Source organism: Aspergillus heteromorphus (assembly GCF_003184545.1).
Source record: "Aspergillus heteromorphus CBS 117.55 chromosome Unknown BO70scaffold_30, whole genome shotgun sequence".
NCBI lineage: Eukaryota > Fungi > Ascomycota > Eurotiomycetes > Eurotiales > Aspergillaceae > Aspergillus > Aspergillus heteromorphus.
In genome coordinates, this window is record NW_020290435.1 from 339 (window position 1) to 68,024 (window position 67,686).

The 67,686-nt window shown below is 50.9% G+C and overlaps 12 protein-coding genes across 12 annotated transcripts in view; 8 read left to right on the top strand and 4 right to left on the bottom strand.

The window, feature by feature from the left end:
• Window positions 1–4,295: 4,295 nt before the first annotated feature.
• Window positions 4,296–5,036, top strand: BO70DRAFT_299057 (putative cyclin-dependent protein kinase complex component; the record flags this gene model as incomplete). Its single annotated transcript, XM_025539627.1, has 1 exon — window positions 4,296–5,036. One exon carries the CDS (start codon window positions 4,296–4,298, stop codon window positions 5,034–5,036), a length of 741 nt encoding a protein of 246 aa, XP_025395884.1.
• Window positions 5,037–12,044: 7,008 nt separating this feature from the next.
• BO70DRAFT_137060 (lysine N(6)-hydroxylase/L-ornithine N(5)-oxygenase family protein) lies at window positions 12,045–14,024 on the bottom strand. The gene is made up of 2 exons (XM_025538101.1): window positions 13,028–14,024; window positions 12,045–12,977 (listed from the first exon to the last, which is right to left on the bottom strand). The coding sequence occupies exons 1-2, from the start codon at window positions 13,891–13,893 to the stop codon at window positions 12,344–12,346; spliced, it is 1,500 nt and encodes a 499-aa protein (XP_025395885.1). The 5' UTR covers window positions 13,894–14,024; the 3' UTR covers window positions 12,045–12,343.
• Window positions 14,025–23,452: 9,428 nt separating this feature from the next.
• On the top strand, window positions 23,453–27,125 carry BO70DRAFT_137132 (tyrosine protein kinase SWE1). Its single transcript, XM_025538102.1, has 2 exons — window positions 23,453–26,192; window positions 26,259–27,125. Exons 1-2 carry the CDS (start codon window positions 23,724–23,726, stop codon window positions 26,991–26,993), a joined length of 3,204 nt encoding a protein of 1,067 aa, XP_025395886.1. The 5' UTR covers window positions 23,453–23,723; the 3' UTR covers window positions 26,994–27,125.
• Window positions 27,126–31,949: 4,824 nt separating this feature from the next.
• BO70DRAFT_365334 (cytochrome b5-like heme/steroid binding domain-containing protein) lies at window positions 31,950–32,743 on the top strand. Its single transcript, XM_025544039.1, has 2 exons — window positions 31,950–32,258; window positions 32,373–32,743. Exons 1-2 carry the CDS (start codon window positions 32,082–32,084, stop codon window positions 32,448–32,450), a joined length of 255 nt encoding a protein of 84 aa, XP_025395887.1. The 5' UTR covers window positions 31,950–32,081; the 3' UTR covers window positions 32,451–32,743.
• Window positions 32,744–33,029: 286 nt separating this feature from the next.
• Window positions 33,030–36,916, bottom strand: BO70DRAFT_299062 (putative nuclear migration protein; the record flags this gene model as incomplete). Its single annotated transcript, XM_025539628.1, has 2 exons — window positions 33,030–33,856; window positions 33,919–36,916. 2 exons carry the CDS (start codon window positions 36,914–36,916, stop codon window positions 33,030–33,032), a joined length of 3,825 nt encoding a protein of 1,274 aa, XP_025395888.1.
• A 4,150-nt stretch (window positions 36,917–41,066) lies between these two features.
• On the top strand, window positions 41,067–43,376 carry BO70DRAFT_373803 (haloacid dehalogenase; the record flags this gene model as incomplete). Its single annotated transcript, XM_025544934.1, has 3 exons — window positions 41,067–41,831; window positions 42,348–43,223; window positions 43,275–43,376. 3 exons carry the CDS (start codon window positions 41,067–41,069, stop codon window positions 43,374–43,376), a joined length of 1,743 nt encoding a protein of 580 aa, XP_025395889.1.
• A 5,749-nt stretch (window positions 43,377–49,125) lies between these two features.
• Window positions 49,126–49,918, top strand: rasB (Ras small monomeric GTPase RasB; the record flags this gene model as incomplete). Its single annotated transcript, XM_025546876.1, has 2 exons — window positions 49,126–49,203; window positions 49,277–49,918. 2 exons carry the CDS (start codon window positions 49,126–49,128, stop codon window positions 49,916–49,918), a joined length of 720 nt encoding a protein of 239 aa, XP_025395890.1.
• A 459-nt stretch (window positions 49,919–50,377) lies between these two features.
• Window positions 50,378–50,974, bottom strand: BO70DRAFT_365340 (uncharacterized protein; the record flags this gene model as incomplete). Its single annotated transcript, XM_025544040.1, has 2 exons — window positions 50,929–50,974; window positions 50,378–50,870 (listed from the first exon to the last, which is right to left on the bottom strand). A coding segment is annotated over exon 2 (161 nt), but the record flags the coding sequence as incomplete, so codon positions are not given.
• Window positions 50,975–51,268: 294 nt separating this feature from the next.
• BO70DRAFT_365342 (putative acyl-CoA synthetase) lies at window positions 51,269–54,201 on the top strand. Its single transcript, XM_025544041.1, has 4 exons — window positions 51,269–52,132; window positions 52,180–52,575; window positions 52,634–53,512; window positions 53,604–54,201. The coding sequence occupies exons 1-4, from the start codon at window positions 51,754–51,756 to the stop codon at window positions 54,020–54,022; spliced, it is 2,073 nt and encodes a 690-aa protein (XP_025395892.1). The 5' UTR covers window positions 51,269–51,753; the 3' UTR covers window positions 54,023–54,201.
• A 27-nt stretch (window positions 54,202–54,228) lies between these two features.
• Window positions 54,229–55,975, bottom strand: BO70DRAFT_137272 (putative GPI anchored protein). The gene is made up of 3 exons (XM_025538103.1): window positions 55,673–55,975; window positions 55,532–55,614; window positions 54,229–55,435 (listed from the first exon to the last, which is right to left on the bottom strand). Exons 1-3 carry the CDS (start codon window positions 55,835–55,837, stop codon window positions 54,565–54,567), a joined length of 1,119 nt encoding a protein of 372 aa, XP_025395893.1. The 5' UTR covers window positions 55,838–55,975; the 3' UTR covers window positions 54,229–54,564.
• A 1,580-nt stretch (window positions 55,976–57,555) lies between these two features.
• BO70DRAFT_373806 (SHMT-domain-containing protein) lies at window positions 57,556–64,914 on the top strand (the record flags this gene model as incomplete). The annotated part of the gene is made up of 10 exons (XM_025544935.1): window positions 57,556–57,729; window positions 57,835–57,891; window positions 57,946–58,039; window positions 58,093–58,230; window positions 58,291–59,400; window positions 59,836–61,065; window positions 62,001–62,040; window positions 62,709–63,046; window positions 63,131–63,707; window positions 63,762–64,914. The coding sequence occupies 10 exons, from the start codon at window positions 57,556–57,558 to the stop codon at window positions 64,912–64,914; spliced, it is 4,911 nt and encodes a 1,636-aa protein (XP_025395894.1).
• Window positions 64,915–65,766: 852 nt separating this feature from the next.
• Window positions 65,767–67,686, top strand: part of BO70DRAFT_137392 (DUF803 domain membrane protein) — a 2,502-nt gene continuing 582 nt past the window's right edge. The window contains exons 1-2 of the mRNA XM_025538104.1: window positions 65,767–66,683; window positions 66,752–67,686. The exon at window positions 66,752–67,686 is cut by the window's right edge and continues 582 nt beyond it. Of these exons, the coding sequence (XP_025395895.1) occupies window positions 65,913–66,683; window positions 66,752–67,686 (1,706 nt within the window). The 5' untranslated portion in view covers window positions 65,767–65,912. The remainder of the gene's footprint in view (window positions 66,684–66,751) is intronic.

Sequence of the window (67,686 nt, forward strand, 5' to 3'; positions counted from 1 at the left end):
AATATATTTATTTTTAATATTCTAATTAATAATTAATATATAGTTTTTCTAGTATTTTATAATATAATTAAAATATATAACTAAAATAGAATAATAATTATATATTTATATATATATTTTTTACTATAAGAATAATAATTATATATTTATATATATATTTTTTACTATAAGAATAATAATTTTATAAAAAGCTGAATTTTATTAATATAATTAAAATTTTCTTATTATTTTTAATAAATAATAATAAAAAGATATTAATTCTTTTTTTAATTATATTTTTTAATCTAAAAAGCTTTTTTATATATATTTTTAGATAATAATAAAAATAGTCAGATTAATAATTATTTAATCTAAATATATTTTAATTATACTAGAGCTTAAAAAAATATAATAAATAAATCTTAATATTAAAAATAATTAAAATAATAAATTATTTAATTTTTAGTTATATTATAATTAGATATAAAAATTTTCTTAATCTAATTATAATCTGATGATTAGATATAAAAATTCTAATTAACCTGATCTGATCTGGCTGTTAGCCACTCTAATTATAGATTATAATGATATTTTTATAAAGAATTTTTAATTTAATTTTATTTATATATTTATAAAAAAAACTAAGTATAGCTTATTATTTATAGACTAATAATTAAATTCAAAAATTAAATAATATTCTTAAGTAGTACTTATAAAATTATATTAATTTTAAATAAAATAATTAAATAAATTTATTATTTATTATAGAATTTATATATAATAATATTTTATAAATCTTTATAAAAAATTACTTTTTTATATTATTATAGCAGAATACTTATAAATAATTAAAATAAATCTTTATAAAAAAAAAACGGAGATTAAAGTTTCTAAATAAATTAAATATATTTAAAAAATTTATATTAAAATAAAAAAAATTTTAATCTTTATTTATAACAAATAGAAATAGTTTTATAATTATAAAAAATAAATAAAAAGCTTTATATTAAAAAAGATAATTTAGTTATTTATAAAATATTTTTTAAAAAAATAAATTAATAAAAAGCTAGATCTATAAAACAGAGAATCTTATTATATTATTGAATAAATAAATTTATAAGTCTATAGACTGAAATTATTTATAAAATTATAAATATATAATATATTTTATATATTATTATTTTATAAATATTATAAAATAAATAGAGTAAACTTATAGAAGTATTTTTTTTTATAAAAGTAATTATAAATATTATCTAAAATTTTTATTAATCTTATAAAATTAAAATAGATTTTTAAAAATTTTAATTAAATAAAAAAATTATTTTAATAAAAATAATATCTAAAACTTAGCTATAAATTTATATTATTTATAATTATATAAAAAATTTATCTATAAGTATAATCTTTATTTAAAAAATAAAAAAAAATAAAATAATAAAATAATAAAAACAATTATCTATAAGAAATCTTATTTAATTATAATTTAAAATATAAGATTAATAAGTATTTATAAAAATAAAAATAAATTAATTAATTACTTAGTTTATAAAAAATAGATTTTATAATTAATTTAAATATAATTATTATATCTTTATTTATAATTATTATTAATATATGTTATAAATATTCTTAAGTCTAAGAGATTATAATATATATTATATATTTAATTAAAAAAGAAACTAATCAGTTCTAGTTATAAGAAAAATCTTATAAAACTAAGCTTAAATCTTTAGTTAATAATAATTATTATATTTAATAAAAAATATAAATCTTATTATTAATTATATAATTTAATATTTTTCTAATTAGATAGAGACTATAATTTTATTTAAAAAAATAAATTTAATAGAATTATTAATATATTTATAAAAATACTAATAAACTAGTTTATTATAGATAGATTTATAAATTAAATTAAAATGTAGTTTATAATTTTAATATTCTGTAAGATAGATTAATTTTAAATAAATTTAAATATATTTTTTAAAAGAAAATTTATTTATTCATAGTCTATAAATCACAGAAATAATAAGAATATTATTTAGAATAATAATATTATAATAATAATAAATAATAAAAGAAGTATAGAAGAATAAAATTATAAAAAACTAGATTATTTTAAAAATTTTAATTAGTAAAATAATAAATTATATATAAATTAATTTTTTATATTCTGTAAAGAAGACAGATATCTATTATAAAAGAAAAAGAAAAAAGAATTATAAAAATAATAATATTAATATTAATAACAGCAGCAGCAGCGGCAGCAGAGATAATAATAATAATAATAATAATAGTAATAATAATAATAATAGAAATAATTATAGAAACAGACTAATTCAGCTTTATATTAATTATAAAATATAAAATAAATTTTTCTAAGAAATTATTTATCGCGGAGATTTATAGAAAAAAAAATAAAAAATAAAAAAAGAAAAAAAGTAAAAGTCTTATAATAAATATAATAAATCTTTTATAAAAAAAATATATATATAATATAATAAGAAAAATACTAAAATAATTAATTATAATTTCTGGATTAAATTATATATCTCAGACTTATAAAATAATAAATATTTATAAATTAATATAGGATTATAAAGCATTGTATTCTATAATTCAATATAAATATTTTAGATTTATAAAAATATAAATAGCTGCAAGAGTATATACAGCTATAAAAATATAAAATAATTATAAGAATATAAAACAACTATAAGAATATAAATAATTATAAGAATATATATAATTATAAATATAAATAACTATAAGAATTCGTTAAATAAGTATTTATTTATAATAATAATAATAATAATTAAAAGAGAGAAGTCACAGAGTAGAAAGAGTTTGAAAAAAAAGAATTTAATAAAAATATTTTTTCTTAAAGTTTTAAGTTTCAAGTCTTAAGCTCTGATTTATATCTAAATTAAAAATATTATATTATATTTATTATTTAATTATAATTATAGAAATATTTATTATATTTATTATCTGGCTATAATTACAGAAACTTAAAATATAATAAGAAAGAATATATTTATAATTATACAGAATAATTATCACAGTAAATTTATATAAAAAAATATTAACAAAAAAACTATTTTTTTTAATTAACTTTCTTATAAAGAAAATTTCATAGCAGAGATTTTAATAATATTTAATTTTTTATAAATAATAATCTTAAAGACTAAGATTCTAAAAAAAAGATAATTATAAAACTGATAATTTTTATAATATTTATAATATTTATAATATTTATAATATTTATAATATATTATATTATAAGAAATACTTATACTATAAAAATAGTTTCTTATAAAATAATTATACTAATATAATATATAACTCACTGAATTCTTATAAATATATTTATTTATAAAAAAAGCTAGATAAAAGACTAGTAATAATATTTTAAGTAATATAAATATTATCTTAATTTTATAATAAATATACTTTCTTTATACTATCTCAACACACACCCTTATACTGCTAGTCAGAAAATAAAAAAATTAATAATAATTAATTAATCTAATTAATATCTTATCTTAATATTATAATAATTAAAATATATTATTTCTAATATATTATATCTATCAAGAATCTGTATAAATTATTAATTAATTTATAATTATTAATTTTTTAATTATATCTAATTTTTCTAATCTATAATTAAGATTAATCAAAATAATCTTTTAATTATAATCTATTCTTTATCATATAATTAAGAGAGTTTTTATATCTTAATCTAACTGTCAGATTATAGTTAAGATTAGGTTAAGATATAACAGTTAGGTATAACCACTCTAACCCGCTGCAACTGGGACCCCGGCCTGTACAATATTATGGGACCAATATTATGATGACGGGTGGGCTAGGCGGGAGTGGGTGAACTAATGTCCGACTGTCTTGTTTTACCCCCCAGTACAGAGTTATGCAAGCACAGATTCCTTTGATACCTTATCATTCATGGGCGGTGATCTGGAAGACTTAACACGCTGGGTGCTGAATCAAGTCCTCTCGTGCTGCTACCGAACGGCCTGTGAGTTGATGTCCACTCCGGACACAATAGCATGCATCCATAGCTGTTTATTTACTACAGGTCAGATTAAGGACTGCCAGTCTTCCACCCCTTCGGCGCCCGCCTACACGCCCCATCCGACTTGTATCTGGTGCGGACAATTTAACATTATTATTGATTTCACGCTGGGCTTTGTCCCCATCATGCCACACCTATGTGGGAGGTTAATTTTTGCCTGTAGGGCTTCATTTCGCATTGACACCCTTGCTCTGCCAGTAACCTGCAGAATATCGCAATGAATAGACAGAGCCTACCAACATTTGTGGACCTCACGGAGGCTTCTGATCCAAGCTGCCTACCGAATCAAAATGGATCGGAATCGAGATTCAAATACAAAGTTGATGTCTTCCAGATTTCACCAACATACGCGCTGGAATTGCTGTGCACTGGCATCGAGATGCTGGTGTGCCAAACCGCAGAAGAGGCGAGCCATTTTCAAGCTCCTTCAAGTATCCGAACCCAAGGAGACAGTATGTCTAGTGGGGAGTCCACACCGATAAAATTCACTGAACTACATTTTTCCCCAACAAACTATGATGGAGTAAGTCGTGATATGATCCAGCAGAGCGTGCTATCTAAAAGGTTTTTTTCGAAACGCCAACCCCTCGTCACGCTCGAAGAATATCTGTTGCGTCTCCACCAGTTCTGTCCGATGTCTACGGGGGTTTACCTTGCGACAAGCATGTACATTATGCGAATGGCGACCGTTGAGCGGGTGATAAATGTGAGCCGGCGAAACATGCACCGTCTGGTGCTTGCTGGAATTCAAGTGGCGATGAAAACATTGGAAGATCTCAGCTATCCCCATAGCCGGATCGCCAAGGTTGGTGGGGTGACTGAGCGTGAGCTTTCCAAGCTCGAGATTAGTTTTTGTTTCCTGGCAGATTTCGAATTACGAGTCGATGCGAAGACTTTGGTCGACCAAGTAAGGCTACTTCAAGGGCCAGCAGTTCCTTGCGAGGATCACCCCCAATGACTGAAACTATAACATCGATGGATGGAATGTGCTGGTATTTCGCGGCTTTTTGCGAAGTGAGAGGTGTGCTCCATTTGGACCGGTTTTATAGGTATCTGATAAGCCAGAGAGTTACGCCAACCTAGTCGAGCCTGCTGGGAACTAGGTAGGAGAGAGTTGTGGGTTGGCTCATGAACCTTCATTTTGGACGGCCCTTCTTCCTCCAACTACTCGTGCTTCATTGTCGATCTTCTTGACTGGGAGGACGAACGAACGATGAACTTTGCGCGTTCCTCCAATGCGCGGATCTCAATACGGCTGCCTAGCTAGCCCCCACCTGGAGATCCGCGCTGAGTAATCCCTATCTGAGTGCGGCTGAGAGGTCAAATGTTGGTCTCGTTTCTGCTCGAAAATGTTGTGGAGTGGACAGGCATTGCAGGTAGCTGTCTGAATAGTAGTCATAAAAGGACAGGCTAATTGTTCATAAAAGGTATCCCATGTCAAGTGGGTGGAGTGGTATCTAGTGGTGGAGGTGGTAAGCTGTGAACTACTCCGTAGATACTTTGTAAATGGCGGCTCGGGAAGGGGAGGCTGATTATTGAACCCCGTTACTCGTTCTCCGTGCTCCGTAGGATCCCCGGGCCCACGGTACACCCGCCATACTACGTACCACACACCACACACCAACACCCACACTCAGCTGCTCCTTCGCCCCCATCTCTTCCTGTTCTCTTCTGTCCTCTTCCCTTCGTTTTAGTTCTGGAGAGGAAATACCCAATCCCAAACTCTATTTGTTGACGTCGCAATGCTGCTTTAGGTCGCGCTAAAAGAGAAAATACAGACTTGCTTGACTAGCCACCGCCAAACGCTTCCCCATCCCCCTGCTTTTTCCAGACGCTACCTTTTGCGGATCAGGAATATACGCGCCGGGCTACTCTCAGAGTTTAACACACCCCTGTCGCAAATATAAATGTCTTCTGGGGCTCTTTCGACTGTTCCGCAGAGCAGCGGGAGCTCTGCTGGTCTGGGCTCGAGTCCACTTTCCGTGCCCAGCGGCAAAGCTACCATCAGTCCACCGAAACTGACGCAGCAAGATGCGACCATGGAGCTCAAGAGCATGAAACCCCAGCGTGCTGTCAAGGGCTCAATTCCCATCGGGGAGGATATTATGCAGATTGCTCGTATCGGGGAGGTTGCGGCCATGCAAAAATTGTTTGACGAGAAGAAGTTCCACCCCAATCACAAAGATGAAGAGGGAATCACCCCGTTGCATGTGCGTATCAATGAAAGGAAGCCCCATCTTTATTCTCGAGACCGACTTCATGGAGCGTTGGCTGATATAACAATATCTGATTTAGTGGGCTGCTATCAACAACCAGTATGCTATGTGCAAGTTCCTACTCGACTCTGGTGCCGATGTCAATGCAAAAGGAGGGGAGTCAGTAGCTTCGCCTGCGATGTGGGCAGCTCAGCGATGTCATTATTACATTGTACACCTTTTGCTCCAGCACGGTGCGGATCCTCTGCTCACCGACGTCCAAGGCTACAACATCCTACATCTAGCTACTATTGACGGGAATGCTTTCCTGCTTGTGCTCCTTCTGCACCAAGAAATTCCGGTTGATGTCACAGATCAACAAGGTCATACAGGATTGATGTGGGCGGCATACAAGGGATTCCCTGCCTGTGTAGATCTATTTTTGCGCTGGGGCGCTAATGCAAATGCTGTTGATGACAGCGGCTTGACTCCCCTACATTGGGCCTTGGTGAAAGGATCACTGCCCTGTGTTCAGAAACTCATCGAATACGGCGCCGATAGGTCTTCAAAGACAAGGGACGGCAAAACACCAGCGACTGTAGCGGGCGAGATGAATACAACTCGCGTGTGGTATCGGGCTCTTGACGAGTGTGGCTATGATTTTGATGGGAATACAAAGATCCTTTCCCTTGGGTTGACGTCCTGGGTGCGGAGCAAGAGTGCGATGTCCAAATTCTTCTTTCTGTGGCCCTTCTTCATGGTGTTCACGGCTGTCTGGATTCTTAGCAATATGGTTGTATTCGCTGCTGTCCCGATCACGCTCGTGACGATTTATGGACTACAATGGCTAGCTCAGAAAGTTGCTAGCCAAGGACTTTCGGAGTACAGGATACTCCAGAAGACGGTATGCCTCCAATCCTTCCTGCGCTTCTAACCTGCCCCTGTTACTGATCTGCTACCTAGCCGTATTTGTCGGGTGTCTTTGCAGGGACCTTATTTTGGGTCGGTGTGAGATATGTTTTCCGCGTGCTGCCAGGTAGGGGTTGTCTGTTTTCTTTGGTTGTTTTGTCCTGTCTCCCACACCTCGACCCCCTGTAAAGGGGTTTTTTTCCCGGTACTGATGAACTTGGCCTAGCGACGTATTTTTCTTCCCCAGTCTTAAATGTTTGTTTTGTGCTCTTCTTCTCCCTGACGACTTATTTCTATTTTTCATCCATGGTTGAAGACCCCGGCTTTGTTCCAAAACTTGGTAGCCGTAACCAGCAACGAGCGGTCATTGCGGAGCTTTTTGAACAATGGAAGTTCGATGAAGAAAATTTCTGTGTCGCGTGCATGATCCGAAAGCCATTGCGGAGCAAGCATTGCAAGCGGTGTGGCCGCTGTGTTGCAAAGCATGATCAGTAAGGATTTGGCTTCATGGTGAAAATGCATAAACACTGACCTTTTACAGCCATTGCCCGTGGATCGATAACTGTGTAGGAGCTAACAATCTGCGTCATTTTGTTCTATACATCACCTGCCTGGAAGTAGGCATTATTCTGTTTGTGCAACTGACCTTCTCATGTGAGTGGCATCCTCCACCCCTTCCTTTTCAATGCCCGATGTACAATTTTAGCTAACAGGCTTTATAAGACCTCACTAATTTGCCAGCACCTGTCGATCCAAAGTGCAATATCATTAATGATGGGTTATGTAATTTTGTGCTCCGTGATACCTTTACTCTTGTTCTTGATTTATGGATTATCATTCAGCTGGTCTGGATTACTATGCTTTGTGCTGTTCAACTTGTTCAGATTTCACGGAACCAGACGACCTTCGAGAACATGCGCGGACACTCAATTGACAGGAGCTATCCAAGTTCGCGCGCTTTTGCCTCAGCTGTTGCCGCTGGTACGACTTCATTCGATGCAGCTGGACTATCGTCTGGCGGACAAGGCCCAAACCCGGCTCTTGCGTCCAGTGCTTCGAATCGACACCGGAGACATGGATGCTTGCAGCAGTGGTCCTCCCTTCTCGGCGTTGACACATTTTTTGCGACTGCGCGAGACGGGCTGCGAGACGGACCACGGGCTGCTCGGACTAAAAATCCCTTTTCTCGGGGTATCATAACCAACTGGAGAGATTTCTGGTGCGACCCGGCCCCGTATTTTGGGCAGCGGGAACCGGGGTCTGGTATGCTCGGTGGTGAAGTGATCAACTATAATCAGATGTACGAGATGCCTTCGCGAATGTACAGTGGTGGGGGGTATCGAAGCCTGGCCAACGACGACCCGGAGCAAAATGCATGAAGATGCCTTCTCTCTCGTGACAAATCAACCTCTTGACTTGTTCCTTCTATGGAACTATATTGCCTTCTCTACGCGATATAACGAATGCCGGACGAATTCTTTCTTGCAATGATATGTTTAGCTGGAATTGATGGCTACCGATGATGTCTTATCTCCCCCGATGTGCCCCCGTATTAACTTCATGTATTATTTATTTGTATATGGAGACTGGTATATTAGTAGATAACGATGGTGATCTTCTAGACCATTGGTAGGAAACTTAAAAACGTTCAAAACTGCACCCTGATGCCTGGTGCGTCTACTAGAGGCGACAGCCTGTCATCCATTGTAACCAGTATTGCAACGACTGGCAACCGTTGAATTCAGGTAGTACCGCTGTGCAGTATCTAACATGGAACGCTAGGATCCGGGTACAACTAAATGTCAAGAGGTGATTTAATGACCTAGGGCACAGAGTACATACTCCTATCTTTTCCTAAGCCCTGATTTCGAAGGAAAAGCCACACCGTTGTGATAATGGGATTCTGACAGCAAGACTTGTACTCAGTGGAGGAATTAGCATCCGACAGCGACAGAGAACAGCCAGTAGGTACCTAGTTTGTGGTGAGATTATTACATTATTGTATGGCGGTACTTACCTAGAACTGACTACTACTTACACTAAGTCCTGGTCCTAGTACAAAGTTCTCCGTATCTATAGGCGGTGCATACCGTATGCAATGTGTACCATACAGAATTTGGTACGGAACCAAGGCGGTCCTCAAGCCGCCGCCGAAAGATCCGATGTCGCAAGAAACATTCTTATTTCTTCCTGGCCGTGGGTACCTACTAGTTTCAATTTTGGGGAGGCCGTCAAATTACATAGCCTCAAGTCATCCCGCCACGCTAAGATCTTATCTCGGCAGGAGCAATTTGACGGGACTTATCCTGCCTCGCTCCGGTTTCTGTAGCGTAATAGTAGGCGCCGAAAGGTGCCTAGAACTAGGTAAGAAGATGTGGGAGGTACTGGGCGCTATAATAAGTCCTACTACTAGTAGTAGGTATAGATGCATCGTATGTATAGTGCAACCGTCACACTGATAGATTAGGCCTGCTAGAAAGTGGGAGTAGAGCGTACTGGAAGAAGTGCTCTGGCTACTATCCCACTACTTAGTGGTATTCCCGGTGCCCGTTCCACCCTCTCAGGACTCGGAGCTCCTCCATTGGACGGATACCTTAAGAGTGGTTCGGTTACGACCCTGAACAATAGGTACTAATACCAAGGATGCTGGTAAGGCTCAAGAGTACCAGAAATCCTTGGTCAAAAAGTGGGCGGGCTGCCAGCTTTGCAATTAATTATTCATAGGTTATTGACGGTTGGAGCTGTTGCTGATTGATTAGGGCAAGTCAGGCAACCCGGCAAAAAAAAAATTCAAGAGACATCAGAATATCTTGTACCATGCAGATCACCCCCCATAGACAATAGGCCCAGGACATCGGTACCTGGCATTAATATTGCTTAGCTCTGGTGTCAAGAATCGGCGCTTGAGTGATTGCCACATCACACTACCTTGAGTATGCTGTGGTTTCTGGTTAGTCTCAACGCCTCATCCTGGTAAAGCTTCATGCAAGCTGCATTTTGAGGTGTGGAGGTCTCATCGGAGTCCGCAGGACTAAATGTGCACAAGCATGTTCATTGCTAGCCCCCCCCCCCCCCCCTTTTTTTTTTCATGTTAGATATGAATTGTAGCATCCCAGCCCAACAATTTCCCCCTTTGGGGGGGAACATCCAATGCTAATCTGTTACGATAATGGCCGCGGCTTGTTTGCGCATGGATGTTCTGTGTACGGAGTAGCTGGCCTAGATCAAAAAAAAAAAAAAAAAAAAGGATCAGCGATGACACCTACCTACAAAGCAGTAGTGGCCTGGAAGTTGACCGACTGTTCCAGCCATCCAGGTCGCATACATCCGCACACAGAGACGGCTAGTCAGATTGAGTAATTTTCCCAGATTAACCATTACTATCTCCTTGGTTCCCGCACACCAGAGGGAGGAAAGAATTAATGATACCATCGAATCCTCTTAGCTAGGTGGCGACCATGGCGCACGTAAGAAAACATAGCATGACGTGCGAGGGCTTGTAGGACAAATATCAGCGCGGACGACGATATATTGCCTTGGCTATCCAGACTCACATCCCCCAGCTAAGTATAGATTTATCTTAGGGCAGAAATCCCTCATGACCTGACCATTGAACGGGCTGTTATCCAGACCGGGCAGTAGATACTGATAGATACGCAGTACGGAGTACCTCCCCCCCCCCCCTCCCCCTTCTCCCCTTTCTTTCATTTTCCAAGTTCTTAGGGTCTTGGTATTGTGGGAACTGAGAGGGTAAAGCGGGGCCGCTGAGAAGTATTCTGTATCAATCAACAGGAGTTAGTTAGCCGATCAGTGGCCTAAATCTTCTCGTTGGAGGTGTTTCATAGACCAATTTCTTTGGCGGGATGTATGGGAGAACTCCGAGAAAATCCCTCGGATGCCGAGTCAGAAGATGGAGAAACGGACCGTGAGCCAAAAAAAAAAAAAAAAAAAGGCAAAAATCCGAACTAAATGGTCCTGTTGTTTACGGTGTGCTTGGGGTACCGAAGCGAGTGTGGGAGACTAGTACCGAGAGACGACCATGATCAACCCGCATGGCCCCCTCATCGTAATCAATCAGTCAGTGGGTCTTTCTTCCATTCCTGTGGCACTGTTTCGGTGACCGTCATCCTTGGCAGCGAATGACGATGGACCTAGGGAGTGGGCAACCCAACGGAAAAACAAAAAAAAAAGAGCGCGTCTGGCACGGCCAGCCATCAGCCATGGACCCGATGGGCGGAACCGAATCCTGTGCAGTGGGTGGCGCCATCAGATAACGAGCGAAAATTTTTATCTGATCAGATTATCAGGATCCCCCCCCCCCAACAAATTCTGTGGTCAACCTTGGTTGTGTCTGTGAAAGTCTACGAAGCTGTCGCCCCCCCCCCCCTTCCTTTTTCCGCCCATTTACCACGCCGGGATAAATTGGTGCCAATTGATCAATTGAGTATCTGGAATGGTCGAGGGAGAATTCCTCATGTCTCTCCCTCTTTTCCCCTAGTGCAAAGACACCTCTCCATTAATTGCGTATTCCTGGCGGTCGTTAATCAGATCAGTGCCAATTAGCCTGGCCGCTTGACGTCAGTGGGCCTGTGCTAGGCCGGCGGTTGTGCAACCAGCCCGTCTGCCTCTTCCCCAGGAACAAGCACGCACACACACACACACACACACACACACACACACAAAACTTTGTAATTTCGTATGGTTTCAGCTACAATCCCATGTCAGGGGAGAAGGCAAACAAAAAGTACCTAGCAACCACGTGTTAATATTCTCTTACACGAAAATAATGGATGAAAGAAGCATTGGGAGTCACTTATGTATTCCAACTTCTATTCAATGTACAACTTCTGACTGGCCATTTATCTATGGCTCGAGGATTGCATAATTGCGAAGCATCATGATGAGGAGGGGTAGTATGTAACGGTAGTAGCGGTAGCTGGGTAGGAGAGGTAGTGAAACAGAATGATGACCAACAACAAATAGATGATCCTTCCTTGCCAATTATTATTCTCCTTTGGCACCTGGGACACCCACATTTCCCGGCCCTTTCTTTTGTCGGGGCAATAGTAAGAAAAGAAAACGAAAAAGAAACTGTCCCCGTTAGCGCCAACCATGCGCCTAGAAAGCGGATCCTGCACGGGTTTCCGATCCGACGAAGATTTTACAGCATAGCGCGAAACTTCATGGCCGGCACCGTTGCGCCCGCAAGCTGCTCTCCAAAGATCGAGTTCACCATCTCTCCACCTCGGGCGGCCAGCACCGACAAAAGGCTGTCACTCAGTCCGTGGGTCTTCTCATTACAGCCCTGAAGCCAGATGCCAGCATCCGCGCTGACCTTACTGGTATCCATATCAACCCGGTAATCCCGACTTGGGTTCCACTCCTCCTGGCCCGCTGGCCGCAGGTGCTGCACGTTTCTCAGCAACTGCTCGTGTGCGTTGCGGTAATAACCCGTTGCCACCATCAAGGCATCCACCTCTAACGTCTCCTTGCCATCGCCGACAAGGCTGTCCGCTCCATCCTTGGCGGCTCTGACGTGAATCCGCATTCGACTCTGAGGTCCATGATGTTCGACCCGGGTGATCTTGCGCCCGGGGAGGACACGATGTTGCCATTGCGTCTCGTCGGGGTTCTTGACCCTCTGGACATACATATCGTGGAAGATCTCTTCGATAAGCTCAAGACGTACCACGCTGTAGTTGGTGGCCTTGTCAGCCTTGAGAGAACGCTGGCGCTCGGAGGCGGAGAGATTGTAGAACTTGTCGACTCTTTCGGGGTTGAACACTTCATTGACGCTAGATCGTTCCGTTAGTTAGGCAAAACCAAGTGAGGGAGATGTACTTACAAAGGCGAGTCATCACTGGGCCGCATGGCCGTATCTCTCATGATCAAAGTTGTCTTCGACTTGGGGTATCGCTTTTGCAGGTCATGGAAGATCTCAGCAGCACTCTGACCGCTTCCAAGGACGGCAATATTGTAAGCTTCGCCCTCATTCTTCAGCAGGTTTGGCAGGTGAGTGCAATATTGGGAGGAGTGCATGATCCTGTGGTCCTGAGGTAGGCCCGGGGGCAACTTTGCCCGGCCACCAAGTGCAACCACTACCTTGCGCGCCCTTCTCGTGGAGATCTCTCCCGTTTCAATGTTCCGAGAGCGCACGGTAAAAAAGTCGACAACCGAGCTGGTAGGGTCAGTCTTGCCGGGGACCACATCTACCACATCCTCCCCATAAGACACGACGTCCGAGAATTGTTGCGCACACCACCGCATGTAGTCTTCAAACTCCAACCGAGCCGGTAGGAATGTTCCCAGGTTGGTGAAATGGATCAGACGACCCTTCTGGTGCAAGTAGTTGAGGAAAGTGAAGCTGCTTCGGGGATCACGGAGAGTCGCCAGGTCCTTGACGAAAGAGATCTGCATCCTGGAGCCAGGCACCAGCATGCCCGAGTGCCAGGCGAACTGCTTCTGCCGCTCGAGGAAGCAGACCTTGGGTTGCGACACGGAACCCAAGGTAGACTTGTTCAGGCAGGGATCCAAGGCATCGTGCAACGCAATTGCAATGGCTAGAGATGCAGGACCAAATCCCACGCAGAGCAGATCATGGAGCTCGTCCTGGGGTGTAGCTCGTAGTCGGGAAGGCTCCCGCTGCTGCTTGAGGGGCATGTCGCGAGGACCATGGAAGCTCACCTCGGGCTTCCGTACCACAGGTTCCATTGCTGTAAGCTGACAGGTAAATAGAAGGAAGAAAGATATGAGATTGATGTATGGGAAGGAAGCGCCGTGCTCAAGGTGTGATGAGCAAGCCAAGGGGCAGAAGACGCAATGACGAAGGGATTCCGGACGAAGGTGGGAGAGAAACCGCGGCAAGTGGTGGGCAAGGGTCGTAATTATATGCCCCGGTGGATAAATGCATGGAGGGAGGGGGGACTTCTAACTTCGTCCTGTTCTCCGTCCGTTGGAGCCAAATGCGTAAGAGTTAAAATAAAACAAATAAAATATAGAAGAGAAAAAATAGAGTACAGTATTCAAAATAACAAAAACAGAAATCTAGAGGAGGTGGGGAAGGAACACTAGAATAATAATTAAAAAAGAAAAGGAAAAAGAAAAAGAAAAGGAAAATAAAAAAAAGGGAAAGGAAAATAATTATTAGGAAACAAGGCCCAAGCAGTTTTCTGAAGCAGCGGATCCCGTAAAGGCGGGTTTTTTGCAAGGCGCAACAAGAACAGCAGCCGGCGGTGGTTCTTTTCTGACAGCGGGCCGGGAATGGCGGACTTGATAGGCATTCCTCGGTTCCACTTGCGAACGCGAAGAAACGTGGTTATGATTGCGTCCTCTTTACTTTACTAGACTTGACTCGACTTGACTTCACTTGACTTGACTTGACTTTACGTACTCCTTCCGACGTGGGACTGCGAGAGCTCTTGCTGCTGAAGCTGCCAGTGCCCTACTACGACGCATCCAGCCTACCTCCTACATACAAGATCGACTCTTCCTTCTGCCAGAGCACGCACGATCCAGGATAAACCGGGGGGAAAAAACTACCAAGCAGTACGGAGTAGGCACGGGCATTTTCTCGGAGATAAGATGACTGATCACGCCCAGAATCATAGCCACTCCACGCTTGTAGTACTAGTAGTAGTTCTAGTACAGATATGTAAGTATGGAGGGGTGGGGAGGGAGCGAGGGAAGGAGGGTCACGCCACTGCTATCCCCATTACTACCGATGAGTTTGCCCACGGTCCACGATCGAGACGCTTTTAGACGCGTCTAGAGAAGAAAGCAAAGAAAGACGTCCTCAGGCAAGCGGGAGGTAAGTGTGTGAAGAGTGAAGAGTCATCCTACCACTTACCTAAGAGAGTACGTGATGTCTCCGACCCCCAAGAAGGCACCGCCCCGCAGTAGTTCGGATGAACACTCGAGTTACAAATTACACTGTACGGAGTACGAGACCACTACTACCTACCTTACCTAGTACTACTAGTATTAGGTATGTATCTACTCCATTGCAGACTTCCAGTGGGAAGAGTACCGAGTCATAATATCTTGGGAGTGGGACGATGGACGCTTAGATTAGATCCGCAGTCGCCCGATGTCGGGAATTTCGAACTGGGCTGCACTCTGCAGGGCCCCTCCCGCGTAGTAGTAGGTAAGTATTCGTCTCGTACGGACGCCCGCCTGACAATACCTACCATGTCCACACCATCCATCCATCCATCCATCTCTAGATGACACCGCTCACCCCCAGTTTTATGCAATCAAATGGAGCCGACAATCCAAGGCTGCATGTGTCTTCTTTCTGCGAGGGGTCCATCCACGTTTCCCTGCTCCTCTCGGTAGTCGGTACTACCGATGGTAGTGGGTGGGGTCCCAAGTCGACAGATCCAGAGGCAACCACGGAGAACGTTTATATGCAATGGAAAGCTCTCCCGTCGTTCTTCTATAGTATCCGGGATCTAGGCATGAATAGGAGAGTCGTACATGGCAGCCCGCTGAACAGTGACCGGAGAGCCACACAGCTCGTCCCGCATATGCATGCAAGATTTTAACATCTTCCCCAAGTATGAAGTATACTCGGTTGGTTGGTTTGTCTAGTACATACATATACGAGGCGGCTGACCGTTCATACCGAGAACCACCCTCGCTGATCCTTCCGGGAGGTCTCGATGATTAATTGCTCAAGTCTGAATGGCCGGTGGACGAGCCACCGTTGCTACTAACACTGCCGTGGTAAACGCCAATCTCTGTCTAACTGGTACCAGGCTTCCCTACCCCCCGGTCATCTTCAGTACTGTCTTCCTGCTGTTCCTCCTAGACTGATGATCCGTGCTTGGGTTGGGACTACGCTTATGATTCGAAAGACACCCCTTGTCCCCAAGCCTCCTGGGAAACGAGGCTCGCCAGACGCATCACGCAGGCCTCTGCATATGTGCACAAAAGAGACAGATTCCAGTAGGAGGTAGGTCAATATTTAAGGCTTCATATCCGAATCTGCCTCGGGTGAAGAGCTGAGGTGACCTCCAAGTAGAGACTGACTGGTTAGGTATAGGTAGGTACTTGCTAGTAGCATACTTGTGTGTTAGTATCTACCTAAGATCGACAGACCCCTGCTGGGTCCTCTGTGTCTTGGGTACCTACGTAAGTAGGTACTACTTCCATACCTAGGTAGGCGCTCGTCACACTAAACTGTACGGTAGGTACATCGCATCCGTAAAGTACTAAGGCACAATAGGCCGCTAAGCTACCCCGCCCAGAGGAGCCCCTCCTTTTGTCCCAGATGTGAGCAACAATTGTATGATTACTACTGACAAGACAATGAGCTAACGGACTAAGGGCGGGGATCTTGCATATTCTCACTCGTCTATGGAACTAGTCAAAGTTACGTGATGGGGAGGGTGGTCGCTTTGGTGGTGGAGCAAGAGCTCGATCGAATCTTCACTTCAAAGGCGTCAATTCATCGGCATCAGGTTTCTACTAGCCTAACCCTTAACCGACCTTTTGTTTGGGCCTGAACCTTCACCGGTGAGCGGCTTACTTGGGTACTACTATCACCAAATCCCCAACCCTTCGAGTATCGGGTGTTATGTCCGAGGTGGATCTACCAGCATACGCTATCTACCCCTCACCATGCCCGAGTACCTACGCTACTACTTAGTGGTGCCTATCTACCTGGTCTTTCCTCGAGATTATAAATGCCAGCACGCTGGTTGGCTCTTGGAGTAAACGATGCACCGACAGCCTTAATACTTCCAGTCACAGGGATGTGCTTACATCCGTGCCTTGAATCACAAGCGCCCACAGCATGACGAAAAGCATCACGGTTATGAGATCACTCGGCTTTTCCCATTGCATGGAAGACCTTCCTGTCTGAAAGCACGATGGTTTCCATTGTTCTGTTCTAAGATGACAGAAACCTACACGGCAAAGACTTTCGCCCTTGTCCCGTCTTGCTCAAGCGCTTTCCTTTTCCATGACTGGTCATATACCTGCATGGTGGTTGGTTTACTCCACGGCAGCCTTGACCGGATCGAATAGAAGGGGGCGGTCCAATGGCGCGTACATGGTCCCACCCCCCGAGGGGACTGTATCTTCTGCCATGGCCTGTTATCCTGTTCTCAACTTGATTAAAGGTGCCCTGTTCTTGTGCCCAGAAGAAAAGTTGACCAGACTCGCATCATAGCCTGGCCTGGGGGGGCTGGCTCTCCACCTCGTCATATTGTATGCTTCAGATGATAACCAATGCAGGAAAGTGCTGCGAGTATCTGCATGCACGACAATCAGGCATTGCAGCCATAGCAAATCACCATAAATTAGCCTTGAAATTTGCCCTTCCCAGTGTATACTTGCCACGATGCTTCATCAAGGTATTCAGTGTAAAGATAAATGAATGGCATCTATGGGTGCGATGAAAATCAGTGGTTGTTGCGGCACAAAAGCAGCCCCGGGAAGAAAAGCTATGATTCAGTAAGCCTCTCTTTATCGACACATTCCAAACCCCGATAATATGAAGAAAGCAATGAAAGCGTAATGATGTCCATCATCTACGTTAACTCACAGTCTTTGCCACGGATATATAGAATGGCCCCTCACTCCCAGCCATGCTCTGAGAAAGTGCTTAGAGTCTCGAAGCTGGGGATTTATCCCGGCTTCCCTTCTGCACCTTTTATCGACACCGTTACTAACAAACGAGGAGCTTGGTCTACTGCGGTCCCAAGCTATTACACCTATCTGCCTTCACCACTACGCTCTAACGTGGCGAGATCTTCAATTGACAACCCTGTTCATACAAAACTGATTTATAGGCGTCTTTGGTGGGTAGTCAGAGCGTCTACCTTGCTAGTCTGAAACCTTATCTACGTGATTTCAATATGACCGGTTAGCTAGAAGTTAAACTATATTTCCTAGATCTATATGATGCTTCCTGTCCTAGCACACAGATTGTTGATGGTGAGTTATGCCTGGCCACTGCAACCGAGCACAAAGAAAGCTCAGGTCTATTGTCTAGGTCTATCTAGAACGGAAAGAGTAGGGATTTTAGTAGACTTATCTTCTTGTCTGCCAATAACTTTTGAGCATGTCTTGTTCTTATTTGTAGAGTGTATATTTCCCATCACCATCTTGGGGTCTGAAAATAGTCTTCACCTCGTACATAACTTCGCCTCCAATCATGCCTGATTAAGCCTCCAGATATGCAGGTCTAATTTTGAGATGTCAGCGACTACTGTACGGTCATAAGTAAGAGCAGCATTGATTTCGTACTGCCTCTGGCTAATGCTATATGTAATGACTGTTTGATCAGTATATCTTATGAAAGTATCACCCCTTGCTTTCCAAGAATATCCATCAACGACTACTTCCGGTATGGTTTGTATAGAATGCATGGTCCTTCAAGCCGGCTGTTTTGGCAAGCTTTGCACCTGCGTATCTTTCGTAAAGCACAGTGTGGAGAAGACTATCAGTCCGTAAAGCAGTTGAAAAGTCACATCTTCTCTCAGACTGCAAAGCTGATGACTTTTGAACCGCTTGCAAATATCCTGATTCGAGCTCCGTTTCCAGGAAGAGGTGGCTTCAGGCCGCCTGGGATGTCGGAGGCGGTCACTGGCAGGCGCCAACCTCAGGCACCCTGACAAGTATTATTCTCTTGGATCTGGGCTGTACCCATTCTGCCAACCCTTGTCTTGCCGCAGGTGGTCAAGACAACTTATTGTGACATCTCAAGCATAGACTGTTTATTGGGACACTCTTGTTGAATAGTTAGTTGAAGGCCCGACACTGCAAACTTTCACATAATGCAACAAGGGCACGCATATATTAATGTGTGAGTATGGATATAGTACATACGCACCGGCTATCCTACCAGGAAGCTCAGAACCCGGCCAGTGGGCTGATATATAGATCCTTAACAATGCACCTGGTCCCCTTACTTCTATGTCCTTAGTGGACTGCAAGTCATTGAGTGCTCATGCATTTATATTGGCATACTGGCACATCCAGATAGCCGAATTGGATCAAATTATCTCCCTCGCCGTATCACTGGGTGGAGAGTTCAGGCGCTTGAAGCTCCCTGGGTTTCCAGCGATGCGGTGTGCCCCCTGGAGTGGATTGAGGTGCTTATTGACGCCTATAAAGAGGGGGTCCCCTCCGCTCAACAATCCCGATTATATTTCCCAGTTTGCAAATCACCTTGTTAGACCACCAATGTTTTGGCATCGGCCTAGAAAAGAATACACTGAAGCAAGCAAGAACATCATGAACAGCAACATAATTATAATGCCTGGTTTGATGCCCTATCTGATCTACCCTGGTGGCTAAAATCCTGTCCACGAGTTAACTGTCATAAAGAAAACGGCAAAGGATAGCCTCAGTAGTCTGTTATCCACCATCCGAGCCACTTATGCCTGATTCCACACGCTGACTCCTATTGGCACAGACAATCGCAACCGTGAAAGATCAAACTGCACCCCGACGATGTGGTATACAGTCAGTCTCCTGCTACAGAAAGACACACTGGATTGAAGTCACCCAGACTAAACATTGCTCCTCGAGTCATGGATCGATCGCTCGGACTGGCGGCCCATTTTCCAAGGTGTTCAACAGAACCAGATTCCCTGGCATTCCCTGGCAATGCACATCGAGGCGACTTGAGTCTCTGAGCCCGGAAAGGTGATTGCAAGGGCCCACATTATCTCGCAGCTTTCGGGGCCTAGTGAAAAGGCTGATTGATGTGCGTATGGTGGACCACCATATCAGCTCACTTCCCAAAAATCGCCAAAGAGGGTTTCAAGGTAGGCGGCTCAGAACTAGCGGGCATCCCGTGCAGTGAGATGGAGATGGAGATCGAGATAAATCCGGACGCAGATGGAAGCCGACGGAACATGTCATATTATTATTTCGCGGCCGATGGGCGTGGAGATGCCAGATTAGATTTTGGGGTAATTGGGCCCAAAGATCGGCTGAGCGCTTGCCCGAAGAGATTGTGGGTACGTATTGACCTACTTTGCACCCCGTCCTGACCGCCAAGAAACGGCTACTACTAGATGCACTGTGGAAGGAAGAGATGCCTGAGCCCTGAAGGCGTGGTGTAAGGGGTGAGATTAATGTATGCATCACAAACCATTGCTGGGCTGACTATGACTCTGGTTATCCAACTTCATTGTTTGCTTGCTAACTTTGTCCTGGGAAAGAGGGACGAGCAGTGAGCACTAAACTCATGCTGAGGGCGTTTAATTGGGTTTCGAAATGAGGGATGGGCGGTTCCCAATAGATTGATTGAATCAAGGGTTGGGCCAACAGCCTGGATCCGCTCAATAATTGCCCAAAGGTCTGAGGACAGTTTAAGGCCACAAGTGCACCACCCCTTTGAAGATTGGGGACAGGCTCCAGGAATCAATCGGTATACCCTGTTTTGATCGTTGCTTATAAGGTGATCAAATATATATACGATTCGTTATGACGAGTTGAGGACACAACTGATCTATATCACCGAGCCACCCACAAAAAGAAACAAAAGAAAGCAAATATATATGTATAAAAGAGCGTGCAAACAAGTAAGTAGAAGGCATAAGGTAAGCATGACCCCCAAAAGCCTACACTGGGATGCAGAATAGATGATCATCAAAGCCCTGACCATTTATTGCCTGAGGCGACCGGACCGTCCTGTTTCCCTGAAGCACTGAAGCCCGGAATCTAAAGGTTGTGTGGGGGAGATACCGGATCTCGAGGCAAATGGTGTATTCGGAGTGCGTTAAGTTCCCGCAGTTACTGTTTCTTCGATGACGTATGATACCAAAGGGGGGATTTGGTAGGTATGTCCGCCACACTCTGTATGGGGGGAAACGGTTTATCTGAGAAATAATCGATCCATGATGGCGATCTCCTACGTCAGATATACTTGATCTGGACACGTCGACGATGGGTGGGCGACACGTGTTGCTGAGGGATGAAGTCGGACCGTGAAGAGTTGTATCTACAACTTACAATCTACTCCCGCTTACTACGGAGTAGAATCTGGCAGACGCGGGAGAAGAAGCACAAGGTACCTGGTCGACACCCAGGGACGCCGAAAATTCCATCAGGTAAATGTTAGTACTGTGTACATACCCCGTGGAAACTGGAAGCACCATCGAAGCGCGGAAAGAGCGGAGTGGGAACCCTAAGAAAGCATGCCCAAGCCGCCCTGTGCCCGAACGATTCAACGAAGACAAGTGCGGGAAAGAAACAGAAAAGAAACGAAAAGCTTAAATAAAAAAGGGAAAAGGGAAAAGGGCGGAAAATAAAAACGAATACAAGGAGGAAGGACTGGGCTGACCAATCGACCCTTTGCCACCACCTTTTCATGCTTATTTATTTACCAGCAGGTATGTACTCTCCGTACATACTTACTTGCACAGCTGACAGGATTTCAGTGGCGATTATTCAGGGTACGGGGAAGCAGGAAGATTGGTTTCAAAACTCAAGTAGCTCATAGTGGCCATGATAAACCTGGTAAATATATCAGCGCACATGCAAGGGAGTAGAATAAACTAAAAAGGCTGAGTCGATCCGGCGCCCCCGCGTGTCTTATCAACATTATCGATAACTATTTACTCCGTAGAGTCACTCCGTGTTTAATATTATTGTTGACGATTGGGGAGGGGCGGCAGCGGCAGATGGAACCGAAATCTGGTTCCCGGCCCAGCCCTGGTACTGCCTAGTACGGAGTCCTGGTGAACTGGAGTTGGATGACAGTCAGACTTCAGATGATTATTGCAAATGAATCTAACATACCAAAGTGCTTTTTGTATATAGCGTACCGATACAGTATATAAAGTCAATCTCTAGATAGCAGAAATTGCTGTATAGGTAGGTAGTGGTGGTGGTAGGTGTAGTACCTTACTAATACCTCCAGTACCCGGTATGTAATGTGGTATCTATCGTATGATCCACGGGAGGGATTTGAGGGCCCGAGAGAGAGGGGAGGGGACTGGAGGGGGAAAGGAAGAGAAGGGGAGGAACCCTTGGGGGGAGAGGGGGGGGGTTTACGCGTGACGCTCCCGGAGCTAGACCCAAAGGAGCGGGGCAACAACAACAAACGACGCGAACTTGGCGCGTGGGAGAGAAACAAAGGCCCCACGCCGGGGATTGGCTGGGCGCGCGCGAGCAAAAGAGAGGCTTCCAACTGGCTGGGTACCTGAACCAAGTCCTGCCTATGGATGGCTGCCCTGCGCCCGCGACCTCCAGCCAGTCAGTCCGCCAGTCAGTAGTGGTAGTAGGTGACTACTACTACTACTATGTTGACTCGCTTCTTTTTTTTCCCTACTTGTCTCCCCAAGTCTCTCCCATCACAATCCCTCCTCTATCCATGACTACTAATACTACACTACTACTACGACTACTACTATCACCATCACTACTACTACTACTAGTACTATCGCTCCCCGCCAACCTTAACCTCTCGAAACTCTCCTCCCGTAAGGGAAACCCATCGGGCCATTGATTTACCATTATTGAAGGCTGGCTTTGCATACCGCAACTTCCGTCCCAGCGCCGCCAGCCCCTCCCTCCGTCCAGTCCGTCCGCGACCATCATCTCACACCATTCTCACTCTCCCGACCACTGCGACGGTGCACCCACCCACCCACCTTTCATCCCTTTCTTCGTCTCGACTCCTCTTCTTCTTCGCGTGGCTGTCTGATTCTTTTTTTGGCCCCCCCGTCGAGCCCCCCCCCTTGCGCTGTCAGTCCCTCCGTCGGAGAAGTTCGATCATTCAGGTTTTAAAGGAAGGAAGGGAGACGGAAGGGAGGCGACCATCTTGCTGCCGCCGGTGTCCTTTCTATCAAATCAAAATCATCCCTCTTACATCCCTCTCTGCAAGTCGCTCCCTCCCCAGCTGCGCATCGGTTGCTGTTGGTCGCTGTCTTGGAATTTCTCGCGTCGGCCTTGTCGCGCACATCCCCGTCCTGCGTGCGCCGCATCGTCGCGTCGCGCCTGCTTGTTTTGACGCCCGCATTGTCACCCTGAAACATTCCCGCTTATCGATCGGTTTCGTTCAACGACGCTGCGCAGACTCGAAGAGACATCGTGTTTCAGGCGCGTGGCCCCGTGCCCGAGAGCGCGAAGAGAGCCGTTTGTGTCTACCTTCTCCCACGCTCTTTTGAGGTGTATGGAGGTTTTTACAAGCGCTTTCGAAGCCCCCGTGGTCTCGGAATAAGCTGGTGATGTGCATCCATCTTCTGTTTCGCATTACCGACTTGTTTTGCCTGGACCCTATCACAGGCGCGGAGCCTTACTTTCTTAGCATTCCACTGCGGTCGACAACAACCTCCGACCCCGTTTCTGGTTAAGACAGGAGGAGGAAGAGAGGAGAGCACCGCCACAGGCTCTGTTTGTCGTACCCGCCTGTTGTTGTGAACGCACATTGCGGTATTCGTCGTGAGCTGATCCGCATCGTATCTTGTCGACCTCATTGCACTACAGCCCATAATCGACTGCTGGAGTGAGGGTTTCTCTACCTTAGTACACCCTAGAGGATCATATCATTGCGCTGCCTCTACAAACCGATATACACAATGGTTGCGACGTTTTCGCCGCACCGCGATGCGGGTGGCACGTTACACTTGCCCTCGCACCCTGGTATTCACCATATGGATGCTAACTCGGCCATCCGACAACTGCGCCGGTCATTGTCCCGTTCACCTTCCAAGAGTTCCAACTTCCCATTGCTTGCCTCCCGAAATCACTCGCCATCGAAAACAGCACCATATATCTCGTCTCCTTTGTCACCGTCACGAAGATCCGCACAAAGCAACTTCGTCCTTTTCCCGAGCTCCTCTCATCAGTCTCCATTCGCAGTGCCGTATCCTCCTAGCGCTAAGATAACAAGACCTACAATGCGCCGTGTGCGGACGTCTCCAAGAAGTCCTGTGAAGCGTGCTTTGAATATCTGCACGGACCACGGAAACGCGAAGCCTGCGCAGTCAATCCCAACAACCCCCGGCGTGGAAAATACCCCCACAAGTCCGGCGCCTACTCAAGTGGAAAATGTACCTGACGACACCTGTCTCGATGACACGTCCGCATGCACAGAGCCCACCCTGGCACCGCGTACATCACTCTCTCGAATCGAGAAGCGGCGCAGTGGGACTTTCGGCTCATATGCCACAGTTAGCCCATTGAAAAGGAGCGATGGAATCATGAACTTGGATCGGGTGTCTCGCGGTAGTCCTTCGGCCAAGAGGCGAAGTGTCCATGCTGCCAACTTGTCGGGTGAGTTCAGCATATTTGACAATGAAGACTCTCCGAATATTGTTGAGGACGCTCGAGTTGAGTCTTCAGCAGAGACCAACACGCCCACGTTTCCCACCGCCATAACCCCATTCAGCCCCTTTGCCACCATCCCCAAAAGATCATCCTCGTTACGGCGATCTACTCTTCAGCAGCGCCAAAGTGATCGCTCCCTTTTCGCTAGAGCAAAGGCCATGGGCGAAATGCCTGAGGCTCCAGACATCGGGACCCCTCTCACAGTTCGGCCACGCATGTCTTTGGATCACAGCCTTTTCCAGCCTAACAGGGACAGCCCTTTCTCATCTCGACCGACGCCTGGTAGCCCGTTATTTGCATCGACTGGCAACAATACTGAGCAGCCCCGCCCCGCCGCCCACCCGTTGTCCAGGACCATCACTCAATCGTCATCTGGATCCAGTCTAGCGGACGACTCTCCCACACATGAGCCCATTCATAAGGGCGATCGCCCGAGAGGGATTTTCAATTTCTCTAAATCTCTCCCTGCGGGGGCCACTCGGCCTGTTCCGGTGCGACATCTCAATCGTGAAGATTCAACATCCTCCGTTGACTCCTTTGCTACGCCCGAGAACTATAAGTTGGTCAAGCCTCTTCCTGCGGCGTTCATGTCAACTGGTCTCATATCGAAAAAGAACCGTAACGCTGAGGATTCCCGGAACACGCTAGGATTCAGCAAAAACATGCCAGATACCCCGTGTAAACGGCCCATTAACCTTTTCCCCACTGGTGGATCAAAATTACAGGGGGACCGACCTCTAGACATAACAAACCTTGCTCAGCAGTCGGATGCGATACCTCCATCGCCGTTCAATCCCCCCAGCTCGCGTCCGAAACCCGGACCTTTTGCTCGAGGCATGGGTATTTTCGGCAACTCTTTTAACAGACCCGAGGTGTCACGACGTGGCAGCTTTGCGAGTACTGATGGCGAGGAGTTATTGCCATCTCAATCACCCTGCGGCCGGCAGAACAGCCAACCACTAAGCGAGTCTGACTTTCCCCCGACGCCAACCAAGCAGACATTTTTCCCCTCTCGAACCTATCCGCCCCAAGTCTCACAGATCGCTTCTCTTGAAAGATTAGCAGAGGCTAAGGGAGTCAATTCAAGTCCCCTGCATGACAGGTTTCAGCGTGGCTCTCCACGTACTCCGCAGGATCATTTCTTCCCTGATCCGAGTGGGCTCTCGATTTCTAACGACCAGCAGTCTATTAAACCCGACTTTAATTCCTCTAACTTGCCGGCGACTCCCACTGGCCCTCGTGACTCATTCCAGTCTGGGAAACGTCCCAGCCTTCCGTTGGCTGGGTATCATGCGCCAGATGTAGACCCTAGCTTAACCTCACGTTTCGAGCGGGTTGAGCTGGTTGGGACTGGAGAATTTTCTCAGGTTTACCGTGTTGCTGAGCCTCACGACACACCGAAGCCCCCTCTTTTCCCGGATGACGCGCATCCTCCCAAAACATTGCCTGAACAGGTATGGGCTGTCAAGAAGTCAAAACAACCGTATTCGGGCCTGAAGGACCGCGAACGTCGCATCCGTGAGGTGGATGTTCTCAAGTCGCTGACCAACTCTGATCACATCATCTCCTTCATCAATAGTTGGGAAGATTACGGGCATCTTTATATTCAGACAGAGTTTTGCGAGGAAGGGAGTTTGGACGTGTTCCTGGCCCAAGTTGGACTCAAGGCAAGACTAGATGATTTTCGGATCTGGAAAATTTTGTTGGAGTTGTCCATGGTAGGTTTGCTGATCTTGGAAGCTGGTCAAATCGGACGTTGAGGATCGTGCTAACCGTAACGATAGGGTTTAAAGCACATCCATGACATGGGGTTCATCCACCTCGACTTAAAGCCGGCCAATATCCTAATAACCTTTGAGGGCGTCTTGAAGATTGCTGATTTTGGCATGGCCGCACGTTGGCCAGCAGAAGATGGAATCGACGGCGAGGGCGATCGGGAATACATTGGGCCGGAAATCTTAATGGGCCGCTTTGACAAACCGGCCGACCTTTTCTCGCTAGGCCTGATCATGTTTGAGATTGCTGGGAATGTCGAGCTGCCGGACAATGGCCTCTCATGGCAGAAGCTCCGTAATGGGGACATGAGCGACATTCCCAGTCTGACATGGAGCTTTGAGACCAGCATTTTCCGCGACGCGTCCGGTAATCCGATATCAGAAGAGCCCTCGTTCGAAGAATTATGTACATCCGACTTTGGGGACGACGATTTCGGTGCAGACAGTTTTCTCGGAGGCCGGTCGTCAAATAAGCGACAAGCAGTCCCAGTCATTCGGACAGGAGAGCTCGTTGATCCTCCTGACTTCATGGTTGATGCCGGCCACGAGCAGGCCTTGGATAAGATCGTGCGATGGATGATCTCACCGGAGCCGCTTGATCGACCCACAGCGGATCAAGTGCTGGAGACGTACGGAGTCCAATTTGTTGCCTGCCGGCGCCGCGCTGGAGCCATCGTTTACGAAGGCAACTGGGGCCCTGCCGACGATGTCCTGGCAGAGGACGCCGAGATGATCGATGTTTAATCATCACGACTTGACATATCTAGTGCATTTGGACGGAGTTGGCGCTTTCCTTTACAATACCATCTAATGACGGCGTTTATGCGAGAATCCGAACTTTTGATCTTAATGTCCATTTCCCTCGATGACCCAGATGTGATCGGGATGCCTCACCCACCATCCTTCATGATTCGGACGACGAGAGACTTGACTAGTCTCCTGGAGGGGTGGCCGTCCACTCATTTCCTACGATATTTCTTTTGTTAGTGAGCCATTGATTTAGCGATTATGATGGGTTCTTCTTTCCTCTGTCGCGTTCCCTTCCCTTCTCAATGTACTTATGTCTTCTGCATGATTGGATCCTTGCCACTGGAGACGGACGAGGCAGGATGTCATGCGGTTTGCTTTGCTGGCGCCCTTTGCGGCCCTTTTATTTTCCTCCCCTCCCTCCATATGTTTTGATTGATGTTGACGTTTCTTTTGTTGGAGTGACTTGAGGGTCTGGAGTAGTTCCTCCCTGCTCATGCACTTGGGGCGTTTGACGATGACTATAACCAGTTACCCTACCATGCATGACTACTATGTATTCCATATCCTTGGCCTTGAGCTTTTCTCTTCGCTACCATGTCTTTACTTCTTGTGTCTTCCCACCCTCCTCCCCCAATTCCCCTTGTGACACTACGCTCCTCTATATGTCCTTGGCAGAAAGGAAACCGCCTCGATGTGATCAAGCCGGCTTGAGAGCAGCATAATGTTTGTGAATTAGATGTTGAAATGCACCTCCACCCTGGATGGACACCGCATGATTGATTCCCTGTAGTGTAGCGTGAATAAGTATTAGTAGCTAAGTAGGGCGGGCAGCCGTCGGAGTCTCGCCAAGGCGACCGGCCGGTCGCCTTGGCTTGGCGGTAGCTGCTGCTTCTTCGCCTCCGCAAGTTGCCATTCATTTCACCTACGAACCACTCTCTACCCTCCCGACTTGCAACGGCTACGGTCGCTCTCCACTGCCTCACTCGGAGCGAAATTGGCTCTTTATCTATTAGTCCCTCGACCACTCAAGCAATTGCCATCCCCAGCCCATCACTGGCTGGTCTTACCTCAGGTCCGCGGCGATAATGCGCGACTCGGCCTGAAGGCCTCATCATCGACGCACGCACGCACGCATTCGATCTGGGCTTCGCACCACCGAGTGTCACAGTCCTCACGCCGGCGACATTGAAGTCACAGAAGTCGCAGCCTGATTCCCTGGGGTAATATATTCTCTCCTGGCTCCTATTCTCCCCTACGCGCCATGGATCACAGGACGTTCGTGTCGGACTCTCTCCTCCGCCTGACGAACGCGTCGGACCCTACCGTCGTCGACTTTGTGCTTGCCACTGCTACATCCGCGAAATCGGCCACCGCCTTGCAAGATAAACTGCTCCCTTTCCTGGACGGCAGCTCCGGGGACATCGGCTCGTTCTGTGGGGAACTCTACCGACGGGTTGGTGCGGGCGCGGAGAATGGATCCAGCTCTGGCAATGCCACCGTGGCAGCCAAAACCCAAGCTGGCACTATGTCGAAGAAAAAATACCGGCTTTTGGAAATGGAAGATGACGTACCGGAGTCTCGGGGCTCTTTGGCTCCCGTGAATGTTGAGGCCGACAGGGAGAGACGCAGACGGAGAGACAAAGACCGGAATAATGGCCGGAACGCCAAGGATACGGAGAGCGGTCGCAGCCGCTGGGAGAAGGACGAGAGTCGCAAGCGCGACCGCAGTAGCGGGGAGGCATCTCGTGATCGCCCCCGCACGAAGAAGCTGCGACAACGGGATGCGGGAGACTTTGACGACCGCTGGGGGGATGAGGAAGTTTTCGAGGACGAGCTCTATGATAACGACGAGCAGGCAGGCGATTTCGAAGAGTCACCTACGAAACGGACTCGGCTAGACGATGGGTCTGCGTCACCTCGGTCGAACGCTTCCGCAGATCTAGACCCAGAGACTGCAAAGGAGCGGGACCGGAAACGAGACCTCGAGGAACGCGATGAGTTTGCGAGGCGGCTAGCCAAGAAGGATGATGGCAAAACGAAAAAAATCGTGGAGGACCGCACCAGGGATGGCGAGGCCGCTCGGCGACGGGCTTTGGCGGACGACTCTTCGGCTCGAGCTACTGTCATGCCCGAGCTTAGGATGCGCTCTCGGCAGGAATATCTCAAGAAACGGGAGACCGAACGCCTGGCCTTGTTGCGCAGGCAGGTCGTGGAGGAGACGGCGGAGCTGCGCGACAATCCCAGCCTGACGCGGAGGGAGAAGGAGGAGTTCGCTCGGAATCGAGAGGTGCTGCGGATCGCCGAGGAACGCCTGCGAATTGATGACCACCGCGATGGCTACATGATGCCTGAGGACTACATTACAGAAAAGGGCAAGATTGATAGGAAGAAAAAGGAAGATGCGCTCTACAGGCGGTATGTGGACCGGGATGAGCAAGGCCAGGAGCGGTTCATTACGGAGCACGAGGAGTGGGAGTTGGAGCAGACTGCCAAGGCAAAAGCACAGATCAGTCGGGCTGAATTTGTAGACGAGGGTGACTACGAGTACGTGTTCGACGACTCGCAGAAAATAAATTTCGTCATGGATGCCAAGATGGAGGGCACACAAAAACCCATGACCCAGGAGCAACGGAGGCTTCAGGAGCAGATTGATGCGGCGGAGAAGAAGGCGCAGTCGATGGAGGAAACGCGGAAAAGCCTGCCCATCTATCAGTTCCGGGAGCAGATCATTCAAGCGGTGCACGACCACCAGGTGCTGATCATCGTGGGAGAGACCGGTTCGGGTAAGACAACACAGATTCCTCAATATCTTCATGAGGCTGGATTCACCAAAGGCGGCTTGAAGGTCGGATGCACGCAGCCGCGACGAGTCGCTGCCATGAGTGTTGCCGCTCGAGTGGCGGAAGAAATGGGGGTGAAGCTGGGCAACGAGGTTGGATACGCCATTCGATTCGAGGATAACACGAGCGACAAGACCGTGCTAAAGTATATGACGGATGGTATGCTGTTGCGAGAGCTCTTGACAGAGCCCGACCTGGGCCAGTACTCCGCATTGATGATCGATGAGGCGCACGAACGGACGGTGCCTACAGATATCGCTTGTGGACTCCTGAAGGATATCGCGAAAGCGCGGCCGGACCTCAAACTGCTCATTTCCTCGGCCACAATGGATGCCCAGAAGTTCCAACAGTACTTTGATGACGCGCCTATCTTCAACATCCCTGGCCGCCGGTACCCCGTCGATATCCATTACACCTCGCAGCCAGAGGCAAACTACCTGGCTGCGGCCATCACCACTGTCTTCCAGATTCACGTCACTCAGGGCCCCGGGGATATATTGGTGTTTTTGACTGGTCAGGAAGAGATCGAAGCAGCGGAACAGAGTCTCCAGGAAACAGCGCGAAAACTGGGGAGCAAGATTCCGGAGATGATAATCTGCCCGATCTATGCCAACCTCCCGTCCGAGCTTCAGACGAAGATATTCGAACCGACGCCACCGAAAGCACGGAAGGTGGTGCTGGCGACAAACATAGCGGAAACCAGTCTGACGATTGATGGGATCGTCTACGTGATCGACCCGGGCTTTGTCAAGGAGAATGTCTTCAACCCGCGGACTGGAATGGAAAGCTTAGTGGTGACACCATGTTCGCGAGCGTCTGCCAACCAGAGAGCCGGTCGTGCTGGCCGTGTCGGACCGGGGAAATGTTTCCGACTGTACACCAAGTGGGCTTACCACAACGAGCTGGAAGAAAGCACGACGCCGGAAATCCAGCGGACGAACCTGAACAGCGTCATTCTGATGCTGAAGTCCCTCGGAATCGACCAACTACTTGACTTCGACTTCATGGACCCCCCGCCGGCGGAGACGATTATCCGTGCGCTGGAGCAGCTCTACGCCCTGGGAGCGCTGAACGACCGAGGCGAGCTGACCAAAATTGGGCGGCAAATGGCGGAGTTCCCGACGGACCCCATGCTCGCCAAGGCAATTCTGGCAGCGGACAAGTACGGCTGTGTGGAAGAGGTTCTGTCGATCGTGTCGATGCTGGGAGAAGCGAGCGCTCTGTTCTTCCGACCCAAGGACAAGAAGATCCATGCGGACAGCGCACGCAACCGCTTCACCGTCAAAGACGGTGGTGACCACCTCACACTTCTCAATATCTGGAACCAATGGGTGGACTCAGATTTCAGCGTTGTATGGGCCAAGGAGAACTTCCTGCAGCAGCGGAGCCTGACGCGCGCGCGCGATGTTCGCGACCAGCTGGCGAAGCTGTGCGACCGGGTCGAGGTCACGGTCAGTACTAGCGGATCGAACAACCTGCAGCCGATCCAGAAGGCGATTACGGCAGGGTTCTTCCCGAATGCGGCCCGGCTGCAACGCGGGGGGGACAGCTATCGCACAGTGAAGAATGGGCAGACGGTGTACCTGCACCCGTCGAGCACACTGTTCGAAGTGAACCCACGATGGGTGATCTACTTCGAACTGGTGCTAACGAGCAAGGAGTATATGCGCAGCAACATGCCGTTGCAGGCGGAGTGGCTGGTAGAAGTGGCCCCGCACTATTACAAGAAGAAGGATCTGGAGACACTGGGCGTGGAGAAGAAGATGAAAGGACAGGGGGCGGCGGGCGAAAAGAGTCGAAATTGAGTGGTGAGTGAGTGATGGTTGGCTGTCTAAATAGACAGTGTATGATTGATTGATTTCCTGTAGATACCTCTCCCCCTTCTCCGCAGTGTGTATACGCCACCCATGTTACAATTCCGTACTCCATATCTAGATATGCATATCTACACACATTTCATTATGACTCCCAATTTAGTTAGTATACCACTCCGGAGTACCGTGTTGTGGAAAGGCCAATCACCGGGCCTGGATTGCCACGCAGGCCGTTGACCGCGGCTCGCAAGCGGGTAGACAACCTCGGCTGTCACAGCGCGGCCAACCGAACCCAACTTAAACCAGCCCCCCGACCCCGGATTCCAGATTCCACCTTCCAGCGTCATCTGATCCACTCCACTCGACTTAACCACCCGGACAACAACCCAACCTCCAACCCTCAACCCCCAGAAAACCTCACGACCACAATGTCCCAAGCCTTCACCCCCGCCGACGTCGCCGCCCACAACTCCCCAGACAAGGGTCTCTACATCATCATCGACAGCAACGTCTACGACGTCACCCAGTTCGTCGACGAGCATCCCGGCGGCGCCAAGATCCTGAAACGCGTGGCCGGCAAGGACGCGTCCAAGCAGTTCTGGAAGGTGAGTTGATACCTATGGGTTGAGCCTGGTTCTTGGGGATCGCTCGATACATACATGCATACGGGCATGCATACACCAGATGACGTGAGCAGAAGGCTGACATGTGCTTTCTAGTACCACAATGAGGGTGTTTTGAAGAAGTATACCCCCAAGTTGAAGGTCGGGGAGGTGAAGGAGGCGGCGAAGTTGTGAGGAGGTGGAAGGGAAGGAAGGAAGTGAAGGAAGAAGAAAAGGCCACTGATATGCACCGGACGGACGGGCGGGCGGGATTTGGGCTAAGTACCTATCTCTGCATCATACATTTTGGTTACTCGGTATAGAGAGGATGGGGTTGGTCAGGACGTGGGTGCTATAGAGCAACAGAGCACAGAGAAAGGGTGCATTACGAGCGCTAAAGGGCAAATCTCCTCTTTTTATGATAGGCTGTTTTATTTGGTATTGGGGTTTGTGTTGTAGTTACATGTTGCGGAAGCGAATATTGAACAAGATTAAATATAAGGTTTCTCACATTGTGTCTGTGGATTAGGAGGAGGGCCAACATTTCAAATCGGCTATGGTGTGAGACTGGCTAGTATAGAAGGCCGTCTCCAGGTAATGAAACATTAATAATACTATCCGCTAAAGCGTAGGGAGAGAGAGAGAGAGAGAGTGTGTGTGTGTGTGTGTGGGGGGGGGGGTGTATCAGTGGGCATCAAGCCCTATGTTGCGACGTGCAAATCTCACATATATGCAGCAGCAAACGATGTTTTCGGTTACTGGGCACTGCCCCGTTTAGAATCCCCCGAACGGATCAACATGGCGAAGGGACCCGCCTTCTCCAAATGGGGAGAGGGACTCCAGCTCCTGACTCGCACTCCAAGCGCTCGACGCCTTTCTGACGTGTCGCGCTGGACGGGGACCTTTGTGTCCGTTGGCCTGGTCAATAAAAGCCTCCATTCGAACAGTGCCGATAGCGTCGAAAAAGTTCCCTGTTCCCATGCTGGCCTCTGAAGTGCGGCGAGTGACACTGCTTCGACTGCTGTTGAGCCCCTGACCGTATGAGGGGGTGTATGTCTCTGAGGAGCCCCGCGTTGTGGCTACCGACGGCATCGTGCCCTGGCTGGAGAAGCTGCGGATGATAGGTATTCGGGGAGCAGTGTTGCTCCGCTTGCGGGCATGATTCGAGAATCGTGGCACGGTCGGCGGATCGGCGGCGTCGATTGAACCGACCGGTTCTAGCTCATTGGGAAGCTCAGGGACGGGCTCGGGCTGACTGAGAAGAGATCGCTTTCCCTTAGGTCGCGGCCGAGGTCGACCCTTGGCTATCCGAATCGAATCACGGATCGGATTGCGTCGCAATGTTGCTGTGGGTGCTGGGGAGGTGAACTCCTCCTGTGGGACCGGGGGAAGGGTATCCAGGTCATGAAGTCCCATGGAAGAGTGACTGAGGAAAGACAACGCTGTCAACCAGATGTAATGCCGCTCAATGGTCGTGGCAGTGAACTTCAGGGCGCGTTGAGGTGTCAGGATTAATATCGATCGATTAAAGTTGTGTTGTGGGTTGAGCCCTTTAGGCAGCGGATTGTCATCTTTGACATCGAGGACGGACTGGATGATCACTGCTCCGGTGTCAGCACAGCGCGGCTTGAGAAAAATTCGGATATGAATAAGGAAGACCTACACTTTCGACCGCTCTTACCAAGCAGCGCTGGCCCGCTGGTCGGCTGCTTGCTGCTCCACATGACGGCGCGCTCATAAGGTGCTAGCCAGACCCATCGTCTGTGCCTCGCGCCGCTGTTGGTTATATTGGCAGACACTTCATCGGCGTTGCGGCCCTCCCAATTGTCCTTGGGCTCGCCGACACCACCAAATGATCTCCGTCTCCGGATGTACTTGTACATCCACTCCCCAACCATCGTCTGCGCAATGGCATCCACAACGCTCGTGGGCTGGACAGTTGTCGCCGTGGAATCATGCCGCCCATGTGCGAAGGGGCGAGACACAGTTGGAGGGTAAGCCGACCGTCTTTGAACAGCCCGTCCTCCTGAGGGCGCGGTAATATTGTCGAATGGAAGGGGGGGATGCTGAGGGCTGTCCGGGGTATAGGACGATGTGGACATCGTGGGTGATGACCGGTCGTGATGCTCCGTTTGTGACATCGCAGCTGCAGATCGGACGCGCCGCAAAGTTGGGCGTCGGATAATTGATGCCCGTCCGCGATCAGAGAAGTTTCGAGGGTTGGATGGTGTCGGGCTCTGACGACCATCGCTTCCGTTGCCGGGGAATTTCCGTGAACTGAATCGCATCGGCACAGGGATTGGGGGAGCGATACTAGATGCACTAGTACTATCAATGCTGGGCTCGCTGGGACTTCGCACACGAGCCTTCTGATATGTAGCTGCCCCGCTAGAAATTATTGCTGTCTTGCGGATATCTTGCTGCCGTGCTCCAGAGACCCCAAACCCAAACCGTTGGCTCCAAGAAGGTGCGGCTGTGTCTTTGGAACTTTGGTCAATTGACGTTCTGGACTGCTGGGTTTCCTCTTCTCGCAGATTCTCATCGACTTCAGGAAGTACAGCCTCGTCCAAGCTGGAACGCGTCGAGACTAGCTTTCCTCTCTTTAGTGTATACGAAGCAAATGGGCGATTGAGAAGTTCATCATCGCTAAAGATGTCATTAGTCGACTCGGGTAGCTCTTCGTCACTTGCCTGATCATCAAACCCAGCAAAGAGGCTACTGGATCGTGGGGGCCGCCTAAGCTCTGACTTGGACTCTTCGGACAGAGGCCCGTTGTCATTGTTTCCCGGGTAGGCTTGCACCGGATCAACTGTCTTAATGCGCAGTGAATGTTTGCTCTCCCTATTTTTGGCCCTTGGAGGAGGCGCGCGGTAAGGTTGAATAGCATGGTCTTCAGTGCTCTTGTCGAATGGGAGATCCGGTATCGCTGACGGAAGTAGACTGGCCGGCAACTTTACAGCCCGCTGGCCAATCCGAATCTCCTCTGTTTGTATACCAATCGTTCGGCTGTCAACCTCGAAACCCAGATTGGCCTGGCAAGAAGCACTCTTCGTTTGAGGAGGCAGAACCACGCTTCCTCGAGGGGAGGATGGTTCTGAACCTGGTGGGTGTATCGCAATCATGGGAATCCCAAGTGCGGACGATTTCACGTCGGTTGCCGCGACATTGACCCTAGTGTCGTCCGTTTCTGTGACTGGAGGTTGGACGGTCTGCACGGAAACTGACACCATTTCAACCTGATCCGAGGCCAATTGTGGTGTTGTCTCATCGAACTTAGGCGTCCATGGGGGAGTGGGAAGATCCTCAACAGTTTGACAAGACGCCGAGATCATATCGATTGTGAGAGTTGAAGTTTTGGGTTGATACAGACAGGATATCTCTCCGTCATCGGGTGATTCAGTATCCTGATCACAGGCATGAAGCTCAGACTTTGATGTCAGCGAGGGTGACGGAGGGGGCGAATACTGGATTCCTGTATCACGGTACATGAATGCTGCTGTAGCTACCTTCAAGGGACTGCTAGGCTCTGAGTTGCCCTCAGACCTGAACCCGTAGCCGTCAGCACTCGCAAGAGAAAGTCCGAGAATCTTTCTCGCTTTCGCGCCCATGCTCATTGTGCGAGACAACTGTGAATGAACCGAGGCCGGGCGCTCTTCTGGGAGCGCCTCGGGCGAGTCAGGTGTAAAATCGGCATCGAGAGACTCGAACTCGTCTTCCTCATCAAATGCTAGCTCCTGTGCCAGACTCAATCCCTCACTCTTGATACCGGGGACGTTAACGACACTGGCCATAGAGTATCGCACATTATGGTAGTCAAGCTCATCGCCGTTATCACTGCTCATACTCGTGACACTAGTCCGGCGTCGCCCTTGACTGCTCGAATGAGCGCTAGCAGAGTCGCTATCTTTGCCCCCGGCCATTTCTCGCATCGGGTCAGTGTCAATTGCTTTAGCATCTCGGTATGGTTGAAATGAGCCAGCTGCCTGGGCGGCCGCTACCTCGTTCAAAACAACCTTTAAGCGCCCCTCTACCACATGGACTTTTCGTTCCAGGCTCCTGCGCTCGCCTTCCCATGCCTCCTTGTCGTGATCCCAAAGTTGTACTGTTCTGTTGATGTCGTCTTCCTGACTCCGCGCCTTCTTTTGCACTTGCTCTAACTTTTTGCGAACGTCTGAAATACTCTCGAGTGCCTCGTCGCGCTCCCGCGCTAGCTCAGTGATAGCTGATGACGTACCACCCTCCAGTAGCTGTAACTGATGCCTGAGCGACCGGGCCTCTTTGGTACTCTTCGACAGACGCTCGTTGAGACCTTCACTCTCTATTCGTGAATCGTCCAGACTTCGCTCCAGGAAGTCAATGGCCTTAGTCCGGTTTTCTACATCCCGACGCAGCGAAAGGATCTCGGAGACAAGAGATGCATGGAGCGTGGGCGTGAACCGTCGCGGATCTAGCGGTGATAGAGTATCCTCGTCGGCGATGTCGTCCGAGTCACTGCGTCCATCAGGCGAGAAGTTTAGGATTGGCAGCGAGTTAGGCGAAGATGATTGCTCGGGGGAGGAGTCTGCCCGAACGTGTATTGAAGGTGGTCGTCGAGGTGTTGTAGAGGGCGTCGGAAATGCTCTCGCCGCTGGAGGGCTTGAGTAAAGGGTATCGGTAGCCATCGCGTTCTCGCTCAAGGTGACTGGACTTCGACAGTCCAAATCATGCCCGTAATGGCGACAGGGCGATCAGAAACCGTAGGGTTGCGTCATGCACTTTCCATGGACTTTACATATGCTCTACTCTCCAGGTCTCCCAGCAAGGTCCGGTCCAACCGGTCAAACGGTGGGAGAATACTGGCCAGCAGCTGCAAGGGTCGCCGATTGGGACTTCGCGACGACTAAGCATTTGGCAAGGCTCATGATCCTGGTCAGCCAGCATGTTCGCTTTTGGTGGAGCCAACAAACGTGGCTGGGAGTAGGGTTGGAAGCCGGAAGGGGCATGCAGATAAGAGAACATTCACCTACAGTCAAATGACAGCTCGGCACGGAGTACTTGCCTCCTCTAGAAGTCTGAAGGCTGACTAGAGCTTGATAGGCGCGTCAATGCGGACGTCAAGTCTCGAGAGAAGAAGGGGGGAGCGAATTATGAACTGGATCGAGTTCTTGACGCCCGGGGGGGGGAGGGGGGCCAGATGGATGTTTGGAGAAACGGGATGGGATTGACCACGGATGATCAAGAAAGTCGTAGCGGCGTCGTGAAGTCCGATAGCAAATTATCTCCCACAGGCGCTGAAAGCCCAGACAAAGATCTGAAGGGGGGGAGGAGGGAGATTGTCTGCCAGGACACCCGTTAGATCATGCCGGATCAAGAGCTAAACTAGGCCACTAGGCCTTGCACAAGAACCTTGTCCATAGTCCGTATATCGGGCGAGGGGAGACCAGCCATCCTGTCGTCGACAGTGGAGAAGCTGTCCGCTAGAGCAAGCTAGAGAGTTAGATCCGTCCGGACTCCAGGGGTGTTCGTTAGGGGGGGGAGGAGGATGGATGGGGAATCGAGTCCAGCTCCACGTACCCAATGACTACTAGTGAATACTCCACCGGAGCTTGCTACTTTGCGACTGGCACACAACGATCCCGATCCAATAGGTAAGTGATAAAGGATATGTCGGACGGAGCGATGGATCAGCTGCAGTCGCAGGCGAATGGAATGGTGGGAGACCACCGTAGTGGTATGGAGTCAACCATCGCTCTCCGGAGTTTGTTGAAGATCGTGGCCAATGGAGCATCAAGGCCCAAAAGGGAGGAAGTGAGGAAGGGGATGGAGAGGTGAAGAAAGGGAGGCGAATCTGAAACAGGGCGACAGGCATTATCCAGCAAGCCGCGGGAAAGGGGAGAGAAGGTTAAAAAAAATAAAGGAAAAAGAAAAAAAGGAGGTCGTCCGTTTGGACGGGGGAGGTTAGATAGCCCGCAGATCATCAGTAGCAACCTACCAAAGGAGCGGGAAACAAAGGGGAAAAGAAATAAAATAAAATAAAATCGACCTAAATAAAGACACTAAAGTAGAAGCCGAGAAAAGACCAGGCGCTGAGGCAGGTCGGACTCGGCGGAGGGAAAGGGAAATTGGCCAGCTGAATGGAGAGTCCGAGTACGGCGTAGCTACTCCGTAGATACACACACAGTACATAAGTACAATAATAATGGGTTGGGTTTGACGGCAGTTCGTGTCATCACACTAGTCCGGGCCCACTGATTGGCTCGGTGGGATCCTCGCCTCTAGACAGATTTCGATTCCCGGGTTGGTTGTGTTGGTGTCTGGTGAAAACCCCGAATCTAAGCCTAGATAGTTAGTATCTAGATAATTAATATCATCTGTGGTCTTCGGGCTAGTAGAACTCCTTAGATACTCCGTATAGGATCAGAGGACCCGACAGGGATTCGTTCCCCAAGGGGAAAATAATAATCAAAAAGCACTCGCTAGATACCCGCTAGGCACATCAATCGTATGATTGGGACGGGAGAGAAAGGCCTCGGAATATCTATCATCTCCATCTCCATCTCAGAGCCAGCATTGTATCCCCAATAATGGCCCCTAGTGAGCCCGTGGTCCGTGTTTCAGAGTTCATCGTCTAGATACATACCTAGTGGCTACGATGTAGCATTAGGCTTCTCACTAGGTAGCCCTACGCAGCTGCCTACGGCCCTGCGCATCCCATCGAGTCGAGGCGAAGTGCCCGCCTGCATGTTACACCCGATCTGCTGCCAACTCCGTGAAGTGTACCTACCTAGATAGACAGTAGACCAGGCCGTCAGGGATTATCATGGTGGTCCGGGCTAATGGATTCAGCTGCAGCCGGTAGCCTGGTCGATACGGAGTAGGCAGATACATACCTACATGGCATGCGAGGTTATAATCTCCGCGCTTCCATAGGTTTGCCACGTCCTTAGCCGAATCCAAACAGAATCCCAGGTGGGCGGCGGGGAAAGATCCTTGGGTGCTTCCGTCCAGCTTAGCTCTCCACTTATCATTTCCACCGTTCCCTGGTTCAGGACCACTGAGGGAGGCGGCCCGGTGCTCAACTTTTGGGTGGTGTCCCCATTCCGGAAATTAGAGGCGGGGTTGGTGACCCTTCCTTAGGTAGGACTAAGGAAGTAGTACTACCGTAAGTATCTACAGAGTACCTCATACCTTGTAAGCTCAGGAGCTGCCCTTGCTGTGGCGCGCTGCAAAAAATCCTCCCTTGATCACATCACGTCCGTGTCGACGGGACGGGATGGCTTATCGATTCCTGTCACCGCATATCGCGGTTTTCGGGTGGATATCCAATAACAATACCGGGCCTTGGCGGTTACCATTGGACTATACAGTACACGGTATCTAGATGGATACTGTGTAAGTATACACACACACACACACATCCTGTCGGCGATGACTTGCGGGCGGTCCGTGATGCAAGGTGATGATGTGCGTTAGATCGTAAAGTGGCCTGGCTATCAAGCCGTGGACAAGAGTCAGCCGAATCAGCTTCCGACTTTCTTCTCCGGCTCAATTTAAGAGAACGTGAGCCCCAGCTTCCAGGCCAATTGGATTCCAGCCTAATCGGCCGTAGTCAGTAGCACTAGTCACCACCGGCTTCATCCTTGGCGACCCACGCGGCAAGACAGACTGCCACTGGACTGGAATTTGCGCCTCGCCCTCCCTCCTCGGCTCGCTCAGGAGAGGGGACAGGAGAAACTGACAGGTCACCGTGCGTTACCCAGCCGACTGCGGGCAAAAAAATTAATAAGATGAATAATAATATTAGGCAGTGATGTGATGGTGGTGAACAGACTCGAGAAGGACGCGAGTCTCTTTCCCGGGATGCGTTTTTCGCCAATAATAATGCCTCGATGGAGAGTAGTGGTATCCATGTGTCGCTGCCTCGCTGGTCTAGGCTTGGTCCAAGTAATGCCTGTCTCGGATGTCGCGCGGATCCCTTGGCCTTGGAAGTTGGGGCACCCTAGCCACAAATCCCGAGGGTGATCACAAGAATAGTAATGGCGTCGTCTTGTTTGGACCGGAGCACAGGCTGCACACAGTGCATACATAACCTGTAAGTACCTAGGTACCTGAACTCAGGTGCAAACGAAGGGAGCCGAATTCGAGGTCATGCCGTTGGACGATCATCGGGCTGCAGCTGTCAATATCTATGAAGGGGGAACTAAAAGGCGCGCCCTGGTCAGTCAACGATGAACGGGGACGTTAATGTAATGCAATGCAGGGCCAGGGATGCTCGGTCCTTCAGGCCCTCAGCGGCTCAGGGACTGGGAGATGCGACCCTTCCTGTAGTATGTACCTCCTTTGTACCTAGTTACATAACTAGGTACGGAGTAGTACTCAACCTGAAGCAGCGAACAGGTGAGAATGTGACAGCTCCAAGGATCACCACGGAGCGTGCGGGGGGAATCTCTTTTAATCCTCTCCGTGCCATTCGCACAGCAGAAAGGCACCTGTCAGGCATCTAGGCATCTAGGCATCTAGGCAGCGAGGCAGCGCGGCAGCCAACGTCACGGGTCCTGGAGTCCCGTCATTACTTACTCATCAACTCCTCCGTACTACTATTCACTCCCCCCTCCGATGACGACTGATTGAAGTGTTAGACTCTGACACAATTCTGGAATGCGTCCGTGTCGGGTCCCTTACATCCAAGAGCCTTACTGCAGTACGTAAGTGCTCCATACACACAGGCAGTTACCAAACTCGTGTAACAAGGCCCACGGACGGTCTTCCCCGAACCCTGCGCCAGTTACATATCCAGAAAAGGTTACGCCACACGCGTCAAATTTCATCACCATGCCGATCAATCCGCTCCCCCAAGTACTCTTCTTCGATGTCTTTGGCACCGTCGTGGAATGGCGCTTTTGTGTCACCAAGGCTCTAGTGGAAGCGGCCGAACTCGCCCTCCTTGACCCTGAAAAGCGGCTACCAGCGAACCTACACGAACGGGCAGAAGGCATGACCTTTCGGGACTGGCAGGTCATTGTTGAAGAATGGCGTAAATCCTATGGCCAATTTACGAGGAACTTTGACCCCTCGCATGGCTTCGTCTCGGTGGATGATCATCACTACACGGCAATCCACAAGCTACTCCAGCAGCGAGGTCTCGAAGACTTGTTTACAGACGACGAGAGATGGAACCTTGCGCTCTGTTGGCATCGCCTGGAACCGTGGCCAGATTCCGTGGAAGGTCTGAGGTTGCTGAATCGTCGGTTTTGTACCTGCACATTATCTAATGGCAACATGTCCCTCCTGGAGGATCTCCGGAACTACGGTTCTTTGCCCTTCACGGACGTGGCTAGTGCAGAGCAGTTTGGTGCTTACAAGCCATCACCTCAGGTATATCAGGGAGCAGCCAGCCGGTTTGGCTTGGAAACTAGCCAGTGTGCCATGGTAGCGGCGCATTTATACGACCTCAAAGCGGCGAAAGCTCTGGGATTCTCCACTATATATGTGGAACGAGCCCAAGAGGAGGCATTTACTGCTGCGCAGATAGCTGAAGCCAAGCAGGAGGGTTTTGTCGATCAATGGATCAGTCTCGGCTCTGACGGCTTGATTGAAGTAGCCAGGCAGTTTGGCACTCCCGCAGAGGCGAGCTCGTAGGCTCATACTGCACAAATTACTTGAACATAGCTGCTGCTGTCCGGAGTACATATGTCCTTTGTCCAGTATGAACAAAAGGGACCCATAGGGTAGAGGGTAGAGGATAGAGATCCTGGTTTGAACTGATCATCATGGCGCTACCAGGGTGCGGAGATACCCGTGTATACGAAGTACTCTCAAGGTATATACTTTCTATCAATCATCCCTCTAGGTCAACCCCGCATGACGAGATCCGATGGGCGCCGATTTGTCAGCACCCTATGCTTTAACGTACCAGTTCAGCATCGGTCGAGACCCTATATATATCCCACTCGTTTGTCTCGGAAGCCGTCAGGATCTCCCTTTTCTATGGTCTTCGTGAAAACATCGATTGCCTGTGCAGCGTACGAATAGCCGGCTTACCAACAGAATGGCGGAACCAGTAAAAGTCCCCTTCACCAAGATCCAACCAGACATGAAATGCTAAGGATACAGGAATTCAAAGTACATCGCCATGCAGATGCAGACGGTCACTTCCGGCGCAAGGACTCTGTCTTCCGCTCGTTCGTATCAGGGGGTCCCAACGCGTTATTCCCTGCCGAGAAAAACCGCTACGTGCTATACCTGAACTATGGATGCCCGTGGGCACATCGGACCAACTTGGTTCGATCGCTCAAAGGCCTTGAGGACCTCATTCAACTGGTCGTCCTTGACCCGGAACTGGGACCCGACGGCTGGTTCTTCTCTGGTCGAAATGGATCCGCAGAACGGGATCCCTTGTATGGATTCACCAAGTTGAGCCAATTCTACTTCAAGGCGAATCCAGGTTATGAAGGACGTTACACGGTTCCGATGCTGTGGGATAAGAAGAAGGAAACCATCGTGAACAACGAAAGTAGCGAAATCATCCGGATGTTTTACATTGGCTTCGACCATCTTCTGCCGGAGGAGCTGCGTGAAATTAGCCGGCCCGGCGGGGGATTTTACCCTGCTCACCTGAGGCCGGAAATCGATGCGATGAATGAATGGGTGTATCACAAGATCAACAATGGGGTGTATAAGACTGGCTTTGCCACGACTCAAGAGGCCTATGACGAGAATGTTTACCCGCTGTTTGAAGCACTGGACCGTGTTGAGCAGCACCTAGGGCATCAGCCGTACTTGTTCGGGGAGAATATCACCGAGGCGGACATCCGACTATACACAACCATTTGTCGGTTCGACGTGGCTTATTATCTGATTTTCCGGTGCAACCTGAGGATGATCCGGCACGATTATCCGCGAATCGACCGTTGGTATCGACGGTTATACTATGATGAAACGGAACGCACCCGAGGCGGAGCATTTAAGAAGACGACCTTTTTGGAGCTTGTATGTGCATTGCTGATACCGGGGGTGGCAATTGCTAACAGCATTGGGCAGTATAAGATCAACTATCTGAAGGCGTTAGGGAAGCGATCGGGCAGCACTCAGACGATTATCCCTGCCGGTCCATCTCCCGACATCCTGCCTTTGGAGGCGTAGTTGATGACGATGATCACCAGTGGCGCGTGGGTAGATTTGAGCTGGGACGGGGCACTCTTTTTTGCGTCACTTGGGTCGAGGGGAGGCCTACCTCTCATGGTTCCAGAATGTCTCTTGCAACCGAGTTTCGCTTTTTGATTGTTGTCGGTACAGGCGATAGGAGAACGGCATCATCTCCTACGGCTTCTCGAAATATCACGGTCGATGCAGACAGATCATAGAGCCAATGTAGCTACAGTCACTCGCCTCGCGTGGCCAGTCCGATGAAACACGGGGCATCCATCCCAGTAGGTCTATCTCAAGAGGAGGGGGTCATTAATGCGGCATTAGACTTTACTAGACACAGCCAGAGGCGGTTAAGCGACCAACGGGAAGAGGGATCTGAAGCCGGAGACCAAAAATTTGAGGGGTTTCCCGCTCTTTCCGAGGGCCTTGCGGGATACGCCTTTGCGTGCTAGTAGAACGTGATAACTCAGAAGTACTAGCAGCTTCCCACAGGCATGGATTTGCTTCTAGCTTTTCTTGGCGCGTCTGCCAGTCGTCATTAAGAAATCGATATGGAGCGGGAGGAGGAGGAGGGGAGATGGGTACCGGACTACCGGGTGCAAAAGAGAAGCAGAAATAGAATATGAATTAGGGTGTTAGTTAGCCTGCTCCGGTCTAGGCATTTTCTTGTCGTAGACTAGTAGGGAGGACTTTGCATTAAATCATGCCCTCTGCAATAGTACGCCTTTTTTTCTTCGGTGTGACTGCGGAGAATCTAGGTAGGTAGGTAGATAGGTGAATCATAGCGAACAATTTCTACAGTATGTGGGAAGGTGGGAGGTAGGAGGTGGGCTGTGAGCTGTGCACGCTATACGGTAGATGGGGACGGTGGAAGAAAGAAGATGCCAGAGCCCGTCTAGAAGGACTTGAGACGCTGTAGTGTGGAGGCAGGTAGCGAGGCGTTTTCAGGGGGTCCGAACTATATTACCTATCTGTTATTAATCCAGGGTGAGTTCAGGAGTGGCCGAGCCCACCCAACACAGAGGCAAGCCGTATATGCATGCATGCATGATTACCATCTAGATGCTGGGTGGAATAGTACAGTACACTACCTTATGGAGTGAAAATATCAAAGAAACACGGAGATAGGGTGCTTGTAGCCTTGTGGCACTCCGTTCACCTGTCACCCTGATTATCTAGGAGCTGTCAGTTCAGGATGCACGGGGATCCAAAGCCATGTGTAAGGTGGGCGGTGTTAGTCTACTTGTCTGTTAGTGACCCAGAACTGTGGGACCCCCCCCCCCCCTTGAACCGGTTCCCCGTCTCGGCCTGGGAGTTGTCATCTCTGGAATTGGGATGGGCAGCGCGATCAAGCTGCATGCACTAGTAGGTTAAGGCCATGCATGGTGAGTGGATAATGTATGTAAGTTATGTCCCTGCCATGTGTGTACTATCTATCTAGTACATAAGTACTAGGTAGGTAACAGGACCCTGTTATGCAGAGGTTATTCTAGACTCGAAGCAGGTACTCTGTACTAGTAACTCCAGTACCTAGGTACCTTACAGTACCGCCTTGGCCACAGCCATACCAAACAAAGAATACCAAAATACCACCTACTAATAGTAAGGACTTCGTTGAACTTGCCTACTACTACTAGGCATATGGGCAGAAAAGGACTAGTTACTCCTCCGTACCTAGTTATGCTTCATTGCCAACAACTACACATCATGTTTCGCCCTGATTATTCACCTTGTGGTGCCTCTTCCGGACTAGCCGTGTATTTGTCCGCCGTTGAAGACGTACGAGTCAGTTTGATTGTGATGAGACGAAAACTAGCCTGGTAGCGCCGGCTCAGCTCAAGGGGGGAATCAGCAAAGTCAAAATGATGTCAAGAACCAGAGTAGATACAAGAAGGGTCGGAGGTCCCGTCAGGGTCAAAGTTTTCCTGTGGGATTACCTACCTACCTACCTACCTACCTGTCATGATGTCGATGCTCCCACGATGACCTCCCACGAGGGCGCATCTGGACCACGGACCGCCGTCGAGGTACCTACCTAGTCCCCGAAAGCTAGCCACGTGGAAGGAAACGGGGCCGGGATATTGTTCGAATGTAGATACCCGTTGAAACTTGAAAGATGGACCGCGGAGGGATGGGATCGCGTTCCCGGTGGATTGTGCTGTTGATTAAATTATATTAAACCAGTTGTCAAGGCCGGTTTAGACACCCGAGAGGGAAGGTGCTTCAAGGAGCGAGCGCCTATCGTCACCTACAGATAGTACTTAGATACACTACGGAGTGTGAGTACCGCCCAGGAGATTACCCGCCGCGGTTGAAATGCCCAATGGCCCTCGGCGGTTTATCAAAAGGCAAAACACCCACAAGTGCGCTCAAATGTAATCCGATCCAACGACTACGACATAGTACAAACGGAATCCCTCTGTGCCAAGTCTCTTCCTCCCCCTCCCCAACCTGCTCATCTTCTCGGCCCCGAGAATGAGAGTTTGATGAGGATTTGGGTGCGTCGCTGTACCACCGGTAAGCAGCAGGTAAGCTCTGAGCACTGGCACAGGAAAGGAATCCAGGACATACAGGAACCAACGCGCGCTATGGACCGGCCCGGTACTGATCAGTCCCTCCCTCCAACAGAAGCACTTGGTCGCTTACCTACTCAATTACCGTTGCAGAATAGTTAACTACATAGCGAGCTGGGCTATTAGTAATTGCGACAGCCGGATGTCCGTCACTAGTTATGTCATCTTGACTATCGAATAGGTCATGAATGGTGGCTTTGGCTTCCGATAAGTCTTTCGGTGATGCAGAGGTAATAGGGGTTGGATGTCCCCACCAGCTGCCTCCACGGGTATTCCTAGCGTGACTGGATCGAAATTTTTGTCAAACGTCATATACCCGCGATGGAGTCTTTGTTTTGGTTTGCCTCCCCCCCTAGTCTTTGGATACTTGAAGTTCTTGAACTTGGTCACCATCGAGATTGGACTCCCAATTGTGGTCAAGTACTGATATAATACCCAGTGAGATGCTTAAGCCTCCCTCTCCCATTTGGTTCAAACCCACAAGCCACGGCTTGCGCCAGGTACCGCCGTCCGGTTTGAAGGAAGATGGGGAAGTTGCGTTTGGTGAATCCCGACAATAATAATAAGGGAGATTAGCTTTAGTCCGATTCCCCAGGGGCCGCGGAATGTTCTATCCTTCTCCCCGTCGCGTTGGAGTGGAACTACGACTCTTAGGGCATCGTCAACCGTGAAAATCCTCCTGCGCGGGATGGATGGGTCATCGTGTATCTCAATTCCACCCATACACGTTAGACGAGTTCTCTATGAAGCTTCCCAGGTCGCTGGCTCGAGGTTGAAACTTGGATGACCAGCGTTGAGGTCCTAGTTTCTATGGGCAGTGTAAAGCAAATAGCAGATAGCACCTCCTGGTGGCAGGTACGGAGTCCGCAGAGTTAAAATGCTGTTTACGAATCCCCGACCCAACTGGCAATCGGGCCAATACCGTGCCCGATTACCAGCCTTGAACTTACCTACTTTAGTGTACCCATGCGCCCACTTCGTGTCTACCCGAAACCATCTCAAGACTGACCTCAACCTAGGAGGGAACTCCTGTCCTCACCGTAGAAAGACAAAGGATTCGAGGTGGGACAGGGACAGACCATGACTGACACTCCTCATATACGGAGTAACGCATAGGGTGAAAGTCACGGGCAGGGCGGGCAGGCAGCAGTCGCAGTCGCAGTCCAACTTGCTCAATGGAAAGGTATCTAATAGTTAATAGTGACATGCGTGCGCTTTGGAACTGTCTCCATTCCTCGTGGTCTAGAATTTCAACTGGTTCTGACATATGTGTTCCCATTGATCTCATGAGAGAACTTTAATCTGAAGCCTGTTTCATTACAACACTTTCATGGAGTTGGCATGAACTCTGTGGCTTAATGTATGTACCTCTTGGTTCCTTGGCTTTGAGTAGTAGCTGGCGCAGCATGAGAAACATTTCGCATCCATGTCTGCCTTAGTAGCAGTACCTTGCTGTCGCATAGATTGTATCGTAATAAGAACATCTTGTACCTTCCTACTTGTAACTACTTACCTACTATCTTCATGTGCACCTTCTTGCACCTTCTTGTACTTTCTCGTACCTCTCATGTACTCCGTGCCTGGGTAGGTAAGGTAGAGTCTCCACTACCGGACGGGAGTCCTCCATACCTGGTACCAAGGTTACTGTACTGTACCATACCGAGCCTCCCACAACCTGAAGTTACCACTCGGTCCCCCCCGTGGGTCTCTTTCGCAGCATTGTCCAGCTCCAGATTACCCAGAGTGCCTTACCTACTCCGTACAACTACTAGTATTCCCCTCCTCCCGGTCGGTTTACTTCCACCCCCTCCTCTTAGTTACCTCTTACCTAGTAGTAGGTACTTACTTACTTGCTGCTACCCCCTCTGTACTTCTCCTCACTCACTGAATCTCTCTCTCCCTCCCTCCCTCCCTCCCTCTCTCTCACTTACGACCTCTTCAACTCTCGTTTTCAATCGTGTCTGTTCGATAGGGATTATCCTATCATCCTACAGACTCCTTGGCCCAGACTAGCGCTTGGATTCCTTCCAGCAAGAAACTACCTAAACCGCGGCTGCTGGTCTCCGGCAGGGATCATCGTCTCCGCCGCTTCATTATCTATCCTCCTCTATCCTAGTCGTCTTTTTTTTTAATTTTTTCCCCTTCTCTCCCAAAACCTTTCCCTCCACCCCCCTCTCTCCTCACCTCTGTCACTTCTTCTCGCCCCCCCTCCAAGCCTGCTCATTCTCTATTCCTATCTCCTCAATTCTCACTGGGAACCTCCTCCCTCTCTAACCCGCTTCCATCATAATTGGGGGTTACCCCTCTTCCGGTGTCTCTTGCTGGCCAAGCCTATTTTACCTCCTTGGTCCTGCGCCTCCCTCCCCCCCCCCCCCCCCTCTCTCCCCCTCCACTCTCGCCAACCCAGATAACGAAGTCACTCATCTTTGCAGTCTGCGGATACCTCTCATACATCCGCTGCTGGCGATCATCTTCTGCATCTTACCCCTCACGTGGCGGAATCACTTTGAGGCAAACCTACTGTGTGTCTCGAAGCTCGGGCGAGCCCCGTATATCTTATTTTCTTACGTTCGCGCGGAGTTACGGGCCAGCTAAACCAAGTCAACTCCGCCCGCTTGTGCCATTCTGCAGCTGTGGGTGGCCGCTTATTTGAGATCATTCGAGTCGAATCGAGAGGTTCTCGTTCAACTTATTTTTCTTCCCACCCATCGTTGCTTTTTCCGCATTATTGGTTTAAAGGTCGCAGTAACGCACCTCACCCGGCGACTTCTTAGTCGCTTCTCTCTCTCTGGCCTTTCCCTTCCATTTTACTCTCCCAATTACACATCGAAGGTACGTGTTTTCGTCCGTCTTCTGCTGAAGTCGATTTATCTGGTCGATGCCGCCGCGAACATGCGATGCGAGCTTAGATAGCGGTCTAAAGGCAAAGAATTCCGGTGGCTAATCGCACTACCCAAATAGCCGTCCCTCTTAGGACCCCAGCGTTTCGCAAATCGCAACGCTCCGTTCCCGCGTCCGTGCTCACCGTGGAGCCTTCATAGATCTCTTTGCTTTTCTCTTCTCCTCGTCTTTCTCTCTCCTACCCCTGTGGTCCTTTTCCACGTCGGCTATCTTCATTTGCATATCGGATACCCCAAAGTTATTTCGCTACCTTCAAGTAATACGTCGCCATGTCGGGAAAAATGACGCTGTACAAATTGGTGGTGCTAGGGGATGGTGGTGTCGGGAAAACAGCTCTCACTATCCAGGTTAGCCATCCACGTTTCCGCCTGTGGTGATGTTCTGACAACTGATTTGTGAACTTTTTCGCTTGACCAATAGCTTTGTTTGAATCACTTCGTCGAGACATATGACCCGACCATCGAAGACTCCTACCGCAAACAGGTGGTGATTGACCAACAATCGTGCATGTTGGAAGTTCTGGACACCGCAGGTCAAGAGGAGTATACGGCGCTAAGGGATCAATGGATTCGTGACGGTGAGGGCTTTGTCCTCGTCTACAGCATCACCTCGAGAGCCTCTTTTTCTCGGATACAGAAGTTTTATAATCAGATCAAGATGGTTAAGGAGTCGGCCAACTCGGGATCCCCCTCCGGCGCCAGTTACCTAGGATCTCCGATTCACACACCCTCGGGCCCCCCGCTTCCAGTACCAGTCATGCTGGTCGGCAACAAAAGCGACAAAGCCGTCGAGCGCGCGGTTTCGGCCCAGGAGGGACAGGCACTTGCGAAAGATCTGGGCTGCGAATTCGTGGAGGCGTCGGCCAAGAACTGCATCAATGTCGAAAAGGCCTTCTACGACGTAGTGCGAATGCTCCGACAACAGCGCCAGCAACAGCAGGGTCGATCCCAGGACAAACGGCCGACAGGCCCTATGCGTGATCCCGGCCCTGAATATCCTAGATCGTTTCGGCCCGACCGGGCGGGAGGTCATCGCCGTGCGTTCAAGTGCACAATTCTGTGATCAAGTGGCCCCGCATGGTCCATGCGGCTGGCTGATTGATTCTATTCCTGGTCTTCCAGGTATTGGCCAAGCTGCTGCAAGGAGCGCAAGGCATCTGCCTTTGTTCCTAAACTTGTCGGTGTTCCGATTGTCCCTTCCACGCCTGATCTTGCATCTGGCCCGACATTTCTATTTTGTTTTCTTCTCACGAGCGCATACGGGTCAATCCCCCGGGCTGAACCCTCCTTCCTATGTCCATATTGGCTGCTTGGCACCATGCCGTTCATCAGGCACCATATGCAGAGCACGGCCTCCTTTTTTATTTCTTTTTCTTATTGTCCCTTTTTTTTTCTATTTTTCCTCCCTCCCGATTCCCTTTTCTCGCGGATGCCCAACCTGCGTGGATGCAGGTGTGGGTTGACGGGATGTGCTTGACGCATGAACCATGCTTGTTTATTAATAGTATTATATGTGCGGGAGGTGATTTTTTTCGTGTCCATGGCAGGGTGTTTCGGCTACATTGGGGGGACTTTACGTTTCAAGGGGCTGGGAATCAAGGAGCTGATGGGACCATAGAACGATGCGCACTCTCTGTTCTTTTCGTATTTGGCTTTGTTTGTTCGGTGCCCCTTGGCTCAACCCCAACCCCCTGGATATTCATCATGCTCTCCCGATTTGCCCTGTGTTGCTTTTGTGGATTCGCCGCATTGATCGCGTGTGAAGGGTCAGAAGAGGACTGCGGGAACAGAGCGGCGCGGGAGAGGGGGGGTATGGTGGACGGTGGACGGTGGTGGATGGTGGTTGGTGGGTGGGACCGAGGAGCAGTAGCGGATGTGGAGCTCTTCAGGTAGCGAGGATGGCTGACAGTCGACCGTTTAGCAGGCATTGCGATATGATACCCTACGGCTGAGCTTTGAGTTGTGATTTTCAATGCATTTGCATTACCACCAAGGAACCAAGAAAAGGGATCCGACTATTTGAGTTAACCAATAGAATGCAATGTAAAAAAGAATGAATATGTATTATCTTACCATCAACCAGCCAGTGGGTGGTAGTCTTTTTCTTGCCTTGTCAGTAATGTAGGTAGTAGTAATACGACTACTCCCAACGAGAGAACAAGCAAGAAAGGAAACGAAAAGGCCATTGCAGACCTGAGGCAGCGATACCGGTCGCAGCCTGGGAGCCTGGGAGCCTTGGAGCCTGGGAGGGTCAGATGATCCGCGCGAGGCTCGGCGTGCGGGGAACGCTAACCCATTCCGGCCTCCCAGCTTGGAGTCGTAGACTCATGATTCTCCCCTCTTCTCTTCTCTCCTCCCCTCTTCCCCTCCCCGTTTGACGCAGCTCTAGTTTTCGGGGAGGGTCCTGTCAGCACAATGGTGGTTGGCTACCAGCAACCTCCGCCACCCCCGAGTTTCCCTCGTCACGCATGCGACATGTGCTAAGTGACCTTGGTTCCCCACCATGCCGGCGGTGCCACTACTCCGTTCCTACTACTTAGTCTCCTATCTAATAGAAACCAGCATACCCTCCGATGCAGGCCAGGCACCGGTGCAAATGCTAATACGCTTAGTCTAGGCGCGCCTCAGAGCCGTCCAGGACAACGCGTCCACTGCGTCCACTTTTTCGCCTACCCGCGGAATGTGACATGAATTAACCGCCGAGCATCTGCAGGAGGGCCCTCATCTTCACACCGGACACCGCTCGAAACGGTTGGATCATGTTTGATGATCGCTTGGGCCCATTTTTTTAGCTCTTGTGCCCCCTGGACCATCGGTTTCCCCGATTCCCTATTCCCGACCTCGTCTGTCCTTGAGGACGGCAACCCCTTCTTGTGCTAGCATCGCCATCTATTCAGGATGTCACTCCATCCGCAACAATTGACACACAATACCTCTCTTCGAGACCCGGAACGGTTCTGGGCTCGCCATGCAGAGCGACTACATTGGCATAAGAAACCTTCTCATGTCATCAGCCATCAAACTAAAGTCTTGCCCAGCGGGGCCCGCCATGATCATTGGACTTGGTTCCCAGACGGAGAGATATCTACGACGTACAATTGTGTCGACCGGCACGTACAGCAAGGAAATGGAGACAATGTGGCCATCATCTGGGATTCTCCAGTGACAGGAGTCAAGGAAACGTTCACTTACAAACGGCTATTGGATGAGGTAGAGGTTCTGGCCGGGGTACTGAGGGAGGAGGGTGTTCTAAAAGGCGACGTGATCATTATTTACAGTGAGCCCAACCCTCTACCAAACGAACCAGACCCTGACGAAGAACAGTGCCCATGATTCCTGCGGCCCTTATTGCTGCTCTGGCGATCGCGCGCTTGGGTGCAATCCATGCAGCGGTCTTTGGAGGATTCGCGGCCAAGTCACTCGCTCAGCGTATCGAAGCAGCGAAACCACGCGCTGTCATGACGGCATCGTGCGGTATCGAAGGATCAAAAGGACCCATCGCGTATCGACCATTAGTGGAGGGGGCCATTAAGCTGAGTAGTATCAAGCCTGAGAAGGTGATCATCTGGCAGAGGGATCAGTTGCGATGGAATAATCCCGACAAACTAAGTGGCCAGCGGAACTGGCAGCGGCTGGTCAAGAGCGCGCGCATGCGTGGAATCAGGGCCGAACCAGTGCCTACAAAAAGCACAGACGGTTTATATATTATCTACACTAGCGGTATGACTCGAACATAAAGCCAGCTCCGTGGTACAACTGATATTGAGGATAATTCCAGGCACTACGGGATCGCCCAAGGGAGTTTTCCGGGAAGCAGGCGGACATGCGGTAGGACTTCAACTATCGATTCAGTACATTTTTGGCATCCAGGGGCCTGGCAATGTCATGTTCTGCGCCTCTGATATTGGATGGGTTGTTGGTCATTCGTACATCTTGTATGGACCTCTCTTGGTCGGTGCAACGACGGTCCTCTTTGAGGGAAAACCAATTGGGACTCCTGATGCCGGCACGTTCTGGAGAATCATTGAGGAGCACAAAGCCAACGTATTATTCACGGCACCTACGGCCATGCGGGCGATCCGTAAAGATGATCCGGATAATTGCTGCTTGGAAGTAGTTGCTCGACGTGGCGGGCTCCGACACTTCCGCGCCCTCTTTCTTGCAGGAGAACGGAGCGAACCCAGCATTGTCCAAGCCTATCAAAAGCTCCTAGGCCAATATGCCGCCCCTGGAGCCATGGTTGTGGACAACTGGTGGTCGTCTGAATCTGGGTCTCCAATCTCTGCTCTGGCGCTAAGGAGCGCCGCAGCGATGGAGCCGTCGCTACCTAATGACAATACAGCGTCGCCACTGAGTGTCCGACCAGGGTCAGCCGGACTACCTATGCCTGGATTTGACGTGCGCATTGTTGACGACGAGGGAAGAGAGGTTTCGCGAGGCACGATGGGCAACATCGTTATGGGCATCCCCCTAGCGCCGACGGCGTTCACACAGCTATTCAACGATGACGAACGATTTTACCGCAGTTATCTGCTTAGATTCCAAGGGAAATGGGTCGATACAGGAGACGCGGGGCTCATCGATGAGGATGGCTATGTACATATCATGGCACGGTCGGACGACATCATTAATGTAGCCGCGCATCGCTTCAGTACCGGTAAGGACCTTCTCTATTTGCCCTTACCATCCATAATCAAGGTCACATCAGAAGGCGAAGTGCTAACTGTTGGTCTGAAAAAAACTTCCAGGAGCCATAGAGCAAGCAATTCTTTCTCATCCGGCGATTGGCGAGGCCAGTGTAGTCGGGATCCCGGACCCGCTGAAGGGCCATCTGCCGTTTGCATTTGTTCAGCCTCGAATGGAGGGAGAACCGCTACCTGCAGCGCCGCCCATGGAACTGTTTCAGGAAGTAAACCGGTTGGTGCGGGAACAGATTGGGGCGATCGCGACCCTCGGGGGCATGATCCAAGGCCGGGGGATGATCCCCAAGACGCGCAGTGGAAAGACGTTGCGACGGGTGCTGCGGGAGCTGGTTGAGCATGCGGTGCGCGGGGAGTACGGATTGCCAGTGAACGTGCCGCCGACAGTCGAAGATGCAGAAGTGGTGGACGCAGCGCGACGGCGGGTGCGCGAGTACTTTGAGCGCCCTAGTCGGGCGAAGCTGTAGCGAGTACCGAACTGACTGTTCTGCTCGGAAGCCGATGCCCGAATTAACTAATGTGGAGCGAGGGAAGTGTTCAATCGTGTTGAAAAAGGTGTCTGAATTCTGATCAGAGACGTGACTCGAACATTAAAGTTATACACAGGAAATGGAAGCCATGAACCGGAAGCCAAGCCAAGCGATGCAAAGCAACAGACCAATATGAATCATTGAAGAGTAGAAAAGGAAAAGATTCAAGAAAAAAAAAAAGCGAAGAACAAACATAGGCATCAAGAAGGTAGGAAGTAGATAAAAAGGTATAAAGCACGGTTATTTGTCAGTCGTGAAATCTCGACACCAACAAAGGAAACACCAATTAAATCGTCAACTACCACCACGGTCCCACCAGCAGCATTCATGCGCGTGGTACATCCAAATCCAAAAAAGAAACTAAATCAACCTAGTATAGGTTGAGGTAGGTACTCGGGTGGTAAATTGTTAAACCCAAAACCCAATTCTCATTGTCAAAAGGGCATCCTGGACTCGAAGCTCGCTCGAACTCAAGTCACTTACAAGAGGTAAGCGACGAGAGCGAAGACGGAAGCCAACCCGGCACCGGCGCCAACAGCGGCGCGAGAAGCAGCACCGGTGTAGACGGGAGCAGAGGGGGTGGTGGCGGAGCCCGACTGGACAGGGGAGACACCCTCGGGGTTGGTGCTGGAAGAGCCGGAGGAGCTGGCAGACGAGCCAGCGGCGGCAGCGCCGGAAGGAGCGGCGGCGGCGCTGGAGGCAGCAGCGGGCTTGGAGGAGGCGGGCTTGCTAGCCAGGGCGGAGGAGGAGATCAGGGGACGAGAAGAGGGGTGGAAGGGAGTGGGGGTCGCGGAGGAGGAGACGACCGGGGTGGTGGCACCGATGGCACCGGCACCAGCACCCTCGCCAGAGCCCTTGGAACCGCTGGGGGAGGGACCAGTGCCAATGGCACCAGCTCCGCTGGGTCCGGCGGAAGCAGCGGCGGAAGCGCCAGCGGCACCAGCGCCAGAGCCGGAAGTTTCGCTGGGGGAAGCTCCAGAGCCGACAGCGGCGGCACCGCTGGGGGAGGAGCCAGAACCGGCGGCAGCGCCGCTGGGAGAAGCAGTACCGGAACCGGAGCCGGAGCCCTCACTGGGAGAGGCGCCAGTGCCGATGGCCGCAGCGCCGCTGGGGGAGGCACCGGAGCCGGCGGCAGCACCGCTGGGGGAAGCAGCACCGGAGCCCGAGCCGGAGGAGGCTTCACTGGGGGAAGCACCGGAGCCGGCGGCGGCACCGCTAGGGGAGGAGGCACCGGAGCCAGAGCCGGAGGAGGCAGACTCGGTGGGGGAGGGACCGGTACCGATGGCAGCGACACCGTTGGGCTCGGAGGCGGTGGAGGTGGCAGCAGCGGCAGTGGCGGCAGTGGCGGAGCTGTTGATGTGATGTCAGTTGGCTGATGATTATTGATTTATTGATTGATTGATTGATTGATTGATAGGCACGAGACACGGGACACGGGACACATACCACTTGTCACAGTGGGTCAGGGTAGAGGTGACCAGGGGAGTGGAGTAGGTGTAAGCGGTGCCGGAGATGGTGACGGTGGTGGGCTTCAGGTGAGGGTCAGCATTGAAGAATAACCAGAGGGTGTTCACTGTTGACACATACCTGAGCAGCGGCAGGGCTGGACTCGCTGCCACTTCCGCTGCCGACAGCGAGCGTGGTGGCCTTGGGACAGAAAGTGGTGTATTCCGTGACGGTGACGGTCTTGTACTCGGTAGCAATGGCACCGGCAGCCAGGGAGGCAACGACAGCAGCGGAGGAAACACGCATTTTGAATGACGTCGAAAGACTGAACAGACAATCTCTTTCTTTTCTTTTTCTTTTTCTTTTTCTTTCTCGGAGGAGCAAAGAGTGACTGACTGACTGAGTCGGGAAAGAATGTACTCGGTTGAATAATAACCGGGGGGGGGGGAGCTGAAACAGCGAGTGAGTGAGGGAGTGGAAGAGAAGAGAAAAGAGCGAGGGACTTCTAGAGAGGGAGAAGAGGAGGAGAAAAGGAGAGCAGAGGGCGGGCCCATCAGGATTAATATAACGATTAATCTCCCGATGGAGGCCTGGAGGACCTCTTGTGTTTCTTTGTTTTTTTCCCTCTCATGCCCCTTTCGCTCCCCTTACGGCTTACGGGGGAGGGAACAAGTGGGCGCTGGGCAGGTCTGGGGGCCATGGATACCGCCCATTACCGCAATACCGTACCGTCCCGCTCCTGGGCAAGTCTCCACGCTCATTTCGTTTGTTCCTGTTCCTGCCTGTTCCTGCAGGAACACAACCACCAAAATGGTGGGGACGGCAGCACTAGTCGTCCTCCGTTAGTCCCTCCGTACCGTTAACTGCAGTAGTGCTGCTCTTCGTAGTTAGCCCCCAGCAGGCACCGTCCTGCTTTTGGTCTGATGAAACACCGCCAATTAATGGGCCGGCGGTGCTGGTCTCGATCCCTCACTAGAGTCACTTCCGCCGTGTCTTTCCCCTCACTATCCACAATTCCAGAGACAAGAACAAGGGTTCTGGGTGCAATAGTACATGGTCTGATGCTGAATATAGATACATAGTACATCCATGGATGGTACTATCTATCCACTCGATAGCTAGATCCCTCACAAGGTTAAGCTTCAGCTCGACTCCTGAGAATCATTGCCCCCTTGGGCATCGGCCCATCAACCGCTATTCTTACTTAGGTTCAAACCTGACACTGCGATTCGGGAGAGTTTGGTTCGTTCCCCCGTCTGGAAGTGATAGCAAGGGATCTACGGAGATCATCATAGATATATCAGAGAGTTGAGTTCATGACATGGCAGCTTCATTGGAATCCTGTAGGGCATCTCTATCTATAGATAACTAACATGCATGATGACGACGACGACAAGGATCACTCCGTCGACGACCGACCTCACACCCACACCCACACCCACACAAACAAACAAACACACACACACACACACACACACACACACAAAATTCCAATCGGATGGTTCCTTGTTCCTAAATGGATGGTTGGAGGCGGGAACAGGTCCGCATCGCCCGGGACAGCCAGCCAAGGCCAGCCATCCACGAGAACTGCCACGGTTCAAACGCCCTTCTTCATCTTGGATTTAGTTGTGTGATGAAGAAGGGAAAAGAAGGAAAGGAGCGACTCGCGGAAATCCGCGCGCTGAAAAGGCTAAGCGAGCGGGATTCGGATTATCCCGCGTTCCGAGGAGTCACGAGGTCCGACGGGGATGCTAGTCCGGAAACGGACTGGCGGGCAGGCGGGAAGCGCTTCCCGCGGGCAACGGGCAAGTCGAAGCTGCGATATCACTTGGCCGCCCGAGCTGATAGGAACCGCCGCGCCATCTCCTTGCTTTATCGCTGAGGCGTCGGCTGCTTCGTCGAACCTTCTTTCCCTCTTCCTCTTCTTCCTCTTCCTTTCCCTCTTCCTTTTCTTCTCCCCTCATCTTCCCTCCAGTCGCATTCAATTCACCTCCCCTCCTCCTTTCAACCCCCTCACCATCATCATGTTGTTGGGCCGTTGTGGACGCCAGGCCTCGCGCCTGCTCCCGCGCACTGCAAGCTCCGCCGCCAGGTCGGCTGCCATTCCTCTCCAACTCCGCCCAGCTTCGGCTCTCCTGGTTCGACAGCCCATGCAGGCTCGTGGTGTCTCCTCTTCCAGTCGGGAGGGACAGCAGAACGTGCGTACCCCCCTGTCGCGCAGGATCGGTGCAATACCGCACCCTTCCTCGTGGTCTGATGTCATACCATCCCAATCGTACCATGTCTTCTAACGCCGTCTCCAGTTGCTCTCCGCACCCCTCGAGGAGGCCGACCCCGCCATCCACGACATTCTCCAAAAGGTAAGGCAGCAATGGCCGAGCCCCAGTCTACCTACATGAGCTCACCGGAAGCAGGAGAAAAAACGCCAGCAGCATTTCATCAACCTGATCCCCTCCGAGAACTTCACCTCGCAAGCTGTTCTCGATGCGCTGGGCAGCGTCATGCAGAGTGAGTCGTGGCACTGGTCGAGCGCAAAGCTCCTCGAGCTAACCAGAGACTAGACAAATACTCCGAGGGATACCCCGGTGCCAGATACTACGGAGGAAACGAACACATTGACGCGTCCGAGCGACTATGTCAGCAGCGCGCCCTGGAGACATTTGGCCTCAACCCGGAGGAATGGGGCGTGAACGTCCAACGTGAGCTTCCCCGGGGAGACATAGATAGATATATATGGGCAATTGTACTGACCGCAGTAGCGCTATCCGGCTCCCCGGCCAACCTCTATGCTATCTCCGCCATCCTAAACACGCACGACCGCCTGATGGGCCTGGACTTGCCCCACGGTGGCCATCTGTCCCACGGCTACCAGACCCCCACCAAGAAGATCTCCTTCATCTCCAAATACTTCGAAACCCTGCCTTACCGCCTCGATGAGACTACCGGTCTCATTGACTACGACAGCCTGGAGAAGCAGGCCCTCCTCTACCGCCCCAAGCTCATCATTGCCGGTACCTCGGCATACAGTCGCCTAATCGACTACCCCCGCATGCGCCAGATTGCCGACGCGGCCGGCGCGTATCTGCTGAGTGACATGGCCCACATCTCCGGTCTGGTGGCCGCCGGTGTGCTCCCGTCGCCCTTTGCCCACTCGGACATCGTGACGACCACCACACACAAGTCCCTGCGGGGTCCCCGCGGAGCCATGATCTTCTACCGGAAGGGGATCCGGCGGACAGACAAGAAGGGCAACCCGGAGATGTACGACCTGGAGAACCCGATCAACGCGTCCGTCTTCCCCGGACACCAGGGTGGCCCCCACAACCACACCATCACCGCCCTGGCGGTGGCACTGAAGCAAGCGCAGTCGCCCGAGTTCAAGACCTACCAGGGAACGGTTTTGTCCAACGCGAAGGCCCTGGCAGAGCGTCTGGGCAACCCGCTTAGCAACGGCGGCCTGGGATACAACATCGTCTCCGGTGGCACGGACAACCACCTGGTCCTGGTGGACCTGAAGAACCGTGGCGTCGACGGCGCGCGCGTGGAGCGGGTGCTGGAGCTGTGCGGGGTGGCCAGCAACAAGAACACGGTGCCGGGTGACAAGTCGGCGCTGAAGCCCGGGGGTCTGCGTCTGGGTACGCCGGCCATGACGACGCGGGGCTTCCAGCCGGAGGACTTCCGCCGGGTAGCGGACATTGTCGACCGGGCGGTGATCATCACGCAGAAGCTTGACAAGGCGGCCAAGGAGAGCGCGACGGCCAAGGGAGTGAAGAACCCGAACACGGTCAAGGCATTCCTGGACTACGTGCGCGAGGGCGAGGAGATCCCGGAGATCGTGTTGCTGCGCCAGGAGGTGGAGGACTGGGCGGGTACATTTAGTCTGCCATGGGCGAAGGATGAGTAGGCGTCATGATTTTAACGGCTTATGTTTTGCTTGCTGGGTTGGTTTCTTATGAGTGCATGCCTGTACAAATGTTCAACACATGGTAGATTTTTTTTTATTCCTAATAATTGTGTCGCAGGTTCGAGTATAGCTAGGCACTAGGTATGAGCACCCTGTGTAGTGTGTACGATAGGATAGAGACGGGGAAGTCCTGTTAACTCAGGCCGATAAGCGCGCCGATCGGGGAAGTCCTGGAGCCTTGTTGCCTCGCCTTTTCCCCGGCTTATCTCCGCATTCATTCAGCATCCCTTTCTTTCCTCTCCCTTGCTCCCTCGGTCTCTCTGTTTTCTGCCACGGGATAATTGGAATCAGAACGCAATCATGCAGGTCAGCGAGGTACGTCTTCCAAGCGATGCTCCAGCCTTTGCAATCGACTCCGTACTGGGTAACGAACTAACCACTCACCAGCTCTACACCTACCCCATCAAGTCCCTCCAAGGGGTCCCTTTGACCACCGCCAAACTCACCACGCGCGGCTTCCCCTACGACCGCCGCTTCATGCTGTTGAAAGTCATCCCCGGCGACGACAATGGCTCCGAAACTCTTCAGAACATGCACGTCCCTCACTTCCCGGAGATGTCCCTCTTCCACACGGATCTCATCAACCCCTCCGATGACGGCACGCAACCGGGCCGAATCATCGTGACGTATCGACCGCCCGGCGACGAGGCGAAGATCCGAACCCTCCAAGTCCCCCTGCAGCCGGACGCCCGGGGCCTGGAGGAATTGGCCATCGTGATGCACCAGAGTCCCACCAAGGGATACAACATGGGACCAAGATACAATGACTGGTTCAGTGCATGTTTCGGATACCGTGTGGTGTTGGCATATTTGGGCCCGCATTCGAGGCGCGTATTGGGGACTTTTGCGCCGGAGAAAAGTGCTGCGCATAAGGGGCGTCGCAGGACGGGGGTGAATATTATCGCTACTAATAATGATAGGGATCATGGTAATAAGAGCTGGGTGAGCATGAGGGCCGTGGGCGGGCTGGCGTGTGTGACGCTGTTGTTGAACTTTGTTGCCACTGCCGGTGCCGGGGAGGTATCAGCGATGGCGATGTTGCCTAGTGTGGTGGCTACGGCGATGGCCGTGGCTCTGTCGATGGTGATTCGGTATGGGGGTAAACGGGGCAGAGGTGAAGGCATCACCTTTGCAGATACGGCACCGTACTTGCTGGTGTCGCAGACGTCGGTGGATAACGTGTCGGCGCGGCTGGCGGGCGACGAGGAGATGGACGTGACCAAGTTCCGGCCGAACGTGGTGGTGGCCGGGGCGGAGACCGCGTTTGAGGAGGACTTTTGGGCGGAAGTGCAAGTCGGACGCGATGAGCAGCCGGCGAGGCTGTTGCTCACGGCCAACTGCGTCCGGTGTCAGAGTCTCAATGTCGACTACGCGACGGGGAAGATGGGCACGGGGGAGAGCGGCACAGTGCTGAAGAAGCTGATGAAGGACCGTCGGGTCGATAAGGGAGCCAAGTTCAGCCCGGTGTTTGGCCGGTATGTGTTTCTGGACAGTGTTTCGGAGGGCCAGATGGTGCGTGTGGGCGATGAGGTTGTGGTGTCGAGGCGGGCGGAGGAGCGAATGGTATATGGTGAGTTTTATCCTTTCTTTCGTACCTGAATCTATTGACTGACTGATATTTGTATAGACTGGCCGGGATTGACCAACTGACGTTGGTCTTGAGATGAAGGTTGATGAGTATGGGATGTATCAGCCCACGCGTAGAGTGAACCACAGTCCTCTCTGTACTAAGCACGGAGTTGTAGGTCGGGAATGTAGTGGTACCGCCTTTGTACCTTGGTACATGCCCATGTGGTAGGTACCTGGTACATCGAGAGCTACCTGCTAGCATAATATATGGTTAACTTCCCCACCCGCATCTCCTCTTCTTGCCCGCCCCTCCCCCACCACTTTACCACGAGCAACAACCAACACTCCATATATACCATCACCGCCATGAGCGAATTCCCCCCCGCTAGTCTACGCCCCCTCATCGAGGAGGTCTTTGATCTCCTCCGCACCCGCAAGGAGACCGTCTCTGTCGCGGAGACCGTACGGCCCCTCTCTCACCTCACCCCCCATCACAATCATTAACCACCAGCACCAGGCATCTGGCGGCCTCATCTCTGCCTGTCTCCTCTCCACTCCTGGCGCCTCTTCCATCTACAAGGGTGGTTTAACCGTACGAAGTCTCCCATCTACCCCAACCAAGCACATGACCTAGCACACCTACACACCCCCAACACTGATCAATAACCCCACACCCGGTTCACCAGGTCTATACCCTCGACTCCCGGATAGTCTACGCCGGATGGACGCCCGCCCATCTGGAGACCTACTCGGGCCCCACGCCGACCATCGTGGCCGGACTCGCCGAGAACGTGCGTCCGAAGCTGGGATCGACCTACACGATCTGTGAGAGCGGGACAGCGGGACCGACGGGAGGCACCACGCGGAATCGGACTCCGTGAGTTCTTCCCTCCCTCCATCCATTCTTTCGTTCTGGGGTGCTGAGCCACTCGATAGAGGGTATGTGGCGCTGGCGGTGTCGACACCGTCTGGGACGGTGACGCGGGAGGTTGAGACGGGCAGTGCCGAGAGGGAACGGAATATGGTTCTGTTTGCGAGGGAGGGGTTGCGTCTGTTGAGGGATGTGCTGGTTGGGGAGGTGCAGGTGCAGGTGCAGGTGTAGGTGGTGGCAGTACGTTGGTATTTGGTGTGAGGGAACCGTGGGCAGTGAGCGTTGTCGGATCCATGGGTGGGAGGTGCTAGTTGGCGTTGCAGATTTAGGTTCTGGTGCTGCTTCTATTTATATTATGCTATGTCTCTACCGGTGTACAGCGTAAACAACTTTGGTAAAGACGTGTTGGCGTCGTGGGAACGACGGGGCAGGGTATGTTCTGTATCCATCTGAAGGAGATTGGACGTGGCTCTTAGCGGAGGACGGAGTATATAGATATATGGCACTTGATTGTTTAATCATTGTGTAAGCCCACGAGAACATGTAACAGCAGGCTGAAGAACTACGTAAAGTGGTAAGGAATACGATAAATACCGTCCATACGGCAAATCGGCACCGCCGCCGGTGGGGCACCGCCACAGCGGTTACTTTGCACTAGGCCGAGAGGCCCCGCCCGCCCAATGGGCAGCGATGGCCGGAGCGCCTTTCTGCCCTACGGCGGGCCGAATTATCTCATCGTGGGACCAACTGTGGCGCAGCCGTCCTCTCAGCAGTCGTTCTTGTCTCACTCTCACTCTCACTCTCTGTCGCTCACGCCCTCCGAAAGATCTTCCTCCTCTTCAACCACCGTCTCGCTTGGCTTTCTTCTCATTCTTCAACCCCTTTTGGCCCCCTGCATATCCCACTACATCCCTCACATCACACACCTCCCCGCTAAAGCCTCATCTTCCCCCCCGTGGTCATTTTCCTATCGCGCATCGATCCATACTTCAGCCCCTCCTATCCGTCTTTTCTCGTCCGCTTCCCTCCCCCCGCGGGGTCATGGACTACTCCGTCAACCTCCGCCGCAAGGATACCACCAAGGGTCCGCCCTTGAGGATCCTCTCGCTGGGTACGTATTTGTTGTACTTGTGCTTCGCTGTCTCGATGTGTCATCCGCATGCGATCCGCTAACTGATAATTCACGTAATCACAGATGGCGGCGGCGTGCGTGGTTACTCCATGCTTATCATCCTCCAAGAACTCATGTACCGCATCTACGTCGAATGCGAAGGCAAAGCCCCCCGTCGCGATGAGATCCCCAAGCCTTGCGACCACTTCGACCTGATCGTCGGCACCGGCACCGGCGGTCTGATCGCCCTCATGCTGGGTCGTCTGCGCCTCGACCTCGAGACCTGCAAGGACGTCTACGTCCGCATGACCCGCCGCGTCTTCGAGACCGACAAAACTATCGCCGGCATCCCCTTCCGCTCCACTCTCTTCAAGGCCTCCCGCCTCGAGGAGGCCATCCGCGAATGCGTCCGCGAACATACTGTCTTCGAGGCCGAGGGCAACGATATGAGCCCCACTGGACGGAATTCCCTGGGCAGCCCTCCGTTCAGCCCAAATTCCATGTCGATTCCCCAGCGCTCGGGGAGTCGGGCCAGTTTCAGCACCAACGCTTCACATTCGTCGGGGCACGGGAGCCAGCGCAATTCTACCTTCGTGAATGGGCTGCGCTGGGGGAATCCGGATGCGCTGCTGTATGACAACCGCGAATATCGTACGAAGACGTATGTCATCACTCCTTCTTTTGTATCGATGCGGTCTATGTACTAACGAGTCAGTGCTGTGACTACACTCTACAAGGGCACCACTAGCCGCAACGGCTCATCCGTCTTCCTACGGTCCTACGACTCGCGCAAAGAACCCCCACCCGAATTTAACTGCACCATCTGGCAAGCGGGCCGCGCCACCTCGGCCACAGGGATGGCCTTCAAACCCATCCAGATCGGCCAACACGTCTTCATCGATGAGGGGGCCGGCACCTATAACCCCGCGCCACAGGTCCTGGAGGAGACTATCAACGAGTGGCCCGGTCGCGAGGTGGGTGCGTTCGTCAGTGTGGGCACCGGCAAGCGGCCCCCGGGCACGAACAATCGGCAGCACGAGTGGTGGGAGGACTTTTTCGGGGATGCGCTGGGCACCTTTGCGGAGGCGCGCCGGCGTCTCATCGCTAAGATCGAGGGCTGCGAGGACATCCACCTGGCGATGCTGCGCGACCATCTGGCCAAGCGCAACGTCAATAAGGACAACTACTACCGACTCAACGTCGAGGTGGGTGTTGGCGAGTTTGGCATGAACGAATGGAACCGGCTGGCCGACATCAGCACCAACACCCGGCGCTATCTGACGCGACCGGAGGTGAAGCGACAGATTCTCGACGCGGGCGTCAAATTCGCCAAGATCGAGCGCCAGAACCGTCGCCTGGCCGAGCATGCGGCGGCGGGCCATGAGCATCCGTTCGACGACAGCTCCTCCATTCTGCAGAGTCCCGTGCTGTCGGTGCCGCCGCCGTCGAACCCGATGGCCGTGGAGCTGCCCGCCGAACTCCCGGGCGACTTTGTGCCATATCATATCGTGACGGAAGACGCCCTGCCGGCGCATCCGACGCCGCAGGATGGCCTCCATCCCTCTCCGGCGCGGGTATCCGGCGATTTGAGCCCGACAGGCAGTCGGCCCAGTTCACAGGCCTACGGGTCATCGCGACCCAGCATGGAGCATGTGCATGATGGCCACCCCCCGCCGGTGCCCCCCAAGACGCCCATCCCGTATCCGTCGGAGTATCCTAGTGAGCTGGGCGGGATCCCGATGCCGATGCCGCTGGCGATACACCATGGGACGAGTGGGAGCGGGAGTGGCAAGGTGCGACCGCCGTATCCGGTGGACGAGCCGCCGGTGGTGAACAAGCAGCGGAAGCCCAGCTATCACGTACGATGAACGGATGACGATGGTGTTGACGATGTTGACGATTCTTTTTTCTTTTTTTTTTTTTTTACTTACTTACTTCTCCTGTATCTTTTGATGGATGTGTATGATGGAGAGGCGTTCCTTACAGTGGATCGACAGGATGAGCGTTACCGGTTATGATTTGATGGATACCCTAATGGCACTGCAATTAATAAAAATTAATATGGGGCTGACACCGAGGGATTTTTGGGGGGGGGGGGTTTACTGTAGATACACCGTACTGCGTAGGATAGAAAGAAGTAATTACTTAGCATTGCCCCGGGAAACGAGCAGCGCCAACCGTGGTTCCAACCGTGTACAGCCGCCAGTGACAGTCGCCCACCCGTGGCGCTTTCCCGCCCCAGCCTCTTTCCTCTTTTCTTTCTTCCTTGTCTCAGTCTCACGGCATCACTATCTTTCTAGTCTACTCGCACAATCTCTCTTTCTCTCCCTTTCTCTCCCGGTCCTACTCCCCCCCCCCCCAACCACCCTTCTTTGTTGTCTTCCTCCCCCTCTTGACACATTCCGATCCCACGGTGCCCACGGCCACGAGGCTGTCAGTCCTCGTCGATCCGCCGCCCGCATTCCTCGACCCGCCGTCGCATCCAAAGTGGCCATCCTGAAATCTGACTGCAGCTACGACCATCTGGCGCCCCCAGCCCAGTCAACCAACCCATGGCTGTCTAGCGCCCACTAATTATATCCTTCGCTTATCTGACGCCAACCTGTCCCCCCTATCCATCCTTCCATCCATTCAGCCAGCCAGCCAGCCAGCCAGCCAGCCATCCATCTTTCTCCTCCCTCCCTCCCGTCCACACACGCCACAACTTCTCCAACCCTCCAACCCTCCTTCGCCGTCTCCGTCTCCGTCTCCTCTCCGAAGCGACGAAAGAAACAATAAAGACACTGCAGGCAGTGTCCTCCTAATGCAGGCCGGAGCGACCGCATTCAACACCCCCGAATAACCCATCCATCCATCCCCCACGGACATGGACATAGACATGGACACGTCGCTGCACAGCGCAGCTCTACATCTCCTGGCCGCCCGCGCCGACAGCTCCGCCCGTCCGGCGTCATACAAAATTATCGGGATCTGTCTGGCGGTGGCCTCGGGTCTCTTCATCGGGGTGTCGTTCGTGCTTAAGAAGACGGGCCTGCTGCGCGCCAACGTCAAATATAACGAGGAGGCCGGCGAAGGGTATGGGTACCTCAAGAACATGTACTGGTGGGGCGGGATGACCCTGATGATTATCGGGGAGCTGTGCAACTTCGTCGCCTACGCCTTCGTCGATGCGATTCTGGTCACGCCGCTGGGCGCGCTGACGGTCGTCGTCACCACGGTGCTGTCGGCGATCTTCCTGAAGGAGCGGCTGAGTTTTGTCGGCAAGGTCGGTTGTTTCTGCTGTATCATCGGTAGTGTGGTCATTGCGCTGAATGCGCCGGAGCAGTCGTCCGTGAGCGACATCCAGGAGATGAAGAAGTATGTGATCGCGCCGGGGTTCTTGGTCTACGCCGGCCTGATTATTGTCGGGTGCGTGGTCACCGCTGTGTGGCTGGGGCCGCGTTATGGGAAGAAGAGCATGTTCGTGTATATCAGCATTTGCTCGTTGATCGGCGGCCTGAGTGTCGTGGCCACCCAGGGCCTGGGGTCGGCCATTCTGGCCCAGATTAACGGCGAGGCCCAGTTCAACCAGTGGTTTATGTATGTCTTGCTTGCGTTTGTGATCACGACCCTGTTGACCGAGATCATCTACCTGAACGTGCGTATTCACCCATCCCTCCCTCTTTCCTCTTGGATTGACTAGACCGCTAACCCGTCCGGCTACAGAAAGCCCTCAACATCTTCAACGCTGCTCTCGTCACGCCCACCTACTACGTCATGTTTACCAGTTCCACCATCATCACCTCCGCGGTCTTGTTCCAGGGCTTCAAGGGTTCCGTCACCGCGATTATCACAGTGATCATGGGCTTTTTGGTGATCTGCGCCGGGGTCGTCTTGCTGCAACTATCCAAGTCCGCGAAGGACGTCCCTGATGCCGCCGTTTTCAAGGGTGACCTCGATCAGCTCCGGGAAGTCGCCAACCAGGAGGAGTCCGAGACCGAGCCCAAGGCCGATTCCATTCGCGGCGCCGCCGCAATCATTCGACGCATCTCGACTCCGCGACGCACTATGGAGGTCGAGGAGGCCCGGCGCTACTTCCGCGAACGCAGCGAAGATATGAAACCGCCAGCCGAGAACGAGATCATCGAATGGGACGGCCTGCGCCGGCGCAAGACTGTTGTCGGCGAGGGTCCGACCATGGCGGGGACCCGCAGTCTGCGCAGTCCATCTATTAAGCAGCCGTTTCCGCCTCTAGGCATGTCGCGCGTGCCGGAAGAGGGGCCCGACGAGCCAGAGCGACCAGACACCAAGCAGAGCAACCACTCTTTCCTCGACGACCTCCGGTCCCGCGCGAACAGCCTTTTTCATCCAGCCTGGCAGCCGATCGAGGACGGGCATGCTAACCAGGACCCGGTGTCGTTGACGTCGATGCCGGCGCACAAACAGCACCCGGATACCAGCTACTCCCACGCCATCACCCAGGACGGATCACGCAGCAACACCCCGTGGACTGACGATGACCACGCAGCCCCGGATCCGCCGCCGCACGGCACGCGACGACAGTTCTCGTTCAACACGATGTTGCACCGCATGAAGGCGGGCCACGAGCCGGTCCCACCCCGCAGCTTCCACCGACATACGCCCCAGAATTCCCAGACCAT

Excerpts from the sequence above, each read along its gene's own strand:
- BO70DRAFT_365342 (XM_025544041.1), top strand. The coding sequence starts at position 51,754 with ATGTCACTCCATCCGCAACAATTGACACACAATACCTCTCTTCGAGAC. Across the intron at positions 52,133-52,179 it reads CGACGTGATCATTATTTACA|TGCCCATGATTCCTGCGGCC; the intron begins GTGAGCCCAACC and ends GACGAAGAACAG. Across the intron at positions 53,513-53,603 it reads CGCGCATCGCTTCAGTACCG|GAGCCATAGAGCAAGCAATT; the intron begins GTAAGGACCTTC and ends AAAAACTTCCAG.
- BO70DRAFT_137060 (XM_025538101.1), bottom strand. The coding sequence starts at position 13,893 with ATGGAACCTGTGGTACGGAAGCCCGAGGTGAGCTTCCATGGTCCTCGC. Across the intron at positions 12,978-13,027 it reads CCCAGTGATGACTCGCCTTT|CGTCAATGAAGTGTTCAACC; the intron begins GTAAGTACATCT and ends GGAACGATCTAG.
- BO70DRAFT_137272 (XM_025538103.1), bottom strand. The coding sequence starts at position 55,837 with ATGCGTGTTTCCTCCGCTGCTGTCGTTGCCTCCCTGGCTGCCGGTGCC. Across the intron at positions 55,615-55,672 it reads CCAGCCCTGCCGCTGCTCAG|CCCACCACCGTCACCATCTC; the intron begins GTATGTGTCAAC and ends CCTCACCTGAAG. Across the intron at positions 55,436-55,531 it reads CTGACCCACTGTGACAAGTG|CTCCGCCACTGCCGCCACTG; the intron begins GTATGTGTCCCG and ends TCACATCAACAG.
- BO70DRAFT_365334 (XM_025544039.1), top strand. The coding sequence starts at position 32,082 with ATGTCCCAAGCCTTCACCCCCGCCGACGTCGCCGCCCACAACTCCCCA. Across the intron at positions 32,259-32,372 it reads CGTCCAAGCAGTTCTGGAAG|TACCACAATGAGGGTGTTTT; the intron begins GTGAGTTGATAC and ends TGTGCTTTCTAG.
- BO70DRAFT_137132 (XM_025538102.1), top strand. The coding sequence starts at position 23,724 with ATGGTTGCGACGTTTTCGCCGCACCGCGATGCGGGTGGCACGTTACAC. Across the intron at positions 26,193-26,258 it reads TTTTGTTGGAGTTGTCCATG|GGTTTAAAGCACATCCATGA; the intron begins GTAGGTTTGCTG and ends CCGTAACGATAG.